Raw genomic sequence first — 66,967 nt, 5'->3', positions numbered from 1 at the left:
TGCAAGGTAGGCAATCTCTGTTTGTGTGTATGATTGTGTGTGATTTGTACTATACTATCAGCTGCAAAACAAATTGCCCCACTGGGGACAAATAAAGTAAGTTGAACTTTGTCTCCTCAGACAGGGAAGTCAGTGAGCAGCTCGTGTCCCGACGGTTGGACTCACTACAGGAGACGCTGTTACATCGTCGGCTCGTCGGTGGCCAGCTGGGGAGCGCCGAGGGAGCTGCTCGCTGCTGTAAATAACACGGAAACATTTTTTTATTTTTGAAAGAAATGGCAGGAGCGCATCTGGTATCCCTTAAGCACCGGTGCTCATGGAAGGGAATAAAGTCCACGGAGAGGAGGAAGAGTTATGAGCAAAAAAAGTTATACAAAACAAATATATACAGGCACCCAATGTTGGGTACAAAAAAAAAAAATGAAAGGCCTTTAATTCATTTGGCAGGGCGTTTTTGGTCATTCTTCTTCTCCATGTTTTAAGATCCAGTTTACTTTACGTTGTATTTGTAGGTGTGAACGCAGCTGCAGATGTGTTTGACTCTGATGCTTTGAACATCTGTGTGTCAGGTTTAACAGCAGCCTGACCGGCGTGCGCTCCAGAAGAGACCTGGCCTGGCTGTGGAAGTTTGCCGAGGAAGCCATTTTGGATCGGTGAGTGGCTGCTTTCACAGCAACGTGCTCTAACGCCGGAGTAGTCTATATCTTCTGGGATTGCTCCGGTGGAAACGATTTGTAGGCGAGACGTTTCTGCAGCACTAAAATACTGAAACCCGAATGGTTTGACACATATTTTGCATTTAACAAATATTGCTAAACATGTCTGAGTAATGGCTCCAACATGCATTTAACACTTAACCACAAAACAATGTCAAATTATTTCCCAATATTAAAATGATTCTTCTCCGTGAACCATCACCTTATCGTGGTGGAGAGGTTTGTGTGTCTCTGTGAACCTGAGGGCTGTGTTGTCTGGAGCTTTGTGCTCCTGGTAGGGTCTCCCAAGGCAAAGTGGTCTCAGGTGAGGGGCCAGACAAAGAATGGTTCAAAACCCCAATGAAGAAGCAAGGTAGAGATGGAGGACCCTGCCCGGAGGAAGCCCGGGGCCCCGCCTGAGCCAGGCCCAGACGGCGGGCTCGTCGGCGAGCGCCTGGTGGCCGGGTTTGCCACGGAGCCCGGCCGGGCACAGCCCGAACAAGCTACGTGGCTCCCATCTCTCCAGCCCATGGGCCCACCACCTGTGGGAGGAACCGTTGGGGTCGGGTGCGATGCCACATGGGTGGCAGTGAAGGTCAGGGGCCTCGACGGACCAGACCCGGGCGGCAGACGCTGGCTCTGGGGACGTGGAACGCCACCTCTGTGGGGGAAGGAGCCGAACTGGTGCGGGAGGTGGAGCGCCACCGGTTAGATCTGGTGGGGCTTACCTCACGCACAGTCTCGGTTCTGGAACCATACTCCTGGATAGGGGTTGGACTCTTTTCTTCTCCGGAGTTGCCCAGGTGTGAGGCGCCGGGCGGGTGTGGGGATACTCACAAGCCCCGGCTGAGCGCCGCTGTGTTGGAGTTTACCCCGTGACGAGAGGGTCGCCTCCCTACGCCTGCGGGTTGTGGGGAAAAACTCTGACTGTTGTTTGTGCATATGCACCAAACAGGAGTTCGGAGTATTCGGCCTTCTTGAGACCTTGACTGGAGTCCTGCATGGGGCTCCAGTGGGGACCCATTGTTCTGCTGGGGGACTTCAACGCACACGTGGCAATGATGGAGACACCTGAGAGGCGTGATTGGGAGGAACGGCCTCCCCTGATCTAAACCAGAGTGGTTGTTTGTTGTTGGACTTCTGTGCTAGTCATGGATTGTCTATAACGAACACCATGTTCGAACATAGGGATGCTCATAAGTGTACCTGGTACCAGAGCACCCTAGGTCAAGGTCAATGATCGATTTCATAATCGTTTCATCTGATCTGAGGCCGTATGTTTTGGACACTCGGGTGAAGAGAGGGGCAGAGCTGTCAACCCATCACCATCTGGTGGTGAGTTGGGTCAGGGGTGGGGGAAGACTCTGGACAGACCTGGTAAGCCCAAACGTGTGTGCGGGTAAATTGGGAACGCCTGGAGGAGGCCCCTGTCCGACAGACTTTCAACTCACACCTCCGGGCGGAGCTTTTCGTGCATCCCTGTGGAGGCTGGGGGCATTGAACCCGAGTGGACAATGTTCAAAGTTTCCATTGCTGAAGCTGCGGCGAGGAGCTGTGGTCTTAGGATCTTAGGTGCCTCAAGGGGCGGTAACCCACGAACACCGTGGTGGACACCAGTGGTCAGGGAAGCCGTCCGACTGAAGAAGGAGTCCTTCCGGGATATGTTATCTCGGAGGACTCCGGAGGCAGTTGCAGGGCACCGAAGGGGGTTCGGAGGGCTGCAGCCTCTGCCGTGAAAGAGGCAAAGCAGCGGGTGTGGGAGAAGTTTGAGAAGACATGGAGAAGGACTTTCGGTCGGCACCAAAGTGTTTCTGGAAAACTGTTCGCCACCTCAGGAGGGGAAGGGGAACCATCCAAGCTGTGTACAGTAAGGATGGGACACTGTTGACCTCCACTGAGGAGGTAATAGGGCGGTGGAGGGAGCACTTTGAGGAACTCCTGAATCCGACTAATACCCTCTATGTTAGAGGCAGAGCTGGAGGATAACGGGGATTGTCGTCGATTTCCCAGGCGGAAGTCACTGATGTAGTCAAACAACTACACAGTGGCAAAGCCCCGGGATTGATGAGATCCGTCCAGAAATGCTCAAGGCTCTGGGTGTGGAGGGGCTGTCCTGGTTGACACGCCTCTTCAACATTGCGTGGAAGTCTGGGACGGTGCCAAAGGAGTGGCAGACTGGGGTGGTGGTTCCTCTTTTTTTAAAGGGGACCAGAGGGTGTGTGCCAATTATAGGGGTATCACACTTCTCAGCCTCCCTGGTAAAGTCTACTCCAAGGTGCTGGAAAGGAGGGTTCGGCCGATAGTCGAACCTCGGGTTGAGGAGGAACAATGCGGATTCCGTCCTGGTCGTGGAACAACGGACCAGCTCTTCACTCGCAAGGATCCTGGAGGGAGCCTGGGAGTATGCCCAACCGGTCTACATGTGTTTTGTGGATTTGGAGAAGGCGTATGACCGGGTCCCCCGGGAGATACTGTGGGAGGTGCTGCGGGAGTATGGGGTGAGGGGGTTCTACCAGGGCCATCCAATCTCTGTATGACCAAAGTGAGAGCTGTGTCCGGGTTCTCGGTAGTAAGTCGGACTCGCTTCAGGTGAGGGTTGGCCTCCGCCAGGGCTGCGCTTTGTCACCAATCCTGTTTGTAATATTTATGGACAGGATATCGAGGCGTAGTCGGGTGGGGAGGGGTTGCAGTTTGGTGGGCTGGGGATCTCATCGCTGCTCTTTTGCAGATGATGTGGTCCTGATGGCATCATCGGCCTGCGACCTTCAGCACTCACTGGATCGGTTCGCAACCCGAGTGTGAAGCGGTTGGGATGAGGATCAGCACCTCTAAATCGGAGGCCATGGTTCTCAGCAGGAAACCGATGGAATGCCTTCTCCAGGTAGGGAATGAGTCCTTACCCCAAGTGAAGGAGTTCAAGTACCTTGGGGTTTTGTTCATGAGTGAGGGGACAATGGAGCGGAGATTGGTCGAGAATCGGCGCAGCGGGTGCGGTATTGCATTCAATCTATCGCACTGCCAGGACGAAAAGAGAGCTGAGCCAGAAGGCAAAGCTCTCGATCTACCGGGTCAGTTTTCGTTCCTACCTCACCTATGGTCATGAAGGCTGGGTCATGACCGAAAGAACGAGATCCAGGGTACAAGCGGCGAAATGGGTTTCCTCAGGAGGGTGGCTGGCGTCTCCCTTAGAGATAGGGGTGAGAAGCTCAGTCATCCGTGAGGAGCTCGGAGTAGAGCCGCTGCTCCTTTGCGTCGAAAGGAGCCAGTTGAGGTGGTTCGGGCATCTGGTAAGGATGCCCCTGGGCGCCCCCCTAGGGAGGTGTTCCAGGCACGCCCAGCTGGGAGGAGGCCTCGGGAAGACCCAGGACTAGGTGGAGGGATTATATCTCCAACCTGGCCTGGGAACGCCGATCCCCCAGTCGGAGCTGGTTAATGTTGCTCGGGAAAGGGAAGTTTGGGGTCCCTGTTGAGCTGCTCCCCGCGACCCGACAAATCGGATAAGCGGACGAAGATGGATGGATGGATTAAAATGATTCTCCTCCTGCAAGAACCACTCGTACAGATTCATTTATTAGTGACACGACTGAGCAATTTTATTTGTCGCCTTCACCAATTTTCTCTCCATTTATTATGGCAAAAGTTTGAATATGATAAAGTAATGAACTAAATTAAATAATATACCCTCATATAAATCATATCATATATATCATCTTGTCTGCTAATTCACTGAGAGACTTTTTAGATTTTATGGTTTTTATTGATAATTTCCTCACTTTCGATTTCTTCTGCATTTAGTTTAGGGTGAGGCTATTTGCACCCCTGGTACAATTAGCAGTGTACGCTATTCGTACCCTGGTGCAATTAGAAATGAATGCTATTAGTACCCTGCCTGTGCACACAGCAATGTGTTTATTAATACCCCTCTAGTACAAATATCAATGTATGCTATTTGCACGCCTGTGCAAATAGCATACAGTAGCATGTAGCAAGTAGCATGCCTGTTACTTTTTGAAAATGGGTCAAATTTGACTAACATTTTTTCAACAATATTGATGCAAACAAATAGGAAAAATAAAAAACACACTTATGTTTTTTACTTTTGTAAATGAAACTGTCCAATGAACAGAGGAGCTTTATTTTGCAGTTTTATCCAAGTTGATAAAAGCTCATGAAAGCTCACAGCCCTATGTTCCCACATTTCTAGGACATTTTCAAAATTAGGTCTTGTGTTCCTACATTTCCTTCAATTTAAGCCCTATCCTCCCACGACATTTTTTAGGGTTAGGGGTTAGGGGATAAAATCTGATACAAATTTATGAAAAAGGAAATGTGGGAACATAGGGCCTAATTTGGAAAAAAAATCTAGAAATGTGGGAACATAGGCCCGCCTCCCTTGGGTTACATGAGTTCTAGAGTCTGTTTGTCAGTAGTTGTTGCTCTTCATGTTTCCTCAGGTCTGTCTGGAGGTTCGGGACGCTGGATTTGGGCTGATGGTGGCTCAGTGTCCTTCTCCAGACTGAGGGGGGCCACCGGCCACGGCGAGTCCCACGGCAAGTCCCACGGCGAGTCCCACGGCGACTGGACTGCGTGCTGGTTGAAAACCCCAAGCTGGATCTCCACAAGCTGCTCCCCGAAACTCAACACACATTTATCTGTTCCTCGGTGGCTCACACTCACTGAGAGACACGTTTTACTGTTCCCAGCTCCGTCTGAACCACCTGCCGCCGTGTTTGAGTCATATTTAATGATACGCAATGATGCTGCTCTGTACAATAGTATTCATATTTTGACATAATAAAGATCGCTGCACAAAACCGAGATAGCCTATGAGTCTTTACATTTTTTTTGACAAATTCTTATCGGTTTCACACTTTACTCATAACTGTACTTAAGTACATATTTAAGCTAGGCCTAGCCTACTACTTGTAGCCTACTTTACTTGAGGATTTTCTTTTCATGCTACCTTCTAGTTGTACTCTACTACATTTATCAGACAGACAGTTGTTACACAAATATGATTTTCTGCTTATAAAATGTTTTGTTATAAGTATAAACTGTGTATATACCTTTGTGTTATAGCTGAAACCATTAGTCCATCAATCATTTAGCCAATGAACAGAAGAGTAGCCTAATGTGAAAAATACATTGATAGTTGAAGTCATTTTACATGTATAAACCTTTTAATAATGTGAATGTATTTGTAATAATGTTGAGGAAACAAAGATTGTGACTCAGTGTCACTTTGGGCTCTGGGTATTTGTGATGCTATTTCTCTATATTTTCACTATTTTACAAACCAAACAAACAGTTAATGGAGAAAATAATGATAGGCCTATATATGATAGAAGTCTATATAATAGTTTAACAGTCACAGGGGCATTTTTATCTGTTTAATACTTTATCTACATTTGACTGATTAAGAAACATTTTCAATGCAGGACTTTTGAGTATTTTTAATATATAAAAATAATGTTCTTAGTACTTTTTGATGCATTACAGGATCTAAATACATTACCAATGGTTTCAAATTCAGCTTTTTGCATGGACATGTTGTAAATGTGTCTATAATCTCAACTACACCGTTTTTTGTCTTGAAATAGTGAATGTAACAAGTCTTTAGTAAGTGAGGTGTATGTTTTCTCTTGATAAAACCAGCCTAAATTGTGTTTAACGATCAGCAGAGGGCAGCACAACACAACAAGACAATTTGCGTTTCCCTAAGATGGCGAAGGCATGTCCCGCCCTACTCTGCCTCTGATTGGCTTACCCCGGTATTCTGAACCCTATCCTAACCAATCTAACTCCTCATGTCTAAACCTAACCAATCCAACCAACTAAGGCAACGAGTACTAGCCAATCAGAGACAGGGGTAGGGCGTGTAATGCCTTCACCATCCTAGGAATCGCGAATTTTCCTCCTGCAAGACTGTTTAGATTCAGTTATTGATTAATCCCAAGAAACAAACAAAATACAGCGGCTAACGTTACAAAAATTATAAACATACATGAACATAATGTTGTCTTCTGGACTCCTCAAGTGCACAGCAGTTGGTCCGTATTTCTTGAAGTTTGGCTAAAAAAAGAAACTTTCTTCTTGGTGAGTAAAAACCCCATTAGTGGGCATATATTTGTGTATTTTTTTTATATTGTGTATCCTGCTACCAACAGTTATTTCACAGTTAATATTGTGATTTGACTGTTTGTACAGTTCATAAATCTGTAACGGCATTTTACGTCCGCCATTTTGTAATAAGTGCAATGACTTAGCAAAAAAACATTTGGCTTTATCACCTTTCTAAACACTCTGGTCGAAGCATAAGCCCATTTGTAAGTATTTCAATTAATTCATCTATCTATCATCTATCAACTTTTTGTGAAAGCTGTTTTTCTGTGGACTGTTAATGAACTTCACTAGCTAATAGAGAATGTGCTAACTGCCTGGCTTGTGAGATGCGTCTTCCGCCGCCATCTTGGTACAGGCATCTCTTCTTCTTCTTCTTCTTCTTCTTCTTCTTCTTCTTCTTCTTCTTCTTCTTCTTCTTCTTCTTTAGAGTTTAACGGCAGTTGGCAGCCAAGTCGTTGCATTACTGCCTCCTATTGACAATTACCCATTATCTATTTATTCATACCAATATATTAAACTACAATCTCCTAAATAGACCAGTGTCTTTCAAAAACGCAAATAAATATTTCCTTCCATTCATGATAACTCCACTTTCAAGGACATCTGTAATCCTGAGATCAACTAAACCTAATTTCCGTAATCCAGCAAACATAACCCCTCTTTCTCGAATATATTTCCTGCATGACATCAAGCCATGCTCCAGTGTCTCCATTTCCTCACACACACTGCAATGGCCAGTCGGATGTTTCCCCAATATGAAAAGTGTACTATTTAACCTACTGTGACCAATTCTCAGTCTGCTGATAATTACTTGCTCTTTTCGGTTAAACCCACTGTAACTCACCCCTCCTTGGCCTACCTTGAAGCCTGAATCATATGCAATTTCCTCCTTTATTTCCACCATCCCAATACTGTTGCCACTGTTTGGAAATTTCTTCCCACACAATGCTTTTCCCTCTGATTTTGATAGTTTAGTAGTCAGTTCTACATTACCCTTCTTAATCGCCTCCTTTGCAAATTTATCTGCTCGCTCATTACCTGGTATTCCTGCATGAGCAGGAACCCACATGAACACCACATTCACACCCTGATCAACAAACCTTGAATTTATAAACAAAATTTCATACACAAGTTCTTGGTGATTCCTGGCTGATCCTGATTTGAGACTCACCCAAAGTGTAGAGTCACTACAAATGAGTACATTGCGCACCATCACCTCTTCCACCCATCGAACAGCTAACAAAAGACCAAGCATTTCAACTGCATAAACACTTAAATAGTCTGAAGTTCTCCTACTGACTCCAGTCTGATAACTGGGAATCACCACTGCAGCCCCCGTTGCTCCTGTCAGTAAATCTTTCGATCCATCAGTAAAAAACTTGTTCATACCCACCATAATTTCTATCTCTATAGTCGTAATATTCTTGAACTATGTCTACTGTCTTATTCCTGCGCTTGATATTCAGCAACTCCAGATCTACACATGCAATATTCAGCATCCAGGCTGGCATCACAGGCCACAGAACAGTTGAGCAAAATTCAATTTCTTGGACTTTCATCTGCTCTGCTATTTCCTCGCCTATCCATCCAAAACTTGCCTTTCCCTCTTTACCCCTCTCCCAGCAATTCTCCAATACCCTCTTTGTAGGATGCCATTCATCATGGCCTTTTAAATTTATCCAATAATTGGCCATAAGCTGTTTCCGACGGAGCCACAACGGCATCTCACCTGTTCTACAGACTCATAGAAAAAAAAGACTTTTGTGCTGCTTTTGATTTTTCATGCGAAATAGCTGTCAACACTAAGAGACCATTTCACAAATGAACAAAGTGTGATATTTTACTGCTACGGACATGTTGAATTTAATATCACGAGATAAGGTTTAACCTTCTTTTAAGCTAACACAAAGTTAAGTGACTGTCCTGATACTTAATCAAGCTAATGGTAATATATGTCAAGTAGTTAAGTATAGCTAGCTAGGTTGAACTAAGCTGGAACAAAAGTTTAACTAACCAGCGTTGCCAGATGTATAATGAAGTATGATTCGAACAATAATGCCAAAGTGTCATAACTAACCATAATTTCACCATTCTGTGAGGCTTACAATTAGTAGTTGGGTTTTAGTCTGCACCGTTTCATTTTAATACATTTTCTGACATGATCGGGATAGCAAACTATGCATCCTATGTCTGTGTTAACTACTGCATTTTTTTCTCATGTGACCATTTTCCAGCCAATCATGCTTTGAACGCCTTGGTGTAGCCTTGATGACTGTGACTAGCTGGGTTCTCTCCCCCGCGGCGGGATCATCTGGCACAGCGCTGGAGGATGTATCAGCCACAGACAGCAACTCGGAGATGAAGCTTACCAAGGTATGCTTTGTTCACGGCCAGTTTTATTTATTTATTTATTTATTCGGGACAGTGCACATTAATGAACAATCTAACATTTCTGTACAGACTGTAAATGAGCCAGGTTGTAGCATAAATGCTAATTTTCACCTGTAGTCCCGAGGCAGGAAAACAACAACATGCAAGATAATGCAAAGCAAAAAATATGACAATATACAATATCAAACAAGGAACACATTATCACACATTCAGACAGATTAAATTACATCAGTAGAATTAGTCAAAATGATGACCTAACTGGGAACTTTTAAGAAACAGTTTAAAGTGCTTTTTAAATGTGCAATAAGTTATTTATTTAATTAGCTTAGCTTATGGCCTCAGTTCCCAAATCTGCCATGTTATTTTACATCCACCATTTTATTTTATTAGGATTATGATGACAAAATAGTTTGTAAGTATTGCAATTGAAAATGGGGCCCATTATCTTCATATTTTGGACACAACAACAATCATTAAAACTCACTAGCCTTCGATAAAGACGGTAGATTTTTTTTAATTGAAAGAATAGCATTATACAAAAAAATTAAGAATTCTTAGAAGTCTTAAACATCAAATAATTTCTACAGTTTTACAAAAAACATCAAATCAAACAAAAACTCTATCAATCACTACACATTTGTAATATATGCAAATTCATATATAAGAAGTATTTCAGTATGACAATGATAAGAAGTTTTCCATCAGTTTGTTTATGTGACATTCTGCTGTAATAATTACAGTAAAATTATAGACATTAGTACCGTTGTGGTTGTTTTAAACTATTAAAGAAACTTTAATTACTTCTTTACCGTATGCTACAAACTACTGTAGTTATAAAGTAACTTTACTCTAGAATGACTTAACAGTAACTTATGGCACTTACACACTGCTAGTACCAGCTCTACTCGGCTCTTCTCAACTCAGCCGCGGTGCCCCGTCCTCCATTTTCCATTGCAGATTTAGTACCGCCTCACGTGGGGCGGCGAGCGTGGCTGGTCGTCATAGCGACGCCGCGCAGGAAACTGCCGTGACCTAACGCGACACACACACACAGAACGTGGAAGGTGTGTTTTTGATTCTCGGCATGTGGCTGTGTGCCAGAAGACAAATTTAGTTTCTAAAGAAGCTGGAGGCAGCAAAAAAAAAACACAGCGGGCTAAACTATTTAAAAATGGCGGGTTTGTTCAGGACACCTCCGTCTGTCACTATAGCAACCAGTGATTAGTGACCGTTCTCTCCGACCAATCAGCAGTCTGCAGATTTTCACGTCACCTTTTGGTATCGCCTCAGCTCGCTTGGAACTTCGACGGAGGTCATACTAAATAAAGTACCTGTTGGCAGGTATCAGCGACTTTTTATCATAATGGAAAACCAAAAAAGGCGAGTAGAGTCGAGGCGAATCGAGCTGGTTCCATGTAATGGAAAAACGCCATAACTGGCTAATTATTGCCTGTAATTTTAATGATAAACTTCTTTTAACAGTGAAATGTAAACTATTTACGCAACTTCGACAACAAGGCTGAAAATGCGTGAGTGACTGACTGAGTGACTGACTGAGTGACTGACTGAGTGACTGACCTACATGACTTTATGAGTCTTTGCAAAACATTTTTCTCAGCTTCTCGTCTGGCCAAAGTTTGATTGTTTTCCTCCAGCTTGTTTCGTTGCTTTTGCTGTTCCTCTAAAATCTTCTCCTGTTCCTTCTTCAACTCTTTGTCTTTCTTTTCCCTTATTTGCTTCTCCTTCTGTTCCTTCTGTCTCTTTATTTTCTCTTCTCTCTTACTCTCCTCCCGTTTCTTTTTGTTTTCCTTTTCACCCCCCTCCGCCCCCTCATTGTCTCTCTTGTCCTCATCCCCTTCTATCTCCTTCCCTTTCTTTTCCTTTTCCTTTCCTTCCCCCTTTGTCCCCTCATTGTCTCTCTTTTCCTCATCCCCTTCTATCTCCTTCACTTTCTTTTCCTTTTCCTTTCCTTCCCCCTGTGTGCCCTCATTGTCTCTCTTTTCCTCATCCCCTTCTATCTCCTTCCCTTTCTTTTCCTTTTCCTTTCCTTCCCCCTTTGTCCCCTCATTGTCTCTCTTTTTCTTAGCCTCTTTTATCTCCTTGCCTCTTTTCAAATCTGGTGTTCTCTCCATCTCTACTTTCCTAATTTCTTCTTCCTCACTTTCAGCCAGGAATTTCTCCATTACATTTCGAAGCTTTTCTTCATATTCAGCTGGTAGTTTCTTCTCCAGTTCTTTTCTCTCTTTGCATATTTGCTCCTCTTTCTCTTTCAGTATGCGTTGTTTCTCCTCTTTGATTACCCTTTCTGCCTTTTGGTACATCTCATTGGTGTAGTGGCTTCCTCCGTTCTTCTGGACTATGGTTCTGATCTTCTTAAGCAGCTCGGTGACCTGCGAGCGATTCTCCAGATCATTATTAAAGACATGGTACTGACCATTGCACCTGGCCACAAGTTGCTGCAGGTCTGGGCTCTCCTTCATGAACTCCTCAGTAGTGGTGTTTTTAAGAAGGTCACCATGAGTAAAGAGGACCATGCTGTATTTGTCTGCATCCTGGCCAAATATTTCTTGGATCTTTTGCACTGACTGCTTTTCCTCTTCTGTGAATCTGCCCAGCCTGACGACAACCAGGAAGACATGGGGTCCAGGAGAAGAATAGGAGATGCACTGGATTATGTCTTTATGTGTTTTATCCTGGGCCCACCTGGTGTCAAAGAGACCTGGGGTGTCAATAACAGCAACCTTTTGTCCATCCACTTCAGCATAGGCCTTAGAGCACTCATCAGTCATAGACTTGGCGCTGAACTTTGATTCAAAGCAGTTATGCCCAAGAATGGTGTTTCCTGTGGCACTCTTCCCAATTCCAGTCTTCCCCACCATCACAATCCTCATCTCTTCATCATTTCGTAGAATAGCTTCTGTTTGAAAGGATGAAGAATATCAAATAAGAATTTATGTGATTTCATATCAATCAATACAGTAACATCAGAAATAGGCATATTTGACATTAAGGAAGAAAGTGCAACTCCTGATTCTTTGAGAAAGAGAAAACTATTTACACAGTTTTTTGTAAAATGTTCTCATATATTTTTTTTTATTTCTCGATGCAGTTGCACAAAGGTTTTTATTAGTTATAAGTCCTACGAGTGACTGCAATACTATTGAGTAACATTTAAATCAAACCCTTAAATTTTGCCCCAATTCAGCAGTTTAGAAGCACTGCATATAACACTACATGCACATAATATTCAGGTTTTTGCCCTAATTTCGAAAAAGACAATATTCCGACTAAGCTCTTTACACGGCGAAGTGAATATTCCTGTTTACGTGTAACCGTGCAAAATACGATCTTTTCAAAGTTTACCAGCAGTGGCAGACTTGTTGGACCGTGTGAACACACCGTCCCTTTTATTCCTTCCTTTTGGCTGGTTGGTTTGTGCACAGTAACCATAGCAACGCACAGAGCTGACTGTAAGCCGTAAACAGGCAAGAGGCCGCAAACTGCGGTAAAAACCCAGATTGAGACGCATACAGTATTCCGAATACGCTGTATAAATGTCCAAAGAATGTCTCTAAAATCTGAATAATACCACAATATCCCACGTCTTAAAGGAACACGCCGACTTATTGGGACTTTATCTTATTCACTGTAACCCCCAGAGTTAGACTAGTCCATACATACCCTTCTCATCTCTTATTGGGACTTTATCTTATTCACCGTAACCCCCAGAGTTAGACTAGTCCATACATACCCTTCTCATCTCCCTGCGTGCTGTAATGCTGTCTGACGGCTCCAGCAGCATCAGGCCAGCACAGAACCTGCAGGTGAATGGTTCCAGTAATCCTACTGCTGCCAATAAGTGACAAAATAACGCCAGCAAATCATTCCACCCAAGTACTATATTCCGCCTCAGAATATAGTACTTGGGCGGAGTGATTTGCTTTGCAGCAACCTGTCTGAGAATATAGTTCCCGGTTTGTTTACTGTTAGAAGATGGCTGTGTCTCATGTTACGTTGTTTTTTTAACACGCTGTGACTCTACAAATCACAACATGTAAATAGGAACATGTTGGCGTTATTTTGTCACTTTTTTTCACAATTGGCAGCAGTAGGATTACTGGAACCATTCACCTGCATGTTCTGTGCTGGCCTGATGCCGCCGGCGGCGTCAGACAGCATTACAACACGCACGGAGATGAGAAGGGTATGTATGGACTAGTCTAACTCTGGGGGTTACGGTGAATAAGATAAATTCCCAATAAGTCGGCGTGTTCCTTTAATCGGAAAATGCTATATTTGGAAAAAGGCCTTATTCTGAATATCCAAACAGAATATGTTGTTTACATGACACATATCATATTCAGAATAATAGAGGAATATTGGTGTGCATGTGAACAAACTCAGTCTTTCACGGTGGTGTCATTAGTGAGTGATGTTGCTGTTCCGTGTGTGAGTATGGATTCATGAGTTTGTTCAGATAGATTATCAAAATAGCACCACATTTGGTGCCATGTTCTGAATTTAAAAATTCTTCTCAAATGCTTTGATAAAATGGAAGATTATTCTGAAACAACACTACATTTGTCAAATGTTTAGTTTGACACCTATGAAGGTAAATATGGTGCAAAACGTGAGAGCTTGTAGAATACGATGTGAGAACTTGCAGAACAAAAAATGTGAACTTGTATGTTAAAATTTGCACTTGTAAAAAATATTCACACACGTGATCTGAATTTGAAGTCACAAAAAGAAAAATAACACGACAGCATGTAAAAAAAATCTGAACTTGTAAATTGAAATTTGCACTCGTAGAAAATATTCACACCTGTATTCTGAATGTGAAGTTGCAGAAAAAATATTCACAAATGTGTAGATTGATATTTGCATGAACACAATGACAACTGCAGACTTCTAATGCAACATTTACTTATGTACTTTTTTTTTCACAACCACAACTCAGTGATTACAACCTCTCGAATCTCTCACTGCAACTTCACATATGTGCTCTCTCGCATCACAAAGTGGTGAATCTGCGCCTCGACTTTTGCAACACTTGTTGCGATACATTTGGTGCAAAACTAATTAGTACCTGTGGACTAGGGCTGTGGAGCTCTGAGCCAACAGGACGGGGAAAGCAGGGTTTCTATCGCCAGATGAGAGACAACTCTGTCCGGCTTATTTAGCTATGTAGCATGGAAGCCTGGTGGAATAGCAAGCTAGCGTTAGCTAACCAACCAACCAGCCTGCTTCTAAATAAATACCTTTTAATTATCTTAACACTTTTTAACAGTCAAACTGAAACTCTGGCGGTGAGCTCCAGGTCCTGCAGCCGCAGACGGACCGTCACCAGTGGGGATCGGCCAGCGGAGCAACGTCGCTGTTATCGCCAGAAAGCTTCGCTGCCGACCTCGACCTGCAGTCGGAGCTCCAGCGGGACACGGAGAGCCCCGCACCCGGTAGCAGGGGCTGGTGTGTTCCAGCCTTAGCCTAATAGATGAAGAGACAATTTAACTGCCCACTATGATGGCACTACTCTGCCCTACAAAGGCAAAAGACCTTCACTCCTGAGTGAGGAACAGAAAAATTACTTGTGAATTATACTGCCCTACAAAGGCAAAACGCCGTAACATCATATTTGGGCAAAGTTGAGTTAATGTCACTTTTAGGGTATTTGAGACCTCCTTTTTCATGTGAATAAATTTCATGAGTCAATTTGATTGTTTTAACGAGAAAATAAAGGGCTATGACAACCGTAACATCCAAAACCACACGAGAAACCACAGCAGAACACCATAACAGCTGTTAGGACTCTTTGCCTTTGTTCTGGCACGCTGAGGTTGAGTTCAGGTGTTCTGACTTAGTTTAGCCAGGCATCAAGAGAGATGTTACTGTACCGCAGTGATGTTACTGTACTCTGGCCTCGTCATACTGTCAAAGTTTGCCGCTTTTAATTGTCACCAAACTACGTAACATACACACGACACATCTTTAAAATGATCTGTCAGTGACAGCCTGGAGCTAGCTAACTTTAATCTGTGCCACGTAGCTCTAACGTTGATGCTGACACATCTCCTCACTTGGCGAAGCCTCACATCAGACGCCGAAAACCAATTATTAAATACACAGGCATCCTACCTTCCCATGCAATCCGATATAATCCATGGAAGATATAATCCATAGCAATGCACGTCATCTGCTGTATCCACAACAATCCATACGTGTTTGAGCCATATTTCCTCCTTGCAGATGTTCATGTCAAATCTTACACAAATCCATAAAAGCACTAAGCTAGTTATCGCTAACATCCGTAAAAAAAAGTAGGCTAACCTAAATGTTATCTCAGAATTAAAAAGTATTAATCCAAGTCGAGTTTGTTGACTGTGCATCTTGCGCAGTTTTGTGGCCCTTAACCCTTAACCAGGGGCTGTTCTAGGATCAGACCTTTAGGGGGGCTCAGCCCCTAATGAGAATATGAAACGGATACATTGCCTAGCAAAAGTGTTAAACATAATATATTTATTGTTAAAAAATAAATATACCTTTGTATTAAATTATAATTCAATTGTCTTTATTGAGAAAATATTTATTGTATTTATTCATACTGTATACTGTACTGCAAAGTTATCTGTCATAATGTTCAACTGTGTTAGTGTTTCCACACTATCCTGATCATTATAGCACTAAATAGGAACAACCAAAGGTCTTCTATATCATTTAAAACAAATACCATGATGACTAGACCTTGGTTAGGTGTTCTTATAATGGATGTAAGTATGGTGAACAGTAAGCAAATATTGATTATATGTCAGTTACTGCCTTTTGCCTTTGCATGACTCCTTGTTTTTGGCACATGATACAAAGGCAGAGTACAGTAACTGCCAAACAAGGGTCAAAGGTCAATTTTGAGCTTAAGATTTTTTTGCATACAAACATTTCTTCATTATAGCAACTAGTTGTCAAATTAAGACTACTTTTGTCTGGACAAAACAGGAACTTTTTTCTCAGTTTCACACTATCGAGTTAAGGTCTTTTGCCTTTGCAGGGCAGTATAGGTAGGACACAGGAAATCTGGCAATTACATGTTTTAGTAATTATATTTATCTACATGAAAAATCTTGAGCTCAAATTTGACTTTTTTGACTTCTGACCTCTATTTTGAAGTAACTGTACTCTGCCTTTGTATGGTCTGAAAAATGTGACACGTCACACTAAGGCAAGAGACAGTAACAATAGGCTAACGATTGGGTCATAACCACGAGACCTACTGTCACACAGTAGAGGAATTACCGTATAGTACAGGAGAAGCTCACAGGCAGTTTGGACTTCCATTAGCTGTTTAGGTTTAATTACTAATGTTAACTAGCATGTTAGTGATCAGTAATTAGCCTGTGTCTATGTTATCTCCTTACATATACCTACACTCTCCGTCTCTGTAAGATTGGGAATGATTGAGATTTCTCTCGGCACAGCTACCAGAAGACTTCACACTTTCAGACACGTTGTCCACGTCACATCTACGTCCTCAAGCTCAGTTGGAGGCTGCTCAGTAAAGCAAGAGATCACCGGAAAAGTGACTTCTAATATACTTTACTGGTCTCCGTCCAGAGACACGGGATCTGGTGGTCCATTCTTATATACAGTCTATGGTCGTGACTCACTCGGATATTTCACGTACTACACCGTCTCTCTCTCACACACGCACACACACACACACACACACACACACACACACACACACACACACACACACACACACACACACACACACACACACACACACACACAGGTTCTGGTGGTTGATGATCGCAGATATGTGCTGTTTAGCTCTCATAACGAGCTGGTGGGTAGCGCACTGGCATGAGTCCATGACGCTAATGTCTGATTACTCCACATTTTCATTGTGATATTTTGTGATTTACATTCTGAATCTGCAACGTTCTCTGTCAGGTAAATCTGTAAGTTAGTAGTAGGGTATGCAGGGGAGTTGCATTTGAAGTGGTTTGGGGTCTTTCTGTAAGTAATTTTGGGGTGGGCTACAATTTGGCTTTGATGAATTCTACAAGCAGCAACACCACAAGCCAAGTAATCGGCAATTCCAAACAGGCACATTTTCAATGGGCACTGCACTAGTTATAGTAACACGTGTGTGTGTGTGTGTGTGTGTGTGTGTGTGTGTGTGTGTGTGTGTGTGTAGTACCAGCTTTATAAAATCTGAGGATTATGGCATATATTTTGATGATTTACAATTACTTATAGCCATCTACCTTGTTCTGCCTTTGTTTTCTCGGGGCTTTTGGAAGGCACTGTTAAGATGACCCATTATTTTCTCAAAAAACAAAATAGACTCAAGATCCTCATCCGCATGATAAAGAATGTCTTGAATGACCCAAAAATATCATGAACTCATTTTCGACCAACAACTAAATTACTTCCTTTTGCCTTTGCAGAGCAGTACTGCAGGTAAACATGAGCTAAATTTGATAAGTTACGCAGAATAGCAGCATTTAGGGTTTTAAAGCATAACTCTCACCAAAATGCAATCTAGGGTCTTTTTGTGAATTTACCTGAGTCAAACTTTAGTTTAAAAGTATATTTAGGGTCAGTGTAACGCATATCAGTTCAATTTTCTAAGCACAAACGGACATTTGGAAAAACAGAAAAATGGGTTCAAATATCCAATTTTTCTTTTTTTCCCACCTTGACCAATTAAAAAAAATGAATCTTTAACCTGTTTTTCCAATTTTCTGTTTTTTATTCCGAGGATCAGAAATTGCGAAAATTACAAAATTGCGTCTGAGCTCCAATTATTCAATACTGCAATGGTATTCTCTTCCTCAGCTTTGCGGAATATGCAGGTCATTAGCTCCATATAGACCAAAATTAAAAACTGATAGACTTTGGGGTCAGAGGTGTTTGCAACTGATGGTTTCAAGTGGGGGGCGGGCCGTAGCTAGGTGGAATGAGGGAGAGAATACCATTGCAGTATTGAATAATTGGAGCCCAGACGCAATTTTGTAATTTTCTAAATTTTCTGATCCTCGGATCCCCTTTAAAAACAGGTTAAAGATCCAATTTTTTAATTTGTCAAGGCGGAAAAAAATGAAAAATTGGATATTGGAACCCATTTTTCTGTTTTTCCAAATATCCGTTTGTGCTTAGAAAATTGAACTGATAAGCGTTACACTGACCATTTAGGATGGAATCGCCACTTTTAAGATTTACTGTATTTTCTTTTTTGGGTCAAATGGCCTTGAATGGGATTGCTAGGGGCACTTTAATGCTAGCCTCAAAATAGCTATTTTTAAAACACTAAGAAGGCTTGATACAAGATGAAACTTTGCTCCAAGCATCACCAGGGGCTCTACACATGAACTCAGCAATGAGAACATTGTTTGTGTACCCAGAGTTTACAAAAAAAAAAAAGTTTTGAGCAACTCACTGTAGCTGTTGTTCTTCCGGTCGCCGTCTATTGAGCCAGTCAAAAATAGTCGAGGGAGGAGATTAAAGATGGAAAGCTCCAAAAGCTTAGTTCCATATAAATGCATGGATAATTCGTTGTTTTGTCGTTAGCAAAACACATATTGACCTTGTAGTTGAAAAAGGAGCCTCATATAGGAATTTCCTCTTATGGAGTCCGTTCAATCGCATTCGGAGATCGCCCATTTTGACTGGGAAAATGGCGGACTGCTAACGTGAGTTGCTCAAAACCTTTCTTTTTAGTAAACTCTGGGTTACGGCTTTGACTTTTGCCCAAAAATCATATTCGAAGTTTGTTTGTTTATTAATATTTGAATCTATTCAAATATTTATTAATAATATTTTGACCATTAAATGCCTTCAGTTAGACCTATATTGATATCAAACCTAAGTTTGATATCAGCACTATACTTTCGACAGGAAGCTTTCACCGTAGCCTACGTAAGTGGTCTGATGTTAATACTTGTGTGCTGGTGTGTGTGTCGAGTCATTGTGTGTGTGTGTGTGTGTGTTTTTGTGTGTGTGGCGGCGACAAATCTGGCGACTTTCTGTAGAAAAGAGAGCGACTTTCTGTAAAAAAAAAAAAAAAAAAAAAAAAAAAAAGTCACCAGTATTGTCCAGTCTCCTCTCTCTTCTGTTCTGTGAGTGAGAAGCAGCCCCGCCCTGCGCTCTGTGCTCTCTCCTCATGTGCAGCAGCGCGTTGTTGTTGTCAATGCTTTCGTTAAGGTGTAGAGCCCCTGGTGATACTTCAAGCAAAGTCTCATGTTGTGTCGAGCCTTCTTAGTGGTTTAAAAATAGCGATTTTGAGGCTAGCATAAAAGTGCTCCTAGCACTCCCATTCAAAAGGACATTTGACCGAAAAACGAAAATATGGTAAATCTTAAAAGTGGCGATTCCGTCCTAAATATGCTTTTAAATGAAAGTTTGACTCAGGTACATTCACAAAAAGACCCTAGGTTGCATTTTGGTGAGAGTTACGCTTTAAGCCTATGACTTTGCTGCCGCCCAGTACATCAGACTAATGCAAGGCCTACTATACACGCCAGAAGAAGTCTGCAACATTGTTTTAGCCTGTGGGGTTCTGGAGCCAGATGACCCCATGCCCAGAGAGCATTTTCCAGCACAGACCAAACTGGGGCTATACTATGTTATATTTGGCAATGATATTCAATACAGGAAACATGACGATGCACAACATTTTTATTTATTCTTCAGGTTTTCGTTTCTCTTTTAAGGTGTCGTTAATGGCCACAAGTGAACGATTTTATTTCTGCTATTGACCGAGTTATTTTGGCTTGTTTTTCCAGCCATCTGCTGTCAGGAGACAGGAAAAGTGCCGCTTCTCAGCCGGATTACGTCTTGCCATGATGTAAATTATAGGGGCGAGGCCTCAAAACCCAGAATATATTGGGGCGTGATATTTAAACGACGATCGTTTCCAGCCGCGGCAATTAAAATAGAAAAACCGGTTTTGGGGGAGAGTAGTTAGTAGAACTGCTTAGAAGTGGACTTTTCCTATAACTATGTTCCTGTAACTACCTGGTCGGAAAGCGGCTAAAGTTGTCTGAATGCCAGTGTAGACCTTTTGTAATAATGTAATGATTACACAGAGAATGTCAACAGGTGTGATTAGATGGCTGTGTGAACACAAAAGTCCTTTTGTTGGTATAACACAGCCATCTGACCACCACAGTATTTTGTTATGATACCACAGCCATTTAACCTGCTGCTGCTCTTTTTTAATGTGTGTGCATGTACAAACAACTGTAGTAAGCCACTTTTCTATTAAATATTTTATTTATATCAAAGTAAAAGTCAATACAGCAAACTTTAGAGTACAAAGATAAACCTAAGACCTGTTTACAAAAGTAGAAGGCATGCTAAACAGTGAAGTTAATACAATATTAGAAAGATGTGGAGCAGGGAAAGACCCTGTCCTGAAGTAGGAGCTGAAAGAGTTACAGGAACTGTGGTCAGAGGAATTTAATAATCCCCAAATTGGTCCAGTCTGAACAGGAGACAAAAAGGGTTCTAGGAACTACAAACATCCCTCTGGTCAGAAAGGGACTAATAATGTTGTAAATATATGCCAACAACTGGCATATCCACCAGATGCACTTTTGGAGAAAGTTCAGCTGATTTTCAGGTCCTAAATAAGTAACCACAAACGCCCACACATAAATACCAATTCCTTCCTGGTGCTACACATCTTTATATGGCTTCATACATTAAAAACACATCCATTTATGACTGTACTATCAAGTCAGAGAAAGAAAGATGAGCCTGGATGAGTATGAAGTTGTTTCAGTTACTGTACAGTTTAGTTAAATCATATTCAAATGTTCAGCCTTTGTGATTAATTGTGAACCAAATGTAATTGCATATATAGTAATACTGATATAAAAGCTTGTATTTTTAACACTAGAACAGCCCACACCGTTTAACGCTTTCCATCCTTCTTATAGCTGAATTAGTTTTCCATACAGTATATTATTCTGCAGCTCTTTACATCAATAGGTAACATTAGACAATCAGGGGAATGCTAGTCTGGATCAACCACGGTTCAAAACAGAGTTTACAATTTACACTCCCTGTCTTGTTAGGAAATGTTACACCAGCCTTTCTTTTCTGCTTCCTCTCTGGCCTCTTTCTCAAACTTTTCCGCCAACTGTTTAAAATGCTCTTTCAGAACTCTTACATGCTCTTCCTTTAATTGTTGAATCATCTTCTGCTGCTTCTTCTCTTTTCTCTTTTCCATCTCCTTCCTTTCCTCCTCCCTTCTTGTCTCCCACTCTTTCCTCTCCTCCTCTTTTCTCTTTTCCATCTCCTTCCTTTCCTTCTCCCCTCTTGTCTCCCACTCTTTTCTCTCCACCTCTTTTTTCTCTATCCACTCCTTCTCTATATCCAGCTTTCTCTTGTCCAAATCTATTTTTAGCATCGCCATCGCCATCTCCATCTCCATTTTCCTCTCATTTTCCCTCTTCAAATCAAGAACATCATGTTCTACCCTTTTTCTCTCTCTTCTCTCTTTCTCAATTTCAGCCTGGAATTTCTCTGTAATGTTTTTGATTATTTCTTCATATTCAGCTCGTAGTTTCCTCTCCAGTTCTTTTCTCTCTTTGTGTATTAGCTCCTCTTTCTCTTTCAGGATGCGTTGTTTCTCCTCTTTGATTACCCTTTCTGCCTCTTGGAACATCTCATTGGTGTAGTGGCTTCCTCCGTTCTTCTGGACTATGGTTCTGATCTTCTTAAGCAGCTCGGTGACCTGCGAGTGATTCTCCAGATCATTATTAAAGACATGGTACTGACCATTGCACCTGGCCACAAGTTCCTGCAGGTCTGGGCTGTCCTTTAAAAACTCCTCAATAGTGGTGTTTTTAAGAAGGTCACCATGAGTAAAGAGAACCATGCTGTATTTGTCTGCATCCTGGCCAAACATTTCTCTGATCTTCTGCACCGTCTGCTTTTCCTCTTCTGTGAATCTGCCCAGCATGACGACAACCAGGAAGACATGGGGTCCAGGAGAAGAATAGGAGATGCACTGGATTATGTCTTTATGTGTTTTATCCTGGGCCCACCTGGTGTCAAAGAGACCTGGGGTGTCAATAACAGCAACCTTTTGTCCATCCACTTCAGCATTGCCCTTAGAGCACTCATCAGTCATAGACGTGGCGCTGAACTTTGATTCAAAGCAGTTATGCCCAAGAATGGTGTTTCCTGTGGCACTCTTCCCAATTCCAGTCTTCCCCACCATCACAATCCTCAGTTCTTCATCATTTCGTAGAATAGCTTCTGTTTGAAATGATGAAGAATATAACATTAGAAGTTATCATTTAAGCATTTGTAAGTTTTCACAAATAGCCATCTGTGTCGATGGGAGACTTCTCCCCTGAAATACAACCCTCGTAGGTCACGCAGCAATTACGATACATTTTTTTGGTTTATTGTGAGGCAGGGCCCTGTATTGGCTGTATGTATTGTCTGTATGTACATGTAGTTATGACAGGAGCAAAGCAGGAAGGGATTTAGACCCAGAATGTCCAATAAGGGTGGGCTGGAGTGGACATGGATTAGTCAAACAAACTCAGGTGACCACTGTTCATGTCCCATTTGGAGAGCACAGTAAAAAGCAAGTTTTTTTTCAAACTTAACATTAACGTTAGTAACCTTCAGGAAGTGAAGTAACATCTGATTTTAACCCAAAACTAAATATTTTTCTTTTTTAAAGATTATTTTTGGGAATTTGTAGGCCTTTATTCAACAGGACAGCTGAAGACATGAAAGGAGAGAGAGGGGGGAATGACATGCAGCCAGGTCGGAGTCAGCCCACTGCGTTGAGGATTAAACCTTTTTACATGGGCGCCCACTTTACCAACTGAGTTATCCAGGCGCCCAAACTATGTATTTTTCTAAACATAATTAAGTGGTTTCGTTGCCTAAACCGAACCAAACTGTGACTGTTTTAAAAACACTAACAAGTTTAAAACCGCCACCGTTACATTTTCTGGTTTAAATATGAGGACAGAAAACACCCCTGTGGGTCGGATTAAGGGGAGGTGGGGGCAAACGGCCAGTATTTTCGTATGTTTTGGACGTGGCATCATGACTTTGCGTAAACATACACACCAACTTTCTTAAGCCAAGTGGCGTGTTATCTGTACGCATTTTCAGCTATCCGCGTGTATGTCTACACTGTATAGAGCGGACGTAAACACACGCCCACTTATCGCGAGAGGAACGTGTTATCATGAGAAGAAAGCTACGGTTGAGTTTAGGAAAAGAAAAACAGAGTTGGCTTTAGTAAAAGAAGAAAGCGACGGTTGGGTTTAGGAAACGCCACACGCGGGACACGATCCCCGGTCTTCTCGGTGAAAGTCCTGTATTGTTTGACCCATCCTCCCCCCCCCCGATCAACCTCCCTACATGGATTTTCGTCTTTTTATACTACTCGCTACGGCATAAATTCACACCCAATCGCAAGGTAATGTAAGTCAAAGGAGGCCAAACGGCGTTGATAAAAACGCTAAAAAGCGAGTATGCGTCTTGATAACACGTCAATAATGGTATACGAATTGCCGTGTCATACATACGCCATTTCATGAGATCAGTCTGGTTTTGGAGGGCTTGTTGGTTTTCCAACACTATTTTGTCAAGTGGAAAGAAATGGCGAAAAAATAATGCTAATAATAAATAGGGGTGGGCGATATATATCGTTTACGATAATATCGTCATTGTTGTGTTAACAATGTGCAAATTGACATTATCGAGTATTTAAATTACTTAAAAAAAAACACTTCAAAACACGTATTGGAACGCTACACATTCACTCATGTCAACAAAGATGGCGGCGCGAGATTGTGCAGCGGCTACTAGCTCTCCTGTCGGCGTTTATACAAGTACAGCCACACTGAACTAATCAATATAGGACTACGATACAACACAGCTGTTACGAGAGCCTTCCAGGCGGCTCATAACATCCCGGAGGACACAGCCTGACCGGGCGCTGCGTGGGTTGTTGTCCGCATCTAGCACGCCGAGCTAGCTACCGGCAGGATGAGAAAATAACTCCGACAAGACCAGAGGCGGAGGACTGCATTTTTGTGCAGAATGAATGGACCAACCGCAGGATCGTTGTCCAGCACGGCTCACCTGACCTGGAGCCCTGTCGGTAATATACAGGCCATTTTATTTACCACGAAAACAGCACACTGCTGGCTACATAGCCCCCGATGCTAACGTTAGCACAAGTTTGGCTCACTGCTTACCATAGTGAACAAACTCCAGCGCGATCACCTGGAGGGGATACATATTATAGCAGGGGACTTTTACAAGGCGTCCTTAAAGGTCCCATGACATGGTGCTCTTTGGATGCTTTTCTATAGACCTTAGTGGTCCCCTAATACTGTATCTGAAGTCTCTTTTATATAGACCTTAGTGGTCCCCTAATACTGTATCTGAAGTTTCTTTTATATAGACCTTAATGGTCCCCTAATACTGTATCTGAAGTCTCTTTTATATAGACCTTAATGGTCCCCTAATACTGTATCTGAAGTCTCTTTTATATAGACCTTAGTGGTCCCCTAATACTGTATCTGAAGTCTCTTTTATATAGACCTTAATGGTCCCCTAATACTGTATCTGAAGTCTCTTTTATATAGACCTTAATGGTCCCCTAATACTGTATCTGAAGTCTCTTTTATATAGACCTTAGTGGTCCCCTAATACTGTATCTGAAGTCTCTTTTATATAGACCTTAGTGGTCCCCTAATACTGTATCTTAAGTCTCTTTCCCGAAATTCAGCCTTGGTGCAGAATTACAGCCACTAGAGCCAGTCCCACAATGAGCTTTCCTTAGGATGTGCCATTTCTGTGTCTGTAGCTATTGAGGAAGAGAGAGGGGGGGGGGGGGGCAAGGTGGAGGGTGGAGGTGTGGCCTTGACCAACTGCCACTTTGCTCGTTTGAAAGCCATGATGTCTCTCTCTCTCTCATGGGTTGGCCAAATTCTCTGGGTGGGCAAAGCAGAGAAAGGGGAGGTAACTTTGCTTGTTATGACCTCATAACAAGCAAGATTCCTGATTGGTCCATCTGAGCTTTCATTTTCTCAAAGGCAGAGCAGGATACCCAGGGCTCGGTTTACACCTATCACCATTTCTAGCTACTGGGGGACCATAGACAGGCTGGGGGAACTCATATTAATGTTAAAAAACCTCATTAAGTGAAATTTCCATGCCATGGGACCTTTAAAGTCTGTACTCCCCAGCTTTTTCCAGCATGCAGCTTGTGCTACTAGTTGGAAGAACACACCAGACCATGTATACTCTAACATAGCATACAGAACTGCGCCTCTACCTCACCTGGGCCAGTCAGGTCACATCCAACTATTTCTGATCCCAGCATAAATCCCGGTCAGAAAGACTATACAGCCAAGTAGAAGGACTATCAAAACCTGGCCTGACCCAGCCCTATCCCAGCTCCAGAACTGCCTCCAATAAGGACATGGTTGAGTGCAATACGTTACAGAACAGAGCCCTTTATTATTATGATTTAATCCTGCTTGTATGCTGCACAATTTACATTACAGCAGAGGTGTAGAACTGAAAGTATAGTATTTGTATTTTGTCTTTAAATTGTTTTTACTTGAATGCTTACATTTTAAAGAAAATAAATAAGAATTGTTTTCATTCAACATTGTGCCCATTATTATAATCAGTGATTAAGTAACTCAGACTTTTAAAAACACAATTTTAAAGGATATCGTCTAATTATCGTTATCGTCAAAATCTGCAAAAATATCGAGATATTTTTAGTCCATATCGCCCACCCCTAATAATAAAACAGGTTGAATATCCAACTGTGTCATTTGCCAGTTTTTATTTTTCAATAAGTAATTTAAAAGCTGACACTGATTCTTTAGCCTTCTTCAGCAAAGGAGTTCAAGATCTGAGGGGTACAGACCAGGTCCCCTTTAGTCCTGATCCAGGACTTACAGTAGGAACAGCCCGCAGAGCCCTGCCTGATGATCTGAGGCTGCACTTTTACTGCGGGAGCCGTAAGAGCCGAGCAAAATACAAGGCTGCCCGTCATGGTTGAAGCCGTGGGCAGAGCTGTCGGAACTCAGATTGTGACTATGAACACCATTGGCCACAAATTGGATACCATCTTGGAGAGACTGTCAGCTCTGGACAGGCTGGACAACATCATGGAGAAACTCACGGCTTTGGCAAGGAAATTTGATCGATACGGAGACCGGAGGGGACATTTCAGAAGAGACTGACTAACTGCGGCTCCTGGCCCTAAGACAAAACAAATTCCAATCCTATGTTTTCGGCTCCCTGAACCAGCACTGGCCTTGGCCGAGGCCGGTGTTGAATAATCACTCCCCCTGGTAGCACTGCAGCGAGGCACACTCTTGCGTTCCTTACCCGATTCCCACAGACACCTGCTGATTGTTGACTCGGACTGGGTCCTGTTCAAGGTTGACTCCATGGCAACCGGCTGTGTATCGCTATGACAATTGTGCGGACTGAGACAACGAGATTACAGGGCCAGACGTAGTTTGACTACTCAGGCCTACACACACACAAACCCTTACATATATACAGATTGTACCCCCAGTCAGGCGGGCGGGTCTGTGACCAGCGCCTTGCATGGCTGCAGGACCAGATGGTTGCTTGCCTGTGCTGGACTACCTCCACCCCAACACTCCCCTCCCCCATTGTGTGTCTTGTATTGGTTATGTGCTTATGTTGCTGAGGTGTTTTTTTCCTGTTCCCACACTGTACCCCTATCAGGGGCATAGTCTGGGAGTTGCCTTGTTCTCCTCCCCTCTCCTCATGTCATGCTGTATTTTCTTAATACCCTGTCTTCCTGGCCTGTCTACCCCATTGTCACATTGTATGTTTGTATATGTATGGTCAGGGTGATGTTTGTACCTTGTAAAGCGCTTTGTGATTTGTATCTGTGAAATGCGCTCTATAAATAAACTTTACTTACTTACTTACTTACTCTTACTCATCGGTGAACATCAAATTAATCCATGTAATACTTTAAAGCTAATTAGGAAAATCTTAAAATCAATTCTCAAACTCGCTGGTCACCAGTGAAGACAGGGCTGATATAATTTTGTCTTTTAGTTTTCTTAAATTGAAGCAATCCTGAAAGAAATGGCTTTTTGTCCATGAATACAGTGAATTACAATAATTGAACTGAGATATGTCTACATTCAGCTGCTACGTTATCTAAGGAACTCGTGTTGTTTGTTTCCAGACATTAAAACATGATGCAAACAGTTGTTGTCATGGTTTGTGGTTTGTGAAGTTATTGAAGTTAACTATCAGTTAGTGGTGTTGGGGAAAAACTATCTTTGTTAATTTTAACATTGGAAACTGCTTCCTGCTACGTCCATCCAATTGGGGGAATTACTGGAATTGTTGGGGCTTTGTAAATTAGAGTGTGGTCTAGACCTACTCTATCTGTAAAGTGTCTCGAGATAACTCTTGTTATGATTTGATACTATAAATAAAATTGAATTGAATTGAAACGCAATTTTTAAATATTATTGTATATATCTGCTGTCAATCTACCGTTACCAGAGCTGTATAGTAACGAAGTAGAACTACTTCACTACTCTACTTAAGTACAGAAAGGCTGTATCTGTACTCTACTGGATTGTTATTTTTTTCTCCCACTTCCACTTTTACTTGAGTACATATTTTCGATGAATGAAATACTTTTACACCGATAAATTTGTATTACTATTTAGTTAGTCGTTACTGTTGTGAATTCCTCACGCTACGGAGACTGTGTAGGTTACAGTGTGTGTAGTTACGGCTACGTTGGTTACGTAATTTACGTAAGATATCCCCGAGATCGTGTCGTGTTTCTTTTCATTATGGTTGCCTGTTCAGACGTCAGAGACAATGTAAGTTTGTACTTTTTCTATTTAGCTGTTGTTACAGCAGATTAAACTAGTCCTGAGTTTTTTCAGTCTGCAGTGAGTCCTGAATGTTAACCGTTTAACTCTGTGATGTGAAGCTGCTAGTTTATCTATATGTTGCTAGCTTGTGTTGAAGTTAAAAAAGTTAAACATTGGTGATGTTTTAGAGCAATATACTTTTAGGTTAAAAATGTAACCTAGTTTATGTAAACTGCTGTGAGACTGAGTGACACTGAAGCTGAGCCAAAAATGATTGTTTCAATACTGATTAGCATTCGACCGCCTCATCTCAACCCTAGCTGCTAAAGAATTAATTAAGTCATGTCTGTTATTTAGCATAGAGGTAGAGGCTCTAGAAGACCTATTGTTTAAAACAGCTTTGCGAGCCATCCCTTGTTGGGCCAGACTTGATTAGGACAAAGAATTAGTATTCCTGTAGTTTGGAAACAATTGACACCGACTTGGTAGGATCCTGTGACCGGGTGTCAAGACACATGGATTGGGAACTAACACCTTTTCTTTTGACAGACATCTGACCAATAGGGAAAGATTTAATTTGAGGAACCACCCTCAACTTCTTTGGGATACATTTGGGATACTGAGAAAGATTCAAGACTGTTTTTATGTGACTCCATGAAGGAGGAGCATAATTCAGTCCGCTGTAAGCTACAGTGTACCATTTGCTTTCTGTCATGTCATTTTCATTCTGTTTTATTAAATCTTTTGTTTAACTTTCAATTGTACCAAGCTTTTCTTCTTCTTCAGAAATCAAACGAACACGTCGTTTAGTAATTTCTTAACACTTGCTAACTTTCCTGTTCATCACACATGTTACTAGCTAGTGTGTGATAAATTTTTTGGGGGCTTTAATCGTTACTGTGCTGAAGAGGATGTTCAGTTTACTTGCACATTGTGATAATTGTACATTTTATTTCAGTATTTGTTAATATTTGTTATTTTTAATATAATATATTTATTGTTAATTCCTTTGGCTACAGTCGAAGTGTCCTTTAGGCTAAACATTTGAAATAATATAAACAATATGATATTCAAACTTTTGACTGCTTTCTTTAATAACTAAATAACACAATACTTGTACTTTTACTTGCAGTTCTTGAGTAGTAAATTTTAAAATTAACTACTTGCAATACTTCAGTACAAAACATGTTAAATACTTTGGTACTTCTACTTAAGTGTTGTGCTTAAAGAGCACTTCAACTTCTACTCAAGTCACTTTTTTGATAGAGCACATGTACATTTACTCAAGTATGGGTCTCTAGTACTTTATACACGTCTGACCGTTAGCCATGTGCTTGTTCATATAATCTGAAACACTGACAAATACCCAAATTCAATCACTTCATAAAAGCATGACACAAGCATGTGCATCACTTTTTACTGTTCCCTGGAAACAGTTTTTGCCTGTGCTAGTTGCAGCGCATTTCTGTATTTCTTTTTTATTTATTTTTATCAGCATGATTTTTTTTCTAAATGCTGCACGTGTGTTGTAGAATTCATTGATTTTTTTCTTAATTTCCAGTGTGTTGAGCTCTCTGGGCCACCTAAGTTTAGGCTTGATTTCAACATATTACATAACGGGATCTGAAATACAAAGGTCGAGAGAGCCTTGTTACACTACAGGTCACACAGATGTGAGTGTTCACTCTACCAGTCAGCGTGATTCATTTAATAGTTTTAAACTACAACAATCAAAAAATAAACATGCCGTATAAGCCCAAATGCTCTGTAAGGCAACCCTACAGTTTTTTTTTTGTCAGATTAGATAAAATAAGGGGATGTCTGTTAATATAGTGTACAATAGAGATACACCGATTGACCGGCCAGTGACCGGAATCGGCCGATTTTCACGTGCTCGGCCATGACCGGTGACTGGCCGGTCAGTCTGACTTATGCCGATTTTATGCCGGTCAAATGCACTCGGGCGCCGCATGATTAACATCGCGCAAGATAAGCGCACCGTCGCTCAATCAGCTGTTCATGAAATGTTATAAAGTTGTAATTATACACTGCTCTGCAGAGCAGTCTGCTCTACTGATCTCTCTCTCTCTCCCCTCTGAGGCTCAATAAGTGGAACATGAAAACCGCGGGTCCCGTGAAATATGACAGCTACAGTTTATTGGAAAATAGCGTTGGGCACACTGACTTTGATGAATTTTTGCTGTTGATCAGACCCCAGATGAGACAAGCTAACGTTAGTAAACGCTGCGGTGATGGTCCCTCTGCCTCTGACTCTGCAATAGACGCTGTGTTTAAAAAAAAAAAAAAAAAGACGCTGTATTCCTCCAACCCGCTGTATTAACGTTACTGTTTAAAACGCTTTCCAGGTTAGTGGGGGTGCATATACCACTCCACACCAACATTAAAAACGTAGTAATCTTCCCTTAGCGTTTAGTTTGTTGCTAAACTGTGTGTGTGAAATGAGTGGTGACGTTTATGTTTTCAGGTAACGTTACTGTTGACGTTCAAACAGGCCTGCGTGTGTGTTTTGAGAAATATCTTTATACTGCAAGGCTATATTTATTATATTAAGTTGGTTATTGGATGTGAAAAGAAGGAAATGGTTCTAACATTGCTCTTTAGATCTGTGTGAATTTCCCACACCAGGAGTTATTTATATAGTTATATTTTATAGTGATCCATTATCTGTTCAAAAAATGTTCTATGCAAAATGTAAAATGTTCTATTTAAGAAAAGATAGAAAATAAATATTTGTGTGTGCTGTAAAGTGGTTAGAAAAAATTAAATTGGAATCGGCTAAAATCGGTATCGGCAGGTCAAACTCAAAGAAAATCGGAAATCGGAATCGGCCTAGAAAGTTGTAATCGGTGCATCTCTAGTGTACAATGTTTTCATGAGATACAGGTGGTTAGGTCTCTCTCCCGTGCCTGCCTGATACCCACCTTGTGTATGAACAATATGTGGGTAAATACTTAAAGTTTACAATTACATACATGTGTTAGTTATACAGTTAGTGATCTCACTCCTCATTTCCACCAGATGCGTAACGGCTGCGGACCGGCTCCGCTGCGTGTCTGCTGCGTGCTCCGCCGTCCCACCAGGTCCGGATTTGTTGTGGCCATGACTGACAGCTGTAGTCACGAGGAACCACAAGTTCTCGCGAATTCACATAGAAAGGAACCACAATACCAACAACAGTTAGTTTCCATCCAGAGGAGTAGAGGGGGAACAGCTCTGTGCTGTGTTTTCAAGCTGTAGTGAAATATGATCCGCCGTGAGCACGGTGTATTTTATTTAGAAAATTAACCAGATGTTTTATTTTGCTTCTATGCTCGACTTCCTGTCCCGCACTATCTGCCGTGTGTTGAATTGCTGCGGAGCTCTCCGGCGTCCGGCAAAAATAGAAGCTCTGCGTATCTGCTGCGGAGGGCTGCAGACAGCCGGAGCTGGGACGCAGTCGGAACGCATCCGCTCTGCAACCAGTGGAAATGCACACACTGACTTTAATGGAAACCTAATGACTCCACTGCCGTTACGCATCTGGTGGAAATCCACGGTCAGCCACTGCACAGCCAAGACAAGTTTTTTAACAGTGTGGTGGAATTTCCAGCTTACAAATTTATGCTGTATAAATTGAGACAGTGGTACCCCAGGTCTCATTCAGGTCCGTGTCCAACATATCAACTCTCTGATTCCATAGCTGTATGATAAGACAGTGATGCCTTAAGGGCTCCCATTCCACCAAGGTAAGTAAGTAAGTAAGTACATTTTATTTATACAGCGCTTTTCACAGACAAGGTCACAAAGTGCTTTACAATGTGCATAGACAATAAAACATGGTAAAAATAGTCAATAAAATAAGATACAAGTACAACAGTATCAATTTTCAAATAAATAAAAGACATAGGCTACCCAAAAGCTAGCCTGAACAAGTGAGTCTTCACTTGTCCCTTAAAACAATCCACATTCTCCGCAAACCTAATGCTAGTAGGTAAAGCATTCCAGAGTCTGGGCGCCATAGCCAAGGTCAGAGGAGGAAGTTAACACATACTGACATTAATACACACACATCTACTATTGCAGTATGGTCAGACTGACATTGTTTTTTGGTCTGTGCTGCGGTGTTTGGGTTAATGATTTAGGCTAGCATGTGTGTTCACGGCGCTTGTAATATCTTTGTTTACACTGAAGGTTTAGCTAAACTTCACACCTCCAGCTTGAGTTTAAATATACCTTCAGGAAGACAGGTATTTTAGAAATTGGGATGACACTACATAACTACTGTACATCGTGGCTAAATTGTTCTGGCTAATCCCAATTCTTGATCAAGATTTCATTTAATGCTTCTGTGTAAGAAACTTTAAGTCAAAGAACAATATAATAATAATAATAATAAAGAATTAATACAAATATAAATACAATCACAAAAATGTTAACAATAGTAAAATAGAATATAAACATGATTAACCGTGCATTTGCGCGGCACTCAGACACCACAAACCGTCATCAATGAAAAGGGAACTCCCGCCGAGTTCAACGATACCTCACACAAGACTCTACGTCATACGGTTCATTAGCTGTGAAAGGGGGCGTGGCTGAGATGAATGATACCTCACACAAGACTCTACCTTAAATTGGTCAATCATGTATGAAAGGGGGCGTGGCTTAAACATAGGGGGCTCTGGTGTCAGCACATTACTTGGGAACTGCTATGCTTTGCCATCAACACTGTGCTTCCCATCAGTGGGAGGGGAAACATAAACAAGAACTGACCGTGACGATAAAAGAACTTTTATTACCATTAGTAATAAAAGGGGGCGTGGCTTGAACATAGGGGGTGGGCCAAACCATCACCAATGAAGAAGGAAGTCTCTGCTGAGTTCAATGATACCTCATACAAGGGTATTCCTTAAACGGTTCAAATGTTATGAAAGGGGGCGTGGCTTATGCATAGGGGGCGGGCCAAACCATCACCAATAAAGAAGAAAAGTTTTTCTTTTAACAAGTTTTCATCTTTAACATCTTAAGATGGCACAGACCGAGTTTGAAGTTGATTGGATGAAATCTCTAGGAGGAGTTCGTTAAAGTACGAGTGGAAATGGCCAAAATCGCACAAATTTCGAACTTTGAAATCAAAATGGCGGACTTCCTGTTGCGTTTAGGGTATGGCTCTAATGAAGTTTTTTGTACATCTTGACATGTTACATATGTGTACCAAGTTTCGTGAGTCTACGTTAAACGCACTGCAGGGGCTACATTTTTTTAACTTTCTAGGGGGCGCTAGCGAGCCATTTTTGTGCGCCTATTCCCGAAACCCTTAAAATACGTACATTTTCACCAGACTTGATGCGACCGCCAAATTTGGTGAGTTTTTGAATATGTTAAGCCCCTCAAAAAGCCAATTCATTTGACGTGAAAAAGAATAGAAAGAAAGAAAGAAAGAAAGAATTAAAGCTGCGAGCAGCGATGGATGGGCCCTCGCGCCTCTGCGCGCGTCGGGGTTACCGGCGGACGCCGCTCCTTGCGACCGTGCATTCGCGCGGCACTCAGACGCCGCAAATCGTCAACAATGAAAAGGGAACTCCCCGCCGAGTTCAACGATACCTCACACAAGACTCTACGTCATACGGTTCATTAGCTGTGAAAGGGGGCGTGGCTAAAGCATAGGGGGCGGGTACAACCATTACCAATTAAAAATAAAGCCTCTGCTGAGATGAATGATACCTCACACAAGACTCTACCCTAAATGGGTCAGCATGTATGAAAGGGGGCGTGGCTTAAACATAGGGGACGGGTCCAACCATCACCAATGAAGAAGGAAGTCTCTGCTGAGTTCAATGATACCTCACACAAGGGTATACCTTAAACGGTTCAAATGTTATGAAAGGGGCGTGGCTTATGCATAGGGGCAGGCCAAACCATCACCAATAAAGAAGGAACTCTCTGCTGAGTTCAATGACACCTCACACAAGACTCTACCTTAAACGGTTCAAATGCTATGAAAGGGGCGTGGCCTGAGTAAGTGGGCATGGTCATATTATAGGGGCGGCTCAGTATCACACGTAGACCACACATTCTGAGTTTCATGCAAATCGGATGATGTTTGTCATATAAGGCACATTTCATGTTGCCAGCGGGGGCGCTATGACCAAAAGTCAATTTTGGCCTGTAGGTGTCCTCAGGCCTGGACCCTCGTCAATTGTGAGAAATTTCGGCAGAATACGACAACGTACACTCAAGTTACAACAACTTCTTTGTTCATCGCTAAACACTCAAAATGGCATACGCCCACACGTCTGACGAAAAGTTTTTCTTTAATAACTTTTCATCGTTAAAATGTTGGGATGGTACAGACCAAGTTTGAAGTCCATCGGATGAAATCTGTAGGAGGAGTTTGTTAAAGTATAGCACCTTGACTTTTAGGCCTACTTCCTGTTGCCACTAGGGGGCGCTATGACTTTAAGTAAATATCGGCCTTTATTTGTCCTCAGGGTTAGACTCGTATAAATCCTGAAAAGTTTTGAGGTAATCGGACAACGTACACTCGAGTTACACCCACTTCCTGTTTCGGCGGCGAAACGCACAAAATGGCCGCCCCGCCACGGCCACGCCCTGTGACGAAAGGTTTTTCTTTTAACAACTTTTCATCTTTAACATCTTAAGATGGCACAGACCGAGTTTGAAGTTGATCGGATGAAATCTCTAGGAGAAGTTCGTTAAAAATACGACATGTGGAAATGGCCAAAATCGCACTAATTTCGAACTCTGAAATCAAAATGGCGGAGTCTACGTTTCGTGAGTCTACGTTAAACGCACTGCAGGGGCTACATTTTTTTAACTTTCTAGGGGGCGCTAGCGAGCCATTTTTGTGCGCCTATTCCCGAAACCCTTAAAATACGTACATTTTCACCAGACTTGATGCGACCGCCAAATTTGGTGAGTTTTTGAATATGTTAAGCCCCTCAAAAAGCCAATTCATTTGACGTGAAAAAGAATAGAAAGAAAGAAAGAAAGAAAGAATTAAAGCTGCGAGCAGCGATGGATGGGCCCTCGCGCCTCTGCGCGGCCGGGGGTTACCGGGCGGACGCCGCTCCTTGCGACCGTGCATTCGCGGCACTCAGACGCCGCAAATCGTCAACAATGAAAAGGGAACTCCCCGCCGAGTTCAACGATACCTCACACAAGACTCTACGTCATACGGTTCATTAGCTGTGAAAGGGGGCGTGGCTAAAGCATAGGGGGCGGGTACAACCATTACCAATTAAAAATAAAGCCTCTGCTGAGATGAATGATACCTCACACAAGACTCTACCCTAAATGGGTCAGCATGTATGAAAGGGGGCGTGGCTTAAACATAGGGGACGGGTCCAACCATCACCAATGAAGAAGGAAGTCTCTGCTGAGTTCAATGATACCTCACACAAGGGTATACCTTAAACGGTTCAAATGTTATGAAAGGGGGCGTGGCTTATGCATAGGGGGCGGGCCAAACCATCACCAATAAAGAAGGAACTCTCTGCTGAGTTCAATGACACCTCACACAAGACTCTACCTTAAACGGTTCAAATGCTATGAAAGGGGGCGTGGCCTGAGTAAGTGGGCATGGTCATATTATAGGGGCCGGCTCAGTATCACACGTAGACCACACATTCTGAGTTTCATGCAAATCGGATGATGTTTGTCATATAAGGCACATTTCATGTTGCCAGCGGGGGGCGCTATGACCAAAAGTCAATTTTGGCCTGTAGGTGTCCTCAGGCCTGGACCCTCGTCAATTGTGAGAAATTTCGGGCAGATACGACAACGTACACTCAAGTTACAACAACTTCTTTGTTCATCGCTAAACACTCAAAATGGCCGCCACGCCCACACCGTCTGACGAAAAGTTTTTCTTTAATAACTTTTCATCGTTAAGGTGTTGGGATGGTACAGACCAAGTTTGAAGTCCATCGGATGAAATCTGTAGGAGGAGTTTGTTAAAGTATAGCACCTTGACTTTTAGGCCTACTTCCTGTTGCCACTAGGGGGCGCTATGACTTTAAGTAAATATCGGCCTTTATTTGTCCTCAGGGTTAGACTCGTATAAATCCTGAAAAGTTTTGAGGTAATCGGACAACGTACACTCGAGTTACACCCACTTCCTGTTTCGGCGGCGAAACGCACAAAATGGCCGCCCCGCCACGGCCACGCCCTGTGACGAAAGGTTTTTCTTTTAACAACTTTTCATCTTTAACATCTTAAGATGGCACAGACCGAGTTTGAAGTTGATCGGATGAAATCTCTAGGAGAAGTTCGTTAAAGTACGACATGTGGAAATGGCCAAAATCGCACTAATTTCGAACTCTGAAATCAAAATGGCGGAGTCTACGTTTCGTGAGTCTACGTTAAACGCACTGCAGGGGCTACATTTTTTTAACTTTCTAGGGGGCGCTAGCGAGCCATTTTTGTGCGCCTATTCCCGAAACCCTTAAAATACGTACATTTTCACCAGACTTGATGCGGCCGCCAAATTTGGTGAGTTTTTGAATATATTAAGCCCCTCAAAAAGCCAATTCATTTGACGGGAAAATAATAGAAAGAAAAATAATAGAAAGAAAAATAATAGAAAGAAAAATAATAATTCCTTCAGTTTCAATAGGGCCTTCGCCGCTGTCGGCGCTCAGGCCCTAAATATATTGATGTCATGACTTACCACAGTTGAAGTTGTTTGCCATGTTCGGGTTTCAGAGTAGAGTCGATACTGCCGCTGAAGTAAAAGTCTTTCTTGTGCTGCACCTCCTTTATATGGCTTCGTGCATTAAACCACATCCATTTATGATTGCACTGTTGAGTCAGAGAAATAAAGACAATCCTGGATGTGTAAGAAGTTGGTTCAGTTACTGTACAGTGTAGTTAAATCATATTCAACCCTTTAGATTTAGCCTTAGAGATTAAATGTGAACCATAATGTAATTGTATTTATAGTATATAGTAATATATAAAAAGCCTGTCTTTTTAAGTGTCTTCAGGGCATTTTACAAAAAACTAATACTTTGATATTTTCAAGATCTCTGTGAATTTTCAGAAACTGTTTAGATTACAGACAGTAAATTAAAGCTGCGAGCAGCGATGGACGGGCCCTCGCACCTCTGCGCGCGTCGGAGTTACCAGCGGACGCCGCTCCTTGCGACCGCGCATTTGCGCGGCACTCAGATGCCGCGAATCGTCAACAATGAAAAGGGAACTCCTCGCCGAGTACAACGATAGCTCACACAAGACTCTACGTCATACGGTTCATTAGCTGTGGAAAGGGGCGTGGCAGTGACGTGTAAGGTGAGCGTATTGTGTCACTTCCGGTGTTCCAGTGTTACAAACGCTAGTTTGCTGCTCCGGCAAAAACTTATTGAACTCTGCTTTACTGGCTAAATTAGCGGCTATTTGCCTGGATTGCATTTGAATTACAATTGTTTTACTCAAGCACTTATACGTAGCTTCACTTACAGTGACTGACTCGCTGAATTTACAATTGTTAAAACGCTGTTAGCTACTTTAGCTTAGCCATTAGCAATGGCTAATTCCTCTCCCTCTCCTGCTCTTTCTTGCTCTGTGTGTCAAATGTTTAGCTATTCCTCTGCCTCCTTTAGTGATAACGATACATGTAATAAATGTAGTATATTCGCTGCTCTGGAGGCAAGGCTTAGTGAATTTGAGTCACGGCTCCGCACCATGGAATCAGAATCGTATGCTTCCGTAGCTAGCCAGCACCATGTAGTTAATGCGGACCACCATACTGTAGCTTCTGTAGCTTCTGTTAGCTGTCCCCCGTCAGACCCCGAGCAGCCGGGCGAGTGGGTGACTGTCCGAGGGAAGCGTAGCGTTAGAGGGAAGCGTAGCGTTAGATCTAGACCAGGGAGTGCACATGATGACGGTCGCTCTAAACCGGAGCGTCTTCGCCTCTCTAACAGGTTCTCCCTACTCAGTGATACACCCGCTGAGAAGCCAATTCTGGTTATTGGGAGCTCTATACTGCGATATGTGAAGCCAACTCTGGTTATTGGGAGCTCTATACTGTGATGTGTGAAGCCAATTCTGATTATTGGGAGCTCTATACTGCGATATGTGAAGCCGGCGGCCCCAGCGTCTACAGTACCGACGGTCATATGTGTCCCCGGGGCCAGAGCGGGCGATATAGAAACGCATCTAAAGCTGCTGGCCAAAAAGAACCGTAAATACAGTAAGATCATACTTCAGGTAGGGGGTAATGGTCGTAAATCGGAGATCACTAAATTGAATGTTGAGTCACTTTGTGCATACGCAAAGACAATGTCGGACTCAGTAGTTTTCTCTGGACCCCTGCCAAACCTGACCAATGATGAAATGTACAGCCGTACGTCATCCTTCCACCTCTGGTTGTCGGGGTGGTGCCCAGCTAACGATGTGGGCTATGTGAATAAATGGGGGGCGTTCTGGGGAAAGCCTGGTCTGATGGAGAGAGACGGCATTCATCCCACCTGGGACGGAGCCGCTCTCATATCAAAAAAATCTGACCGAGTTTATTAGACATAAACCATGACAACCCAAGTTTGATATTAGTAATCAGGGGTGCAGTACTACGCGCCCCCCTGTGCTTCCGTTGGAGCAGTCACCCACTCATAGTCTAATAAGCACGGTGTCTGTTCCCCGACTCAGATCGGTTAAATCAAAGGTAAACAACAGATGCGCTATACTTAACAACCTAATTGGTATTAAAACGACTGCAACGATAGAACAAAATAGGAAAATTAGATGTGGACTATTAAATATTAGATCTCTGTCTTCTAAAGCAGTCCTAGTAAATGATTTTACATCAGATAATCAAGTTGATCTATTCTGTCTTACTGAAACCTGGCTGGGCCATGAAGAATATGTCAGTCTAAATGAAGCCACTCCTCCGAGTCATATTAATACTCAAATTCCTAGAGGCTCTGTCCGAGGAGGGGGAGTTGCAGCCATCTTTGATGCAAGCTTGTTAATTAATCCTAAACCTAAACTAAATTATAAATCGTTTGAAAGCCTTGTTCTTAATCTTCAACATCCAAAATGGAAAACATTACAGCCAATTATATTCGTTGTTATTTACAGGGCTCCAGGTCCGTATTCTGAATTTTTATCTGAATTCTCAGAGTTTTTATCATGTTTAGTCCTTAAATCAGACCAAGTACTTATTGTAGGTGATTTTAATATCCATGTGGACGTTGACAATGATAGCCTTACTACTGCTTTCAACTCAATACTGGATTCAATCGGTTTCAGTCAGAGTGTGCACAAGGCGACGCACTGTTTTAACCACACCCTCGACCTTGTGCTGGTATATGGTATTGAAATTGAGGATTTAATAATATTTCCGCAGAATTCGGTATTGTCAGATCATTCTTTAATCACTTTCGAATTCTTACTACCTGACTATATTAAATTAGATAAAAGCTTCTACACCAGATGCCTATCTGACAGTGCTATAGCTAAATTTAAAGAAGATATTCCAACAGCATTCGACTCTATGTCATGCCTTAACATAACAGAGGACCTCTATGTTAACCTCAGTCCCTCTCAAATTGATACATTTGTAGACGGTGCTACGACTTGCCTACGGACGACCTTAGACTCTGTTGCTCCCCTGAAAAAGAAGATGATGAAGAAAAGGAAACTAGCACCTTGGTATAACTCCCAAACTCGTAAATTAAAACAAATCTCGCGAAACCTCGAATGTAAGTGGCGTTCCACCAAAGTGGAGGAATCCCGTTTGGATTGGCAAGAAAGTCTGAAAACCTATAGGAAGGCCCTAAGAAAGGCCAGATCAGACTATTACTCATCACTAATAGAAGAAAACAAGAACAACCCAAGGTTTCTTTTCAGCACTGTAGCCAGGCTGACAGATAGTCACAGCTCTACTGAGCCATCTATTCCTCTAGCTCTGAGTAGTGATGACTTCATGAGCTTCTTTAATGATAAAATTACAACAATTAGAGATAAAATTCATCACCTTTTGCCCTCAACTTCTAACGGTTCACCTTTAAATGCAGGACCGCTAGAAATAACGACTAGACCTGACATATACTTAGACTGCTTTTATCCTATTGACCTTCAACAATTAATGTTAAAGATATCCTCAGCAAAGCCATCTACCTGTCTCTTAGACCCCATCCCAACGAGATTACTCAAAGAAGCGTTACATGTGGTAAACACTTCATTACTGGATATGATCAATATGTCCTTATTAACAGGTCATGTACCGCAGTCATTTAAAGTAGCTGTGATAAAACCTCTTCTGAAAAAACCCACCCTCGATCCTGATGTCTTAGCAAACTATCGACCTATATCTAACCTTCCCTTTCTCTCCAAGATCCTTGAGAAGGTGGTTGCTAATCAGTTATGTGATTTTCTACATAGCAATAGTTTATTTGATGACTTTCAATCAGGATTTAGAAAGCATCATAGCACAGAGACGGCACTGGTGAAAATTACTAACGACCTTTTAACTGCTGCAGACAAAGGACTTGTCTCCATTCTTGTTTTACTAGATCTTAGTGCTGCATTTGACACTATTGACCATTCAATCCTGTTACAGAGATTGGAACACTTGGTTGGCATTAAAGGAATTGCTCTGAGCTGGTTTAAGTCCTGTTTCTCTGATCGATCTCAATTTGTCAATGTTAATGATAAATCCTCCAAGTACGCTAAAGTTAGCCATGGGGTTCCTCAAGGCTCAGTGCTTGGACCAATTCTATTCTCCTTATATATGCTTCCTCTAGGCAATATTATTAGGAAACACTCAATTAACTTTCACTGTTATGCGGATGACACCCAATTATACTTGTCAATCAAACCAGACGAAACCAGTCAGCTAGCTAAATTTCAAGCGTGCATTAAAGATATAAAATCCTGGATGACCTATAATTTTCTGATGTTAAACCCTAACAAAACTGAAGTTATTGTGCTGGGACCTAAACACCTCAGAACTTCATTATCTAAAGATATAGTTACTCTGGATGGTATTACCCTGGCCTCCAGCACTACTGTCAGAAATTTAGGAGTTATTTTTGATCAGGATATATCCTTTAATGCCAATCTAAAACAAACCTCAAGAACAGCCTTTTTTCATCTTCGTAACATTGCTAAAATTAGGAATATCCTGTCTCAAAACGACGCTGAAAAACTAGTCCATGCATTTGTTACTTCCAGGCTGGACTATTGTAACTCCCTACTGTCAGGTTGCTCAAATAAGTCCCTTAAGACTCTCCAGCTGATCCAGAATGCTGCAGCGCGTGTTCTCACAAGAACTAAGAAAAGAGATCATATTTCTCCTGTATTAGCTTCTCTGCACTGGCTTCCTGTTGAATCCAGGATTGAGTTTAAAATCCTTCTATTGACCTACAAAGCTCTAAATGGTCTAGCACCATCATATCTAGAAGAGCTCCTAATACCCTATTGTCCCACTAGAGCACTGCGCTCCCAGAATGCAGAGTTACTGGTGGTACCTAGAGTCTCTAAAAGTAGAATGGGAGCCAGAGCTTTTAGTTATCAGGCTCCTCTCCTATGGAACCAGCTCCCGATCTGGGTTCGGGGGCAGAAACTGTAATCGCTTTCAAGAATGAACTTAAAACTCTTCTATTTGATAAAGCTTATAGTTAGGGGAGTGAGGAGTTGCAGTGTTCACCTAACTGGCCCACCTGCTTCTCTTCATAATTGTTAGATTAATAATACATAACAAAGTAGAGGGAGACAGGCCAGCCAAGCCCGATCCGCAGGGGGAGAGTTCTAAGCCGAAAAAAGCTACCTCTCCTTATGACCTGTCTCTCTTAGTTACGCTGTTATAGTTACGCTGTTATAGTTCTAGACTGCCGGGGGACTTCCTTCCTTCCTCTGACACACTGAGCTGCTCTCTCCTCTCCCTTTCTATTACTTTTACTATTACTATTTGTGTGTATCCAGTCCCAGAAATGCTTGTTACTAATCCTAGCTCCTGGGGAGTTTACTCCCCAGAGTCCTTATGTTTTTTCCCCCAGCGTATTTCCTTGGAGAACGTTGGCACCAAGATCCTGGTTGCAGCTGTCGCCGTGGTCCTGCTGCACTCCCTGCTGAGCTCAGCGGTGCCCTGCAGTGTCATGCTTCTTCCTGCTGAACCCTGCAGCTCCCCGCTACATCCAGTCACTGTTCCATTATTAATGTGACTATTATTGCCACTGTTCATCACACCCCCAACCGGCCCGTCAGACACCGCCTACCAAGAGCCTGGGTCTGTCCAAGGTTTCTTCCCAAGAGGGAGTTTTTCCTCGCCACTGTCGCACTGCTTGCTCTTGAGGGAATTACTGTAATTGTTGGAATTGTTGGGGCTTTGTAAATTATAGAGTGTCGTCTAGACCTACTCTATCTGTAAAGTGTCTCGAGATAACTCTTGTTATGATTTGATACTATAAATAAATTGAATTGAAATTGAATTAGAAGCGTAGGGGGCGGGTCAAACCATCACCAATTAAAAAGGAAGTCTGTGCTGAGTTCAATGATACCTCACACAAGAATCTACCTTAGATGGGTCAGCATTTATTCAAAAGGGCGTGGCTTGAACATAGGGGGCGGGCCAAACCATCACCAATGAAGAAGGAAGTCTCTGCTGAGTTCATTGATACCTCACACAAGGGTGTATCTTGAATGGTTCAAATCTTAAGAAAGGGGCGGGGCTTAAGCATAGGGGGCGGGTCAAACCATCACCAATGAAGAAAGAAGTCTATGCTGAGTTCAATGATACCTCACACAAGGGTATACCTTAAAAAGTTCAAATTTTATGAAAGAGGGCGGGGCTTAGGCATAGGGGGCGGGTCAAACCATGACCAATTAAAAACGAAGTCTCTGCTGAGTTCAATGACACCTCACACAAGACTCTACCTTAAACGGTTCAAATGCTATGAAAGGGGGCGTGGCCTGAGTAAGTGGGCGTGACCATATTATAGGGGGCGGCTCAGTATCACACGTAGACCACACATTCTGAGTTTCATGCAAATCGGATGATGTTTGTCATATAATGTTGCCAGCAGGGGGCGCTATGACCAAAATTCAATTTTGGCCTGTAGGTGTCCTCAGGCCAGGACCCTTGTCAATCGTGAGAAATTTAGGTGAGATTTGACAATGTACACTCAAGTTACAACAACTTCTTTGTTCATCGCCAAACACTCAAAATGGCCGCCACGCCACGCCCACACCGTCTGACGAAAAGTTTTTCTTTTAATAACTTTTCATCGTTAAGGTGTTGGGATGGTACAGACCAAGTTTTTATGTCCATCGGATGAAATCTCTAGGAGGAGTTCGTTAAAGTATAGCACCTTGACTTTTAGGCCTACTTCCTGTTGCCACTAGGGGGCGCTATGACTTTAAGTAAATATCGGCCTTTATTTGTCCTCAGGGTTGGACTCTTATGAATCCTGAAAAGTTTAGAGGTAATCGGACAACGTACACTCGAGTTACACCCACTTCCTATTTCGGCGGCGAAATGCACAAAATGGCCGCCCCGCCACGGCCACGCCCTATGACGAAAAGTTTTTCTTTTACCAACTTTTCATCTTTAACATCTTAAGATGGCACAGACCGAGTTTGAAGTTGATCGGATGAAATCTCTAGGAGGAGTTCGTTAAAGTACGACATGTGGAAATGGCCAAAATCGCACTAATTTCGAACTCTGAAATCAAAATGGCGGACTTCCTGTTGGGTTTAGGGTATGGCTCTAATGAAGTTTTTTGTACATCTTGACATGTTACATATGTGTACCAAGTTTCGTGAGTCTACGTTAAACGCACTACAGGGGCTAAATTTTCTTAACTTTGTAGGGGGCGCTAGTGAGCCATTTTTGTGCGCCTATTCCCGAAGCCCTTAAAATACGTACATTTTCACCAGACTTGATGCGACCGCCAAATTTGGTGAGTTTTTGAATATGTTAAGCCCCTCAAAAAGGCAATTCATTTAACGGGAAAATAATAGAAAGAAAGAAAGAAAGAAAGAAACAATAATTCCTTCAGTTTCAATAGGGCCTTCGCCGCTGTCGGCGCTCGGGCACTAATTATTCCAACATGCCCCAATGGATATACATCATTTTGTTCTCATGTGATCCAAATTAAATCAAGGGTTGCTACTAGAGCTGTTCTTCCTCTATAATACCATTCACATTTCTTTTTATTATATTTGAATATTTAATGCTCAAATTCAGCCTGTTTTTAATATGTACTACAATACTCAGGCTTATGCATTGTCAATGCCACTATAAGCATGTGGTTGTTATTACATGTTCTGTCCACTAGAGGGACGTCTAACATTAGCCTGGCCTTGAAGGGGACCTACATCATGGCCCATTGCACACAACTTTGTTTACATTCTTTTTCCAGCACGAGCACAAAGCAACAAACACAAATCAACAGAGAACTCTGTAATCAAACATCTAAAACGTGTAGTGAAAGTCTGTTGTAAAGGCTAACACTGCTCAGTTAGGACAATGACATCATGTTAGAAAGCACAGCCAAAATGATTTGTCATAAACTAAGTAACAATAGTGTTAGCCACAATGCTAACGGCATTGATAACTAAGACAAACTGTGCTGTTACTATTTTAGTGATTTATAGGCAACCTTTTTCTTGCAGATTGTCACGTTACTGAGAATACTGCTGTTAGAAGGTAATATATGAAGTTGAAGCTAACTCTGACAGCTGTATTGTCAGTAACGTTACAAAAGGTTGCCTATAAATCACTAAAATAGTACCAACATCAATGCCGTTAGCATCGTGGCTAACACTATTGTTACTTAGTTTATAACATTAACTTTAGCTGTCTTCATGAAGCTCCCAGCTAAGCTCCTATAGCTCGCTACGCAGTTAGGAAACCAGAAACAGCTAACTAATGTTAACATAAGCATTTTGGCTCGGTGGATGTTGATTGAAGTCATGTTAAAACTATTTCCTGTCCTTCTGATTTCCAGCCGCAGCCTGTCAATCCCCCTGAACTACCGTTACTCGGTACATAACATTAGCTCCGTGATGTTGTACTAAAGTTACTCGGTACGTAACCTTAGCTTAGACCCCAATGCTTACGGCGCCTTCACACTGGCAGTTGAAATCAGCTCCGTAATACGCAATACGCCCCCAGCAGACGTCGTACTACACCGTTGAAAAGCTTCGGAAGCGACATGTCACGTCGGTTAAATGTGATATAGCGGTATAATGTCAATAGTTAGATGTCTGTTGCTAGCTAACCAATTAGCATTAGCAGGTTTGTTTATCAGTACCATAGCAACGCTAACATCCTGCTGGAATTGTCGGCTAGGAACCGTCCATAGCCTTTCGCAAGAGAAATTTTTTGAACACATCCGGATGACCAACAGACACGATTTTTTTTGCACCGCACTCATTCGGACCCAGTTCAGACCCATTCGCATGCGGTCTGTGAATCTCCAGAGGAAATTAATGACTTCCGGTCGTATCGAAGCCGTATCGGAGATGATTTCAACTGCCAGTGTGAAGGCGGCGTTAGACCTCACAATGCCTTGTGTTTCTCACTCCCGCTAAGTTATTGTTCATAAGACGTGACATGAGTGACACATGCGAGGAGGCTAAGGCGAGAAGATGGAGATTACCTAACGTTAGCCAACATATTTATAAAAAAGTCCCATTTTAATAGTGATTTCACCATTCGAATAGTATTGATTTTTTTACTATTTGAATTATATTCGACTTTCGGTCTTCGTTCCAACAGCCCTAGTTGATACATTACCATTTTTGGGAACAAATCAGCATTGGCTTAATGAATAGCACAATAGACACTTTGGGTCTTACAATAATCACCATATCAACCGTTATGCTAAATGAAATAATCAAATGAAACACAAGGTACTTCAGTGCAGCTCTCTCATAATTACTGATCACTTTATCTAAATGCTTGTGCAAACAAAATCTGTAAATCTCATAAACATACAATCTTCTAAAATACAGACAGTACCTGTACTCTGTAGTAGAAGACAGATAAATTGATGAGATTAGTCGACTACCCACACAGCTAACATTAAGTGGCTAATTTAATTGTGGTTAAATCCAGCGCTGTTATTCGTGGTCAAAACACCCATAATAAAAATGTGTGAGAAGCGTGTTGAATGTTGTTACCTTATGTTATCGTACGGTTTAGCCATCAAGCATTAGCATGAGCCACTTGTCAATGTAGCACATTGTAGTAAGCTGGGTTAATATTACATATATGTCAGTTAGGTCTCTAATGTACTACTGTGTTGCAAAATGACATGCAATTAATGAAAAAATGTGGCAGAAAAACTCTAATACTGAGTATAATTCTTTGACATTTTATGATTTACAATTACTCTCTGAATCAACTGCAGAGTTATTTTGCCAGTCTCTTCTTTATTTGATTAATTGTCCATTTTCTGTATGTTAATGTGAAGCCATGAAGGGGCTAACTAAGTATGTTGTTAACTAAGCAGATAAACCGGACATGTTCCAGCAGTAATTTACTAAATGTAAAGAAATTAAAAACATAGGCAGCCAAGGTTACTGCTTTTCCTGGCGTTAGCATGCAGCTACTTATAGTTAGATTGTAATGGATTATAGCAGCGTTACTTTACTTTACCTTATGGATTGGTGGAACACAGTGGAGTGTAAGTTACAAATAAAAATTACTTGAAGCTTTGGCCACATTTAACATCATAGGTATGACTAAAATATGAAAAAGCATAATAGGTCTACATTTAAGATACTAAAAAAGAAGGGGACATGTCTCTCCCAACCCCTTGAAAATCAAGAACAAATTATATATTTTTAAGAATTATATTTTTGTCATGAAGCTACGTTAAAGGTGCTTTAAGGGATGTCACGCGTTTTTTTAGATGTTTGGTGTATGTGACAAAACATATTAGCCTAAAAAACACGTGACATCGCTTAGAGCACCTTTAAGCCATTGTTGTTTTTCTTTAACATTATTATTATTATTATTTAAAAAAGGTTTCTTGTTATTGTAGTTTAATTAAGATACTTTATGCCAAATGTTTGGTAGAGACTTTTACAATTGATAGTCACATTATTTGAAAAGTTCACTTATCTGCATACCATAGTTATGTCCCATCATGTGTTTGTTAGTTTCCTCTTTAAACTTAATATACAGTATATCTAATAAGATATGAAATATGAGTCACTAACAATTCTAAAAGATAGGGTGTGGTTTGGATACTACACTACTGCGTTTTTGTAGTCATGTACAGTCATATTTACATCTGAATAGTATCAGAATACTGTTTTACTTAACTCCCTGTGTTTATCCCTGTGGGGTTTACTCTACACCATTTTTTATACCACTGACATACTGATACATTGAGCCATTTCCTGCCAGAAGCTTCTGACACATAAATAATAACCAAGAGAGCAGTGCTGAGATTTTATACAAATGCTTACCATGGCAGCTGACATAGTTAAAATTCAAAATGTGAGATTTAGAGGAAGTAATTATTTTTTTTACACACAAAATTCTCTTTCAAACATACAAAGAGTGAGCAGACCTCTCACCTGTTGATGTTCCTGTATGCCTTATCAGACTGGATTTTAGCTGCTGGTCACATGAGAGGTGTGATGTTATTCTGAACAGACATTTTACTGAAATTTTGCTGAGATGAATACTGCACTATGCACTAAGAGTTATACTTCCTGAGTCCTGTGCTGTCTTTACTTTAATGATCACCAACACACCTATCCCTGAAACTTCAGCTACTTCTCTGTTGCACCACTTTCGTGACAAACAAGAATGTAATAGAGCAACATGTCTCCACCCTCTTTTGTTCTTGAACTTGAATACAAAGATTCAAACAGGCAGTTTTATAACATTACTTCATTACAACTGAGAAAGCCACAATTACTGATCAAATCTAATCTAAAATAAACAAACCTAATAAGTATGAGAGAGTATTGCTTAGAACAGTCCCGTAATTTTTAAATGCTTCAAAAACAAAGATAGATTTTAATTTCATTAATAAATCTGTTGATTAAAAAAGGAACATTATGAGGACTAAAGTTGTTTCATTTGAGTTTCATAGGTAATTTATTTATCATTCATTTAATTATCAAAATCACATTTTCACAGAAACCCAATACCACAACATTTACTAAAGACTGCAGAGGGGTTTTGAAAAATATAGAATAAACGACTAACTATTTTAGCTTTAAAGTGCCATTTGTTATGGCTGTATCAAACCATCAATATGTCATATGCATTGTTGTATCACATTTCTCCAAAATGTTGTCCTGTGTATATGATATAGTGGGACAATTTGGGACTTCCTTGAAATAATTGTTTTATTGGGAATCAGTTTTAAAACTTTAAATATTTACGTACATCACACCCATCTTTTGAAATCCATTCTTTTTGCAAACCATTTTCTGTATTATTAAGCACATTTATACAAGGCAAACGCATTTAAGAAATACACAGTGAAGAATTATAAAAAAAAGAACTTTTATTTTCTTTAACCAAGCAAGTAAGCAAATAAAAAAATGTGGAGATGTGAAGAGGTCCAGCCAAATAAATAAGATATGAACGCGTCTTACGCGGCCTGGCGGAGGAGTAAATGACATTGTGGAGAGGCAACTATGATTTAAAAACGGGAATAATAAAAAACAAACATTTTCACTTTTACCAGAGGCTGCATTACCGAGGGTCAGCAGCGCTGCGCCTGGGCTCTGGAGCACTGGAGCCGACTTGGAAGCCGATGAATGATCGGCAGTGCCCTATATATACAGTATCTATGGCAACCAAACTTCACTGGTGAGACAAACTTGTGATGGTCAGGAAGACTTTTTGGCAGGGGGAAAAACTGATGAGAAAATGTAACAGAACATTGTAGAAATGTAATGGAGTAGAAAGTATAGATAATTACTGCAAAATGTAACGAGGTAAAAACCACTCCATTTTGGCCCTATAAATAGCGCGATCAATCACCAAGTAACGCGGGATTTAATCAGTTTAATTGCTGCAGTGTTAGTGTTTCTTTGCATACAATGATTTATTTTTTCAACAAATGATCAGAAATACTTTACAGTAGAATACTATCATTGTAAACGACTGTAGAAATAAATAAAATAAGTAACCAATTATTTGGAGCAAATTGTGATCACTCAAATGTGCGTAAGAGTGCTCTTGAGTGTTCGTAGATTTTGTTCTTAGCTAAGAACAAATCCAAGGTAAGAAAACATTAGTGAATGTCAGAATCTTCGTAAAAAGTGTGTAAGTGGGGTTTAAGAACACATTTCTTCGTAAGAACGATTGGTGAATTAAGCCAAATGTCTTTAAACGATGTTATGACAACCTTCAGTCTGGAATGTATGTGGGGCAAATGAATACGTCTTCATCAGCTGATATAAAATTCACCTATTTTGATTAATTCTATTGAATCAGTATATTCAGATTCATACTAAATTATCATTCCTCCTGATTCTCTCCCCTGAGTGACTCCTTTTAATTGGGTGGATGGGTCAATCATTTCTCTGTAGCCTATTGGGCAACTACTGGAAGAACCTTTACACCATGTTTCCTAGAGGACAACAATATGCACCATCGAAGGCTGCAATATTACAAGACACACTTTAACTATGTTCAGCCTGTTGAAATCTCAATTTGGTACAATGATAGAGGGCAAGAGTCACTATCATTATATCCCAATACTGTAAAGCCTCAAAGCAATGCTAAAAGATGAAAGTGCAGCTCAGCAGAGTTTTATCCCATCTCTGGTTGAAGATGGCACACTCCGTGATTTCACTGACGGGCATGTCATTCAATCTAGGCCTAACGCTATGTTTTCTTCCGACCCAGATTCTTTAAAAGTCCATTTTTTTATTTGTTTTTATCGACATACATCCATGTCCTGTACCGGGGTCAGCTTCTGTTTCAGGCAAAGGGGGCTTTCCGTTCTCCTTTATCTTGTTAAGGTTAACTAGGTTAGCCTCCTTATGCATGCTTCTCAAATGTACTTTTAAATTCCTGGGAGTTTTCCCTTTAATAAACTGTCCACATATCTGACACAAGTCATGTTTCCATCAACATATTTTTATGCACATTTTGAAGTATCGCACTAGAAAATGTTCATGGAAACGGCGAAATTTGAAAAAACTTCCTCAAATTCACAAAAAGGTTTTTATTAATTTCCATGTTTTTGTGTCTAAGTGACTGATGGGAACAACAGTCTTTGACATTGGTACAGGATTATGCATAAAGAGTTTCAGAGAAAACAAAAGTAAAAGTTACATCCCATGAACCAGTTGGTTCAGTGTTGTGCAACAACATCACCTGATGTGTTCCTCATAACAATCAGACCAAGTTTAATTATGTTGAAACAAATTCCACAATTATTCTCCAACCCTTCTCAGACTCCGGCTGCTGTCATTCAGCGGTTAGGTGACTTTTCTAATCATTTGATCTCGAGCCAGTGGGGGCGAGAGAAGCTGCAAAGTCACATTCAGTTCTTCACCTGCTTTGTCTGACAGAAGGGTGTAACTTTGGGTTTAACATTGAGATCTCCAACTATGTAGGGAGTTGCAGGGACATGTCTGCCCAAATAGACTGTTTCACACATAGATATAGAACAATAAATATGACATGACGTCATAACTAATGGCATAACTGTCCTCCATCTTACTAGGGTACTGTTTACAATTGTCACCTATGGCAGCAAGTATGGTTATCAGCTGTGCAGCACCTAACTGCTTTACCAGAAGGACCAAAGAGACCCAGGAGGCTGGCATCACTTTCCACATGTCAGTAGGAGTAGATAAAGTATTTTTTCTCTTCTTTTTTTAATTATAAATACAGAAAAGTTGGTGAACTAGCTAGCTAGCTAGTTACGTTACCTAGCAACTGTTAACAGACCGGCTGAGATGTCAGTTATTGGTGATTGCTAGCTACAAGAAATTCTTTGCTAGCTAGCTCTTAACAGCATTTATGAACAGCAAACATCGTTTTAGTTGATTGATTTTTGACCTCAAATATGACATTTAGAAACGTTAACGTTATAACAGTTTCTTTTAGCACATCGTTAATATTACCCTTACATTCACTGCTATGCGGCTGATTTCACACAATCTGTGTTAAGTTTTCAGTTGAATTAAAGTTAACAACAAGTACTCTTCTTTAGTCCTAAATGTCATTTTATATCTCAAGGCAAATCCAGCAAGCTAACGGTGCGTTAAAATGTAACGTACACGTAGAGTAAAGTTACGTTACACAAATCAACATTAGCCACATCCAGCAACACGGAGCCCTAACCGACCAGCCGCACTAACGGTACATTTTCACCAGCTAACGTTAGGTCCCCAAACATTAGCCATGTTGAATCCTGCTGTCAGTCATCATATATTAACATCTATTGTTCAATTCAATTCAATTTTATTTATAGTGTCAAATCATAACATAGGTTATCTCGAGACACTTTACAGATAGAGTAGGTCTAGACCACACTCTATAATTTACAAAGCCCCAACAATTACAATAATTCCCTCAAGAGCAAGCAGTGCGACAGTGGCGAGGAAAAACTCCCTCTTGGGAAGAAACCTCGGACAGACCCAGGCTCTTGGTAGGCGGTGTCTGACGGGCCGGTTGGGGGTGTGATGAACAGTGGCAATAGTAGTCACATTAATAATGGAACAGTGACTGGATGTAGCGGGGAGCTGCAGGGTTCAGCAGGAAGCTGCAGGGTTCAGCAGGAAGCAACAGGAAGCAGCAGGGTTCAGTAGGAAGCTGCAGGGTTCAGCAGGAAGCTGCAGGGTTCAGCGGGAAGCTGCAGGGTTCAGCGGGAAGCAGCAGGGTTCAGCGGGAAGTTGCAGGGTTCAGCAGGAAGCTGCAGGGTTCAGCAGGAAGCTGCAGGGTTCAGCAGGAAGCTGCAGGGTTCAGCAGGAAGCTGCAGGGTTCAGCAGGAAGCAGCAGGGTTCAGCAGGAAGCAGCATGACATTGCAGGGCACCGCTGAGCTCAGCAGGGAGTGCAGCAGGACCACGGCGACAGCTGGAACCAGGATCTTGGTGCCAACGTTCTCCAAGGAAATACGCTGGGGGAAAAAACATAAGGACTCCGGGGAGTAAACTCCCCAGAAGCTAGGATTAGTAACAAGCATTTCTGGGACGGGATACACACAAATAGTAATAGTAATAGTAATAGAAAGTAGGGCTGGGCGATATATCGATATTAAAAATATATCGATATATTTTTAAATGAGATATGGAATTAGACCATATCGCATATATCGATATAGTTCAAATGTGATCCTTGCTCCCATAGATATATACACAGATGTCGCCTTGAGGTTCTAAACATACGTCAAAACCGCCGCCATCTTGGAACAGGGGTGCGAAGCATTCAGATCAACGCTAAAGATGCCGGACTTTTGTACTGCTTAATTATGTTTGATAGAGGAAATGAAAAGAACAAACAGCAATGAATAACATTTAACAGGTGACAATGTGTTTTATGGTTATGTATGCCGCCGACCAGCAACCTGAGCTCCGGCGGCAGCGGGAGGCGGAGAGCTCCGGCCGGCCGCAGCCGTCTCTTCCCCGGTAAAAACACAGCTTTGCCTCGCTGCTGCGCTGTCCCCGCTGATCCAGATCGGACCAGCCAAAGACAGAGTGGTGATCGGTGGGATCTTACACGTAGTCCAGGACGACCTGTATGTCGATATCGGGCGGAAAGTTCCACTAAGTTTGCCGGGCGGCAGGCGGACGGAGAGAAGCTACAGCGGGCAGCAGAGACCGCCTGCGGCTGCAGGATCTGGAGCTCAGTGCCCGTTAAAATGACATGTAACGCATAAATACATACAGAAATAAATAGTGGAGGAATGAGCCTGGACATTTCAGTCTGTTTTAAACTTCACCTTGAAGCAGAAACTCTTAGTTCAGAAGGGTGAAGTTTCCGTTTGACTCAGATCTGTGAACCGATCATAATAAATATTCTTTGTATTAACACATTAATTAGTTTCTTTGTTTTGTAGTCGATAGTTCATCTTTTAGTTTACTTAAGTGGAAGCAGTATCAAGTGGAAGAATGGGACTATAAACCTAGGCTTACAGGCATGAGGCATTACATTTTGAACAAAGTAGATTATATTAATATCAAAAGCTTAATTGACCTTTGGAACGAATCACAAATATGGAGCTTTGATTTCAAAAAAGGTACTCCTGTTATACAGTATTTAGGTTTACATTTTATTGTTATTTGAACAGCTGAGCATTTAATCATGAACCAGGTGAAGAAACCGGTTTATTATTTATTTGATTTTGCAACTGTCTCTATGAAACTACTTGTGACATGTCATATTTGATTTTGGCTTTGACTGAACATTTGCTCTCACTTTGCGGAAAAAAATATCGGGATATATATCGTATATCGATATTCAGCCAAAATATATCGGGATATGACTTTTGGTCCATATCGCCCAGCCCTAATAGAAAGGGAGAGGAGAGAGCAGCTCAGTGTGTCAAAGGAAGGAAGGAAGTCCCCCGGATTGTTGTCAGCATACCTCATGCCTTTACACGATTTTCATTTCAGTAAAGCAAATTAAAATTTAATAATCCATGTCTTGATGAGAAAAAACAGAAAAAAACTTCTCTGCATTACTATCGTAAATGTAATTTCCATAACGTTAGCGCAATCAAAATTGCGACAAGTCCATCAGCAGTTCTGATGAAGTCATTATAGTCTTTATCAACAAAAACTCATTGAAGCTAGCGAGTCTCTCCAACTGCTACGCTCATCGTCAAAACAAACTACATGCCGGCCGGTTGACAGTAAGAAAACAAACGCTAAACAGGAAGTAGCGGGGTTGATGGGAAATGTGGTCTTATAGTTGAGATAAAATCTACAGACATAAATAAATGTATTAATAAATTACAGTTGGATGTTTCTCTCATGTGTCTTATCGTAACTACCGCTCTATAGACCATAATACTGAATCTATTTAGGATTTCTACATAAAAAAAATATTGTTTGATGTATATTAGCCATTCAGAATACCAAAGACAGTTTTTACATTTTAAATTCAGGCAAAATTGAAAAAATAATATTATTACCTGCAATATAAATGCAAAATGATGAGATTATCTTTTTAATTGAACAAATTACTTGTTCTCTTGGACTTATATTAATCAAAATTCCACCCAAATCTCTATTTTTTGTTTCTTTCTAGAAAGGCACAGTTGTCTTACAGTCATTACTTTAAATTAAAACCACTGTTGATGTATTGGTAGAAAAATATAAGGATTATAAAGACAACATGAGCCTCTTTCCCCATTGATTCCAATTGAAGCAATTCTAAAACTTAACCCTGGTAAGATGGCCGCCAAGTGGTTTCATCCTGGAATGGCAAGTATGAATTACATGTCATATCTATTGTTCTATATCTATGGTTTCACATTCATCTGCTGATGGGTCTGAAATTCTGTTTCCTTATACTTCTGGCTCTGTGGCTGCTTCTTCTTTTTATTGACACTTAATCAAGTGTTGCTTTGTGTTTTGGGGAATGAGGAAACATTAAAAACAGCTGACTTAAAAAACACGACAATAATGTTTTTACACAATGTTATGACAACCTTCAGTCTGGAACGTATGTGGGGCAGATGAATATGTCTTCGTCAGCGGATATAAAATTCACCTCTTGATTAATTCTATTAAATCAGTATATTCAGATTCATACTAAATTATCATTCCTCCTGATTCTCTCCCCTGAGTGACTCCTTTTAATTGGGTGGATGGGTCAATCATTTCTCTGTAGCCTATTGGGCAACTACTGGAAGAACCTTTACACCATGTTTCCTAGAGGACAACAATATGCACCATCGAAGGCTGCAATATTACAAGACACACTTTAACTATGTTCAGCCTGTTGAAATCTCAATTTGGTACAATGATAGAGGGCAAGAGTCACTATCATTATATCCCAATACTGTAAAGCCTCAAAGCAATGCTAAAAGATGAAAGTGCAGCTCAGCAGAGTTTTATCCCATCTCTGGTTGAAGATGGCACACTCCGTGATTTCACTGACGGGCATGTCATTCAATCTAGGCCTAACGCTATGTTTTCTTCCGACCCAGATTCTTTAAAAGTCCATTTTTTTATTTGTTTTTATCGACATACATCCATGTCCTGTACCGGGGTCAGCTTCTGTTTCAGGCAAAGGGGGCTTTCCGTTCTCCTTTATCTTGTTAAGGTTAACTAGGTTAGCCTCCTTATGCATGCTTCTCAAATGTACTTTTAAATTCCTGGGAGTTTTCCCTTTAATAAACTGTCCACATATCTGACACAAGTCATGTTTCCATAAACATATTTTCATGCGCATTTTGAAGTATCGTACTAGAAAATGTTGATGGAAACGGCGAAATTTGAAAAAACGTCCTCAAATTCCACAAATTTGTTTTTATTAATTTCCATGTTTTTGTGTCTAAGTGACTGATGGGAACAACAGTCTTTGACATTGGTACAGGATTATGCATAAAGAGTTTCAGAGAAAACAAAAGTAAAAGTTACATCCCATGAACCAGTTGGTTCAGTGTTGTGCAACAACATCACCTGATGTGTTCATCATAACAATCAGACCAAGTTTAATTATGTTGAAACAAATTCCACAATTATTCTCCAACCATTCTCAGACTCCGGCTGCTGCCACTCAGCGGTTAGGTGACTTTTCTAATCATTTGATCTCGAGCCAGAGAGAAGCTGCAAAGTCACATTCAGTTCTTCACCTGCTTTGTCTGACAGAAGGGTGTAACTTTGGGTTTAACATTGAGATCTCCAACTATGTAGGGAGTTCCTGGGACATGTCTGCCCAAATAGACTGTTTCACACTCATGTGCTGATGGGTGTGAAATTCTGTTTCCTTATACTTATGGCTCTGTGCCAGCTTCTTCTGACAGACACTTAGGGGCCATCCACACGGAAATGTTTTTTTGTGCAAATGCACATGTTTTACATCGTTTGGGCCGACTGCCCAAACAAATCCTTTAAACGCACTTTTTTTAAACCTGGTCTCAGGGTGAAAAAATTCGAAAACGGCTCTCATTTGGCTTCGTTTTGATGGCGACTACGAATCCGTATCGATGATGTCATCGCCACACCCCTCGACCTCTTACCCGCACTAGTGCTAGTGCACGGCCACACACAACTGCGGTGAAGCTAAGTGAGCATATCCCATCTCTATGGTCAAACCAGCTCACTTCATCTAGCTAATAGTTTTGCCCTGCTCCCTGACACTTCCCTCAGCCCTGCCAGTCCTGGATTCTACACAAGATATATTGCTAACGTTATCTAATGTGAAACATGGCTAAAGTAGCTGCAGCAGCGACGTAACTAACGGTAGCTGCTATCGTTGTTTATAAAGTGGAAGTGCACAATTTACCTACTAACTAGCTAATCTGTCTGCTTATCAACTCCTTGAACGGATTATAGTCACTTTTACCTCAGCTTATTGTAGAAAGGCTACCGCCAGAAAACCGTAGATTATCAAAAAGATATCATTCATGGATCATTGATGTTTGACTGCTGATGTTAGCACGTTAGCTCTGCTAGCTAGCACGCTGCAATCATGTCCGACGGCAGACAGAATTGCAAAATAAAAAGCAATCCAACAGCATATTATACAATGTAATCAAAGACACATTTTCTTGCAGCGGGCTTTATAAAATGAGCAGTGGTAAGATTTATTATAGTCCATGGATGTACTGAGAACAGTCAGCTAGCTTATTATGATAGGAAGTGGAAATGACTATGCTCTTCTTCTCCATTTTTGGTGAATTTATGTAGCAGAAACAGCGCCACCTATAGGCCTGTAATATGAAGTAGCGTGTTGAGTCATTTACAAGTGGATTCGTTTGGACGCAACTATTCTTGAAACGAATCCAGGGAAGACGGGTAAAAAAAAGATCGTTTTGGTACGTGTGGACGGGGCCTTAATCAAGTGTTGTTTTTTTCACAAAAAAGTTTGTATTATTTTCCATGTTTTTGTGTCTAAGTGACTGATGGGAACAACATTCTTTGGTCCAGTATTGTCTTTCCCTCTTCCTGTTTTAGGAGAGCTTCCTCCTTCCTGCTCAGTTTATCCTTTAGCTTGTGAGCTTGAGCCCTCTCCATCTACAGATAGCTCTCCAACTCTAACTCCACGGTGGTCTTACCTACCGCGAGCATCTGTCTTTTCTTAAGAAAGTCCATCTTCTGAGTTTCCACTTCATTTTGAAGGGCCTCTTTCTCTCCCTTCATCTGCTCCAATTTGACTTTCAGGTCTTCAGTAATGAAGTACTGCAGGTCGAGATCTTTTTGGGCTTTTCGCAGCCTGTTGGAGATTTTTCCCAGCTGGGATTTCAGAAACTCTGTTTCCCTGGGTGGGGAGTGGACACGTTCAGCCAAAGCCTCTTCCAGCTCGGCTCTATGGGAAGCCTGGGATCTTTCCAGTATCTCCTTTGCCTCCTCATCCTGATTTCGGAGAGTTTCCTCCATCTTGCTCAGTTTATCCTTCAGCTCTTGAGCTCGAGCCCTCTCAATTTCCAGATAGCTCTCCAACCTCACGTTGGTGGCCTTACCTACCGCGAGCATATGTCTCTCTTTACCAAAGTCCATCTTCTGAGTCTCCACTTTATTTTTAAGGGCCTCTTTCTCACTCTTCATCTTCTCCAATTCGACTTTCAGGTCTTCAGTAATGAAGTACCGCAGGTCGAGATCTTTTTGGGCTTTTCGCAGCCTGTTGCTGATTTTTCCCAGCTGGGATTTCAGATACTCTGTTTGCCTGGGTGGGGAGGGGACACGTTCAGCCAGCTGAACTTTCAAGTCACACATCTCCCTCTGCATCAGCTTTTTGTCATGGCTAAAAGTGCTGTCCTCTCTCTGTTGTTGGAGCTGATCGAGGAGATCGGCCACCAAGTCCTCTCTGATGATCAGCTGAACTCTTCCCTCAGATTCACTCTGGGTGAGCCTTGCTTTGCTGTCATTCAGTTCACACCGTACTTGTTCTTCAAGTGAACTGAGATAGAAATTAATTTGCGGTTCAATCTCTCTGGAGTGGAATTCCATGTTTTCCAACGTTGTATTCTGCTCTACCAGTGTCTTTTCTCCTGTAGCAATGAGCACCTTTGGATTGTCACAGTCCAATGACTCTCTGATACAAACTGCTAGCCTAGAAATCTAGACACACCCTAGTGGCAGCAAATTTATTTTGTAGCCAGGGGGTCTAGGCACTCTCCATTGACTTGCGAGCTGGAAAAAACAAATTTTGATCAGGCCAATCACATTGTGTATAGAGTCGGTGGGCGGGCTTACGGCTGCTGCTGCTGGAGAACAGAGGTCTTCTGGAAGACTTGGAGTTCAACTTTTCTTTGAGAAAACATCGAACAACCAACGTAATCTTTAAAAAACAATTTAAATGTCACAACATACCGGTAAATAAATCAAAAATATATATTTTTAAAAAATCTCTGAAAAAAAAAAACATCTCTCCAAAAAATACATTAATACAAAATACACTCATGGCGTTTGTGTGGTGGACGCTCCTTTTTCTTTTTGGGCTCTTGCCCCCCCCTCCACGGTCACGTGTGCCGGTAAAGAACTTCCCCAGCGCCATTTCCACTTCTTTGCGGTTCACATTTTGAGTCATTGCATTACTCTTTAGTGCACCTTAAAACAAAGGAGCATAAGTCAATTTAGCAAGGTTCTTTTTTGCTCCAACAAGTGTATGTTCTGCTCTTTCAATGGGTTGTCTCAGTCCGTTTTTAGCGCTAACAGTCACAGAGATATTCAAGCAGTTTAGCACCATGGATTTGGTTTTCTAGTTTGTGCTCACCTTTCTTTGAAAAGAAGTCAGTTACCAATTGTTTCCCCTCATTCTGTTTTCTCTCCTTCTCCTGTCTTTCCTTTCTTTTTGGTAGCCTGATTTGGCTTTCTTTGAGAAAGACATTTCTACAGTAGAAATTTGCGCTCCACCAGACACTCTCAACTGATCTAGCTAACGTAATGCGTGCAGGTGGACTAAACCATTTGGCACATTAGCAAGGGGGGGGGTGAGACCTTATTGTATACAAAAGGTAGTCAATCAACCAAGTTATTCAGCCAATACACTAACTTTACATTTCATCTGATATGCATTATGAAATGTTATTAGGAAATAAAAATATCCAGGTAAAATAAAATATATTCCAGGCTTTTCAAGGGCCCTCTCTCCCCTTGGGCCCTGGTAATCAGTATTGGTTTTACCCCCGGTCCGATGCCCCTGGTGTCTGTGCCGCTGCTCGTCTCTATTTCTCCAGAGAGAGGACACTAAGCGACGCCCAGGTCTGCTTCAGAGCTCCGTGTGTTTGAGTCTGACCTGAGACGGGAAACGTCGCGTAATGAAAGGTTGACCAGTAAACGTGTGGCTGAGGGGGCGCCTTAGGATGATCATGTTTAATAAACACGTTTTATTTTGCTTGTCGTTCTAATTCTATTATTAATGGGAAGTAGACCTAAGGGCGACACGGCGCCCCCAACACATTTGACGCCCTAGGCAATCGCCTTGGTCGCCTATAGCAATCGCCGGCCCTGGTTGACAGCTATGCTGTAATGTATATCGAAATATCGGAAATGTGTTTAAAACTCATATCACCGTTATTGAATAAAAGTCTATCGTGATATATTAATTATTGTCCAACCTCTCCCGCTGTTTTTCCTTTTGGTTAGATTCTACATCAGATTAAACAGCACAAACCAATAATACAGACCACTGTACAATCTGCAGTGTTATTTTTCTGGCAACATAATATTTCAACTTACCTCAATTTGTGAATGTCTGATATGAAGTTCTCCTTGAAGTCACAGCTAGCAGCAGTGCTTTCCGAATGGACTGTTAACGTTTTGAGCGCGAAACAAGGACATACTTTAGTCATTTTAAACCATTTCAACAACCGATACCGATATTTACCGATATTGAATTTTAAAGCCAATATCGGCCGATAATAGGGACACGCGTCTGGGACTGGGCTATTATTTGAAGTGTTACGGTAGGCCTGCAACCTTTCTGAGAGTCCACTAATCAGCATAATTCAACACAGCGTAAACTTTGACCCTATTTTGATGTTTTTTACATTTTTGGGAAGTTACATTTTTCATTTTCTGCACGACTAACAAAAATGACTGATGGATTGTTTTGGCAAAAGATCTACATGGATGCAATGTTTGTTCTTTGGTGACTAGCGTGACTTGAAATGTATTGAGTTACAATTACTCAATCTCAACATGCTTGATTAGCCTACATGTAGAGTTACTACAAGTTACTAAAAATTATACTGTAAGTAATTACATAACTCAATAGGCCTACATAGTTACTTTGCGCCTCTGCCATGCAGGACCCATATACGTGTTCCCAGTTCAAACCCATGCCCACTTTGCCCATAAATGCACCATGCAGGACCCATATATGTGTTCCCAGTTCAAACCCATGGCTACTTGGCCCATAAAAATGCCATGCAGGACCCATATATGTGTTCCCTGATCAAACTCATGACCACTCGGCCCATAAAACTTCTATGCAGGACCCATATATGCATTCCTAGTTCAAACCCATGCCCACTCGGCCCATAAATGTGCCATTCAAGACCCATATATGTGTTCCCAGATCAAACCCAAGCCCACTTGGCCCATAAATATGCTATGCAGGACCCATATATGTGTTCCCAGTTCAAACCCATGCCCAATTGGCCCATGCCTGTCCCTTATGGGGCCCATGTAATCAGCTCATATGGGCTTCCTATGTGGGACTCATACTACAAAACCTACATGGGACCTGCTGATTTCACCCAGCCAAAGCCCATGCCCACACAGTAACCATGGAACCCGTACTTAACCCATCTGGGCCCCACATGTCATTGCTGGCTGGGTAGTTACGTTTAGAAGTCAGAGAGACTTAGGCTGAATCCCATTCCTCCCCTTAACCCTAACCCTTTCCCCCATCCCCCTAGCCCTTGTCCCTTGAACCAAGTGGCAAGGGCTAGGGGTGAAAACATACCCCTATGAAATGGGACACCACTTGGTTACAGTTATGTCACCACACAGTATTGATCACAAACTTCCAAGATACTGTCTGCAAGTGTGTGTATGTCTATTGCATGGGTTTTGACAAGTGTCATATGCATGTATATATTTTATAGTTCTTTTATGTTCACTTTGGTGGTGTATATGTTCTTATCTGTGTGCTACTTAGGTTTGTTTGCAATACATATTTTTAAACACACTGAATGGTGTGTTGTATATCTGTTTCAGTTATCACTGTTTTGAATGTCATTGATGTTCAGAAACACTTTCTTTGTTAATAAAAATCTGTCTTTATTGCCCAATAAAGTAAACACAACAGGCAAAAACATTATATAAAAATACATTATGTTACAGAACCATATCAACTATTAAAACCATAACTTACATGTCACACACACACATATAAAAAGGCACTCACGCAAGACCACAAAAAACCTACAGTTATTCAGAAATTCCAGACCACAGTCTGATGCCTGTTAGCCAGTAACCTTTTCCTCCTGTATCATAACCAACAACAATGTACAGGTACATGAATGCATAACAAATGATTACAATAATACAGTACCACCAATACAATAATGAATGGCTACAACATGAACGCATGACTTTGATTTTAGAAACTTCTACTCGTTTTCAGCCTGAAAGTCGATCAGCGCTGGGTTTCCTCCTGCGTCCCTGTGTGATACAGGACGGTATATGTAAAGCACGTATCGATGTCTCCAAAGCAAGTAGTGTTATGCACTGATATCAAACGAAATTCGCTGCTAATGGAGTTTAGTTAACACTGTAGACATGCATGGATTCCTTTCAAGGCAGAGAAATGCGGGACTGTTGTGCAAATAAGCAATGTAGTGTTAACGTTACCGTTAGCGTTAGCATAGCAAGCTAGCGATTTTTAAAAACGTTTCAATTACAAATATAGTTGCCAATATGTATGTACAGGACTGTGTAGAGCACAAAACAAGACTGTCGTAATTTTTAAATCAATTCTTTAAGCCGAAAATAATTACATTTATGGGTCTCTCTGGTCGCCCTGGCAGCCATGTTCCTTTTTGCGCAACATCTCTGGATACCCCTGCTGGCCAAGTGAGCTCGCGTCCTTACTTGGTCGGAAGGGACCTCTGGCCCTTCCCCTAGGCCCTATCCCTCGATCAAGACGAGTATTGGGACAGCACTAGCTCTCACGTGAACGCGCACAACAAGGGTTAAGGGGAAGGGTTAGGGTTAAGGGGAGGAATGGGATTCAGCCTAAATCTGTTCAGATTACTGATCATCTACAGTCTGTTGTTAATTAAAATCATCAGCAACAGATCTCATTTAGAGCATTCTGACAGCTACTCTGTCATAATAAAAACAACTGGAGACTGTGTAGGATCTGATATATGGGTCTGATAACATTTTATTAAATCGGAATCGGACCACAGTGTTTATGTCACTTCCTGTTCAGCCTGAAGGCTGCTGGAATCAGCTGGAAAACTGTCCGACTTGAGAGCGGATTTTTGTCACCGCCCTCGGCTGCTCTCGTCCACTTTACAGGTGAGGCGCAGTTCATCTCGAACGAGCCTATTGTTGGAAACGAACCATGACGTATGTGGAGAGCTCCCGCGGAGGTGTTAATGGATCTAATTACAATATGAATAGCAGCGACGCCTCTCCTGACCAGAGAACGTCTGACCTGGCTGAAATTTCCTCACTCACTATTGGATGAAACCACTACTGTTAAACAAGAAAAGTCACTCCTGATTGGTTGGCAGGTCTGTCATGGGTTAGGCTATTGGTCACCCTGGGCCATTATTATAATAATAATAATTTTATATATACACTGTAAAACTTTTTACTGTAAATTTACAGTAATATACTGGCAGCAGCTTCGCCAGTAAACTACTGTTTATTTACAGTAAGCATACTGTATTTTAAAACTACAGTACTTAACTGTAAACAGGTATACAGTTACTAACTGTATTACATGAATTTACAGTAATATACTGGCAGCAGCTTCGCCAGTAAACTACTGTTTATTTACAGTAAGCATACTGTATTTTAAAACTACAGTACTTAACTGTAAACAAGTATACAGTTACTAACTGTATTTAAATTTACAGTAATATACTGGCAGCAGCTTCACCAGTAAACTACTGTTTATTTACAGTAGGCATACTGTATTTTAAATTTAAGGTGCTTTACTGTAAATAGACATACAGTTTCTTACTGTATTATTTGAATTTACTGTATTTTACTGGCAGCTGCTTTGCCAATATTACACTGTAAATCTAAAAATATGTTCAGGTTTTTTTAAATTACTGTAAATAAACATATTATTGAATTTGTTTTACATTTATACAATGGTGTTGGCAGCATAAAGAAATCCTATTATAAAAATCTCAGAATATTGCAGCTTTAAACTCTACCTTAGGGATGACTGCAGAAAAATAATCAGTCCTAAATAACAATGAAAAAAGGCAAGATTCAAAATCTAATTAACTCTTTATTTATACTGTAAATATCATGTGAGTATACGTACATCAGAGTTTGCAGTTTTGTGAACTGTATCAAAGCCGTAGCAGAAAAAGTTAACACCCGTTTTGCGGCGTGTTTGTGACGTTGAACATACGCACCAGAAGAAAAAAACAAAGGCACTCGTCTACGTGCAATGGAAAATGTGTCTATCATTTTCGATCTAAATCATCTGAGGCAGACTGACCCCGAGCTACAAGGTTGTAAAAGCAAAAGGTCCATATGAAATCAAACTTGCATTAAGAAAAACATGTTTTATGTGCGATCCCATGGAGAAAATTACATTACCCACAATCCTAAGCATAACAGCAATGTCTCTGATTAGTCCAACTCGCTGTTACCATAGACATGTTTACCGTATCCACAAAACCGCAAATGGCTAGAGCCTCTACCATTGAACATCTATGATAGTTTCTCTACACAGTATTGTAACCAAGTATTGTTTTAAAAATGTTTTTTGTGCCAAATCAAATGTTTTATAATCACCAAAACTAGTAACTCATCTTGTAGCTGGTTGGCTCAGTTCCAGGGTTAAAACTCTATAAACTCTATATATCAGCAATTTTTGAAACGTCAATGAAACACTTGAACTGGGGAAAAAGAAGTTCCCGAACCACCGTAAAAAAGTGAGAAGTCACTGTTGAGCTCCATGGAGTCACACACTATTATGCCAGTCACAATCCCAATACACTACAAACAGGGAAACTGCTGTATATAACTAAACTAAACAACACAAAATCAGTATTGGCCCTTTATCGGCATATATTGTTCCTTGATGATCGACAAATGGTATCTGCGCTTAAACAATACAATACTATGAGAAAAGATCAAACAAAGTCCCACTTGAAGTCGTTGAGCTTGCTGATTAGGGTGCAGACATGCGGGTTCACTGTTGATGGTTTCTTCTGGACCATCTTTCCAGTTTTTCTGCTGGGTGCCTGTCCACTGTATGCCTTTGATCCTCTCTCAGGATTAATCCCCATGCAGATTCTAAATGACAATGTAACAACACAAATGCTTTAGGTTAGTGAAGAAACGGTTAATTTTGTAGAACATAAAGACTTTCAGTGTAAAAGGAGCTACAGCTTAATTTGTATTTTTTTAGTATTATAGTAAGTAGTATTCAGCTACTAAACAAGTTTAAAAACTGTGTATTATTTATACCAATGTATAAGTACACATTCCAAAGGAAAAAAATATTTTAAAGCTTAATACAATTATTATATTATAAGTTGACTTTTTTCATCCTGTATTTGTGGAGAACATTTTATGAACATAAGAGCTGTGTTTTTATAGTATTATTTTAGAAAACTTTAATGAGGAAAAATATTATTGTTACACAAAATGTAACAATGCTGCTTGACGGTATACGCACAACCGGCACATACGGGTACTTCGCTAAAACTCAAGGCCGCGGATAGAAAACGGACGGTCCCATAGAAGTCAATGCAATTTGACGTGTGTTTGGATCATAATTTTGACAAATGTGTGTGGATTTATTTCTTGTTTCTTGGTTTGTTTTATACACGTCTAATGTTTATATTGTGACCTAGCCTGAACCTGAGCATTCACGATACCTTAATAAACTAAGTTTGAACGCCGCTGGTCCGGCCTATAGCCTGGAGCCAAAGCCAAATCTATCAGGATCTACTTTTGGACATGGCAAGAGGACAAATCGAAGACCAGAGTTTTTGGATGTGTTGTTGGTACAACAAACTACTCAGGAACCTTTCAGCATAGTTATTAATTCAAAACGGTTTGTTTAAAGTAAAAGTTTGGAGTGATTTACATTTCCTCTGTCGTTACGCTGTTGTCGTCTATGGGGAACGCGGGATCGTCTTCCCCTAAAAGTGGGCGTGAATCTGTTCAGAGACTTTCTATGACGTTGTGCCGGTTGTGCATATAGTTACAGGGCTGCCGCTACAGCGTGACGGGTGACGATAGGTACTTACGGTAAAGCAGCCTATTGTGTGCAGCACATTGTACACCAAACGAGCTGCGCACAACCAGACCTATGGTTTTGGTCTGGTTTCACCCAATCCAGATTTAGTGTCGCGAAAAGATGTCAAACCCCTAAGTATTTTTATTATTTTTTACATTTTAGTAAATGTATCTGCTTTTAGTACATCAGCAGCTTTAGCTACTGAAATTCTAATCTCGGAGCACTTAATCAATAAAAAGTCCATCCAGGTGTGTAATATGTGTGGGAAATCTCCTACCTCTGAATGAACTCCAATGAGCATGCAGCATTGTCCTGGTATTGCAGGTTAAAGTTGTAGAAAGTTGACATTAGAACAGCAAGCCCCAGCACAAAGGACACTCCCTCACTGACAACCTGGCCCTCTACGCTCACAAACCACCGCTGATCAGTCAGCAAAGTTGGACCTGAAAAAAAATATGAATAGTTAATAGAAATGGCAAAAATATGATTTCACTGTACATAAATTAATTTGATCTGAATTTATTTACATATCCACACGATTTGATTGTATGTCTTCATACGTATGGCTAAACAAAGTATTAGTTTTATCTATGGCATTGTGGCTTTACACAACAAATGCTAACCCTGATGACTTTCCGTCAGTGTATTTTCCCCTATAGCCCATGGCTTGTTAGGTGATGACAGCCTTTACTATAATGCACTGCAGAAAACCCTGTTTTTTATTGATGTGGCTATCTAAATTAGAGATGCACTGATTACAACTTTCTAGGCCGATTCTGCTTTCCGATTTTCTCTGAGTTAGGCCAGCCGATACAGATTTGAGCCAATTCCGATTTCATTTTTTCTAACCTTTACAGCACACACAAATATGTATTTTCTATCTTGTCTTTAATAGAACATTTTTTGAAGAGATAATCGATCGCTATACAATAGAACTATATAAATTACTCCTGTTGTGGGAAATTCATACACATCTAAAGTACAATTTTAGAACCATTTCCTTCTTTTCACATCCAATATCACACTATAATATAGCCTTGCCGTATAAAGATATTTCTCAAAACACACACGCAGGCCTGTTTGAATGTCAACAGTAACATTAACATTATAACATGAAAATGTAGACACCACAGAGAATATTTGATCACAGTTTGTATGTGGACAAGAAACTGACTTGCCTTCTCTAATATGGCTCTTTAAATGAGAGAACAAATTTGAAATATTGTCACACTTGACGATGCAAAAATCCACATGACAAGACAGTATTGTTTCATGGCCGACAAAATGACTTGTAGCATTAACGTTACCAGATGGCCTCTTATTTTTATCTGGGTGATCTCTA

General features: G+C 41.3%; 2 protein-coding genes and 1 long non-coding RNA gene across 3 annotated transcripts in view; all 3 read right to left on the bottom strand.

Annotated features, from left to right (window-relative positions):
* Positions 1–9,779: 9,779 nt before the first annotated feature.
* On the bottom strand, positions 9,780–15,352 carry LOC114560997 (GTPase IMAP family member 4-like). Its single transcript, XM_028586628.1, has 4 exons — positions 15,345–15,352; positions 14,551–14,696; positions 11,371–12,126; positions 9,780–9,790 (listed from the first exon to the last, which is right to left on the bottom strand). Exons 1-4 carry the CDS (start codon positions 15,350–15,352, stop codon positions 9,780–9,782), a joined length of 921 nt encoding a protein of 306 aa, XP_028442429.1.
* Positions 15,353–20,669: 5,317 nt separating this feature from the next.
* Positions 20,670–36,816, bottom strand: LOC114560996 (GTPase IMAP family member 4-like). The gene is made up of 3 exons (XM_028586627.1): positions 36,795–36,816; positions 21,545–22,478; positions 20,670–20,694 (listed from the first exon to the last, which is right to left on the bottom strand). The coding sequence occupies exons 1-3, from the start codon at positions 36,814–36,816 to the stop codon at positions 20,670–20,672; spliced, it is 981 nt and encodes a 326-aa protein (XP_028442428.1).
* Positions 36,817–63,641: 26,825 nt separating this feature from the next.
* Positions 63,642–66,967, bottom strand: part of LOC114562208 (uncharacterized) — a 4,436-nt gene continuing 1,110 nt past the window's right edge. The window contains exons 2-3 of the long non-coding RNA XR_003693454.1: positions 65,903–66,068; positions 63,642–64,673 (exon numbers count right to left, since the gene is read on the bottom strand). This is a non-coding gene — a long non-coding RNA (uncharacterized LOC114562208). The remainder of the gene's footprint in view (positions 64,674–65,902; positions 66,069–66,967) is intronic.

The sequence above is a fragment of the Perca flavescens genome, chromosome 9, assembly GCF_004354835.1.
Source record: "Perca flavescens isolate YP-PL-M2 chromosome 9, PFLA_1.0, whole genome shotgun sequence".
Lineage (NCBI taxonomy): Eukaryota > Metazoa > Chordata > Actinopteri > Perciformes > Percidae > Perca > Perca flavescens.
This window is presented reverse-complemented; position numbering and strand designations above follow the sequence as displayed.

Bases quoted from the DNA above. Each gene is read 5' to 3' on its own strand.
- LOC114560997 (XM_028586628.1), bottom strand. The intron at 12,127-14,550 runs GTCCGTCTGCGG...CCTTTCAAACAG, and splicing joins GCCGATCCCCACTGGTGACG to AAGCTATTCTACGAAATGAT.
- LOC114560996 (XM_028586627.1), bottom strand. From the start codon at position 36,816: ATGGCAAACAACTTCAACTGTG. The intron at 22,479-36,794 runs GTAAGTCATGAC...CATTTCAAACAG, and splicing joins GGCAAACAACTTCAACTGTG to AAGCTATTCTACGAAATGAT. The intron at 20,695-21,544 runs GTGGGAGACAAG...TCTCCTGTTCAG, and splicing joins AAAGAGGTGGAGAGAAAAGA to ACTGGACCAATTTGGGGATT.